The sequence below is a fragment of the Pleurodeles waltl genome, chromosome 12, assembly GCF_031143425.1.
Source record: "Pleurodeles waltl isolate 20211129_DDA chromosome 12, aPleWal1.hap1.20221129, whole genome shotgun sequence".
Classification (NCBI taxonomy): domain Eukaryota; kingdom Metazoa; phylum Chordata; class Amphibia; order Caudata; family Salamandridae; genus Pleurodeles; species Pleurodeles waltl.
The window spans coordinates 204946370-205018458 of NC_090451.1; the positions used below are offsets into that span (position 1 = coordinate 204946370).

Below are 72089 nucleotides of genomic sequence, written 5' to 3' on the forward strand. Positions count from 1 at the left end.
GGAGGAGTCACTGGCCAGTCAGGACAGCCCCTAAGGTGTCCTGAGCTGAGGTGACTCTGACTTTTATAAATCCTCCATCTTGCAGATGGAGGATTCCCCCAATAGGATTAGGGATGTGCCCCCCTCCCCTCAGGGAGGAGGCACCAGGAGGGTGTAGCCACCCTCAGGGCTAGTAGCCATTGGCTATTCACCCCCCAGACCTAAACACACCCCTAAATTGAGTACTTAGGGGCTCCCAGAACCTAGCAAGATAGATTCCTGCAACCTGAAGATGAAGAAGGACTGCTGACCTGAAAGCCCTGCAGAGAAGACGGAGACACCAACTGCTTTGGCCCCAGCTTTACCGGCCTGTCTCCCCACTTCAAGAAAAACTGCAACAGCGACGCGTTCCACAGGGTCCAGCGACCTCTGAAGCCTCAGAGGACTACACTGCATCTAAAATGGCCAAGAACTCCCGAGGACAGCGGCTCTGCTCCAAAGAAGAAACAACTTTGCAACAAAGAAACTACTTTTAAAGGACTGCTTGTTTCCCACCGGAAGCGTGAGACTTTCCACTCTGCACCCGATGCCCCCGGCTCGACCTGCGGAGAAACAACACTACAGGGAGGACTCCCCTGTGACTGGGACCCTGTGAGTAGCCAGAGTTGACCCCCCTGAGCCCCCCCAGCGACGCCTGCAGAGGGAATCCAGAGGCTCCCCCTGACCGCGACTGCCTGCTTCTAAGAACCCGACGCCTGGTAAAGACACTGCACCCAGCCTCCAGGACCTGAAGGATCCGACCTCCAGTGCAGAAGCGACCCCCAGGTGGCCCTCTCACTTGCCCAGGCCGTGGCTACCCCGAGGACCCCCCCCCCCTTGCCTGCCTGCTTCGCTGAAGAGACCCCTGGGTCTCCCATTGAACTCCATTGGAAACCTGACGCCTGTTTGCACTCTGCACACGGCCACCCCGTGCCGCTGAGGGTGTACTTTTTGTGCTGACTTGTGTCCCCCCCCAGTGCCCTACAAAACCCCCCTGGTCTGCCCTCCGAAGACGCGGGTACCTACCTGCTGGCAGACTGGAACCGGGGCACCCCCTTCTCCATTGAAGCCTATGTGTTTTGGGCACCATTTTGACCTCTGCACCTGACCGGCCCTGAGCTGCTGGTGTGGTAACTTTGGGGTTGCCCTGAACCCCCAACGGTGGGCTACCTTGGACCCAACTTTGAACCCTGTAGGTGATTTACTTACCTGCAAAACTAACAAATACTTACCTCCCCCAGGAACTGTTGAAATTTGCCCTGTCTGGTTTTAAAATAGCTTATTGCCATTTTGCCAAAACTGTACATGCTATTTTGCTGATTCAAAGTTCCTATGATACCTAAGTGAAGTACCTTTCATTTGAAGTATTGATTGTAAATCTTGAACCTGTGGTTCTTAAAATAAACTAAGAAAATATATTTTTCAATACAAAAACCTATTGGCCTGGAATTGTCTTTGAGTGTGTGTTCCTCATTTATTGCCTGTGTATGTACAACAAATGCTTAACACTACCCTCTGATAAGCCTACTGCTCGACCACCCTACCACAAAATAGAGCATTAGAATGATCTCTTTTTGCCACTATCTTACCTCTAAGGGCAACCCTTGGACTCTGTGCATGCTATTGCTTACTTTGAAATAGTACATACAGAGCCAACTTCCTACATTGGTGGATCAGCGGTGGGGTACAAGACTTTGCATTTGCTGGACTACTCAGCCAATACTTGATCACACGACTAAATTCCAAAAATTGTCATTAGAAACTGATTTTTGAAATTTGAGCTATTTTTCTAAATTTTTAAAAGTCCTGCTAGGGCCTTGTGTTAGCCCCTGTTGGCATTTCTTTTAGAGTTTAAAAGTTTTGTAAAAGTTTGAATTAAGTTCTAGAGATAGTTTTAGATTCTTAAAAATTATTCCAACTTTTAGAAACATAATGTCTGCTGCAGAAGAGATAGTGATGGAACTCAACCTCACCCCTTACCTGCATCTCAGGATGTCAGAATTAAGGTCTCTCTGCAAAATCAAAAAGATAAAGACTGGTTCAAACCCTACCAAAGTACAGCTCCAGGAGCTTTTGGCAGAGTTTGCTAAAAACAACCCCTCTGATGATATCTTCACAGAGGGGGAAGCTAGTGATGTGGAGGATTTCCCACCTCCAGTCCTAGATAGGGAGCCCAGGGTTTCACAAACCCTGTCTCCACAAGTGATAGTCAGAGATGTTGCTTCTCTCACAGGGGAGTCCAACAGCTCTGCAAGCATTGAGGGCAGCTTCAATGAAAATGACCTCCTGCTAGCCAGGTTGACCAAAAGATTGGCTTTGGAAAGACAGATCCTAGCCATAGAAAGGGAAAGACAAGAGATGGGCTTAGGTCCCATCAATGGTGGCAGCAATATAAATAGGGTCAGAGATTCTCCTGACATGTTGAAAATCCCCAAAGGGATTGTAACTAAATATGAAGATGGTGATGACATCACCAAATGGTTCACAGCTTTTGAGAGGGCTTGTGCAACCAGAAAAGTAAACATATCTCACTGGGGTGCTCTCCTTTGGGAAATGTTCGCTGGGAAGTGTAGGGATAGACTCCTCACACTCTCTGGAAAAGATGCAGAATCCTATGACCTCATGAAGACTACCCTGATTTAGGGCTTTGGATTCTCAACTAAGGAGTACAGGATTAGGTTCAGGGGGGCTCAAAAATCCTTGAGCCAGACCTGGGTTGATTTTGTTGACTTCTCAGTCAAAACACTGGATGGTTGAATTCATGGCAGTGGTGTAAATGATTATGATGGGCTGTACAATTTATTTGTGAAAGAACACCTGTTAAGTAATTGTTTCAATGATAAACTGCATCAGCATCTGGTAGACCTAGGACCAATTTCTCCCCAAGAATTGGGAAAGAAGGCGGACCATTGGGTCAAGACTAGGGTGACCAAGACTTCCACAGGGGGTGACCAAAAGAAGGGGGTCACAAAGACTCCCCAGGGGAAGAGTGTTGAGACATCCAAGGGAAAAAGTAAAGAGTCTTCTACAGGGCCCCAAAAACCTGCTCAGGAGGGAGGGTCCAAAGCCTCTTCACAATCCAATTTTGGGTACAAGGGTAAAAACTTTGATCCCAAAAAGGCCTGGTGTCGTAGCTGTAATCAGCAGGGACACCAAACTGGAGACAAGGCCTGTCCCAAGAAAGGTTCCACTTCAAACTCTACTCCAGCTAACACTGGAATAGCCAGTCTCCAGGTGGGATCAACAGTTTGCCCAGAGCAAATCAGGGTTCACACTGAAGCTACATTAGTCTCTGAGGGTGGGGTGGACTTAGCCACACTGGCTGCCTGGCCCCCTAATATGCAAAAATACAGGCAGCAACTCTTAATTAATGGGACAAGTGTAGAAGGCCTGAGGGATACAGGTGCCAGTGTCACCATGGTGACAGATAAACTGGTTTCCCCTGGTCAATACTTGGCTGGACAAACTTATCCAGTCACCAACGCTGACAATCAGACTAAAGTACATCCCATGGCTATGGTAACTTTAGAGTGGGGAGGGGGTCAATGGCCTGAAACAGGTGGTGGTCTCCTCAAATATCCCTGTAGACTGTTTGCTTGGAAATGACCTGGAGTCCTCAGCATGGGCTGACTTAGAACTCAAAACCCATGCAGCCATGCTGGGTATCCCTGAACTGGTGTGTGTCAAGACAAGGGCACAGTGCAAGGCTCAGGGTGAAAAAGTGGTGTTGGAGCCTGGAAAAAGGACCCAACCCTCCAAGAGAAAAGGAAAGAAAACTGGGGAACCAGCTTCAACACAACAAGAGAAAGAGAACCTCTCTTCCCAGGAAGAAGTTCTGCCCTCTGAGGGAACTGAGCCCATGGAGTTAGAACCTTATCAGGTTGAGCTCTTAGGCCCAGGGGGACCCACAAGGGAACAGTTGTGTAAGGGGCAAGAAACATGTCCCTCTCTTGAAGGCCTTAGGCAGCAAGCTGCTGAAGAGACCAAAGGAAAAATCATTGGAACACATAGAGTCTATTGGGAAGATGGACTCCTCTACACTGAGGCAAGAGATCCCAAACCTGGTGCCACTAGGAGAGTGGTAGTGCCTCAGGAGTTTAGGGAGTTCATTCTAACCTTAGCTCATGATATTCCACTTGCTGGGCATTTGGGACAAACCAAGACTTGGGAAAGGTTAGTTAACCATTTCTATTGGCCCAACATGTCCCAGAAGGTAAAGGAGTTTTGTGTCTCCTGTGCCACCTGTCAAGCCAGTGGTAAGACAGGTGGACACCCAAAGGCCCCCCTCATTCCACTTCCAGTGATGGGGGTCCCCTTTGAAAGAGTGGGTGTGGACATAGTGGGTCCACTTGAACCTCCCACAGCCTCAGGGAACCAATACATACTAGTAGTAGTGGATCATGCTACTAGATACCCTGAACCAATTCCCCTTAGGTCCAGTACTGCCCCTGCAGTAGCTAAAGCACTCATTGGTATCTTTACCAGAGTGGGATTTCCTAAGGAGGTGGTGTCTGACAGGGGTACCAACTTCATGTCAGCATACCTGAAACATATGTGGAATGAGTGTGGGGTGACTTACAAATTCATCACACCATACCATCCATAAACCAATGGCCTTGTAGAAAGATTTAACAAGACATTGAAAGGCATGATCATGGGGCACCCTGAAAAGCTCAAAAGGAGATGGGATGTCCTCTTGCCATTTCTGCTTTTCGCCTACAGAGAGGTGCCTCAGAAGGGAGTAGGGTTTTCCCCCTTTGAACTTCTGTTTGGCCATCCTGTAAGGGGACCACTAGCTCTTGTAAAAGAAGGCTGGGAGAGACCTCTTCATGAGCCTAAACAAGATATAGTGGACTATGTACTAGGCCTACGTTCCAGAATGGCAGAGTACATGGAAAAGGCAAGCACAAACCTTGAGGCCAGCCAACAACTCCAGAAGATGTGGTATGACCAAAAGGCTGCTATGGTTGAATTTTAGCCAGGGCAGAAAGTCTGGGTTCTGGAACCTGTGGCTCCCAGGGCACTTCAGGACAGATGGAGTGGCCCTTACCCAGTGCTAGAAAGAAAGAGTCAGGTCACCTACCAGGTAGACCTAGGAACTAGCATGACCCCCAAAAGGGTGATCCGTGTGAACCACCTCAAACTCTTTCATGACAGGGCAGATGTGAATCTGTTGATGGTAACAGATGAGGACCAGGAAGCTGAGAGTGAACCTCTCCCTGATCTCCTCTCCACAGACCCTAAAGGTGGCTCAGTAGATGGAGTGATCTATTCAGACACCCTCTCTGGCCAACAGCACTCTGACTGTAGGAAGGTCTTACAACAGTTTGCTGAGCTCTTTTCCCTAACCCCTGGTCAGACACACCTGTGTACCCATGATGTGGACACAGGAGACAGCATGCCTGTCAAAAACAACATTTTCATAGAGTCTGACCAAGTTAAGGAAAGCATCAAAGTGGAAGTCCACAAGATGCTGGAATTGGGAGTCATTGAGCACTCTGACAGCCCCTGGGCTAGCCCAGTGGTCTTAGTCCCCAAACCTCACACCAAAGATGGAAAGAGAGAAATGAGGTTTTGTGTGGACTACATAGGACTTAATTCTGTCACCAAGACAGATGCCCATCCCATTCCAAGGGCAGATGAATTGATTGACAAACTAGGTGCTGCCAGATACTTAAGTACCTTTGACTTGACAGCAGGGTACTGGCAAATCAAAATGGCACCAGGAGCAAAAGAAAAGACAGTATTCTCCACACCGGATGGGCACTATCAGTTTACAGTTATGCCCTTTGGATTAAAGAATGCCCCTGCCACCTTCCAAAGGTTGGTGAATCAAGTCCTTGCTGGCTTGGAGTCCTTTAGTGCAGCTTATCTTGACGATATTGCTGTCTTGCTCCAGCTGGCAGGATCACCTGGTCCACCTGAAGAAGGTTTTGAAGGCCCTGCAAGCAGCAGGCCTCTCTATCAAGGCATCCAAATGTCAGATAGGGCAGGGAACTGTGGTTTACTTGGGACACCTTGTAGGGGGAGGCCAAGTTCAGCCACTCCAGCCCAAGATCCAGACTATTCTGGACTGGGCAGCTCCAAAAACCCAGACTCAAGTCAGGGCATTCCTTGGCTTGACTGGGTACTACAGGAGGTTTGTGAAGGGATATGGATCAATAGTGACACCCCTCACAGAACTTACCTCCAAGAAAATGCCCAAGAAGGTAAACTGGACTGTAGAATGCCAACAGGCCTTTGACACCGTGAAACAAGCTATGTGCACAGCACCAGTTCTAAAAGCTCCAGATTACTCCAAGCAGTTCATTGTGCAGACTGATGCCTCTGAACATGGGATAGGGGCAGTTTTGTCCCAAACAAATGATGATGGCCTTGACCAGCCTGTTGCTTTCATTAGCAGGAGGTTACTCCCCATGGAGCAGCGTTGGAGTGCCGTTGAGAGGGAGGCCTTTGCTGTGGTTTGGTCCCTGAAGAAGCTGAGACCATACCTCTTTGGTACTCACTTTGTAGTTCAAACTGACCACAGACCTCTCAGATGGCTAATGCAGATGAAAGGTGAAAATCCAAAACTGTTGAAGTGGTCCATCTCCCTACAGGGAATGGACTTTATAGTGGAACACAGACCTGGGACTGCCCATGCCAATGCAGATGGCCTTTCCAGGTTCTTCCACTTAGAAAATGAAGACTCTCTTGGGAAAGGTTAGTCTCATCCTCTTTCGTTTGGGGGGGGGGTTGTGTAAGGAAATGCCTCCTTGGCATGGTTACCCCCTGACTTTTTGCCTTTGCTGATGCCAAGTTATGATTTGAAAGTGTGCTGAGGCCTGCTAACCAGGCCCCAGCACCAGTGTTCTTTCCCTAAAGCTGTACCTTTGTTTCCACAATTGGCACACCCTGGCATCCAGGTAAGACCCTTGTAACTGGTACCCCTGGTACCAAGGGCCCTGATGCCAGGGAAGGTATCTAAGGGCTGCAGCATGTCTTATGCCACCCTGGGTACCCCTCACTCAGCACAGGCACACTGCTTGCCAGGTTGGGTGTGCTGGTGGGGAGAAAATGACTAAGTCGACATGGCACTCCTCTCAGGGTGCCATGCCAACCTCACACTGCCTATGGCATAGATAAGTCACCCCTCTAGCAGGCCTTACAGCCCTAAGGCAGGGTGCACTATACCATAGGTGAGGGCATAAGTGCATGAGCACTATGCCCCTACAGTGTCTAAGCAAAACCTTAGACATTGTAAGTGCAGGGTAGCCTTAAGAGGATATGGTCTGGGAGTCTGTCAAACACGAACTCCACAGCAGCATAATGGCTACACTGAAAACTGGGAAGTTTGGTATCAAACTTCTCAGCACAATAAATGCACACTGATGCCAGTGTACATTTTATTGTGAAATACACCCCAGAGGGCATCTTAGAGATGCCCCCTGAAAACATACCTGACATCCAGTGTGGGCTGACTAGTTTTACCAGCCTGCCACACACCAGACATGTTGCTGGCCACATGGGGAGAGTGCCTTTGTCACTCTGTGGCTCGTAACAAAGCCTGTACTGGGTGGAGGTGCTTCTCACCTCCCTCTGCAGGAACTGTAACACCTGGCGGTGAGCCTCAAAGGCTCACCCCCTTTGTTACAGAGCCCCAGGGCACTCCAGCTAGTGGAGATGCCCGCCCCCTCCGGCCACGGCCCCACTTTTGGCCTCAAGGCCGGAGGTGATAATGAGAAAAACAAGGAGGAGTCACTGGCCAGTCAGGACAGGCCCTAAGGTGTCCTGAGCTGAGGTGACTCTGACTTTTATAAATCCTCCATATTGCAGATGGAGGATTCCCCCACTAGGATTAGGGATGTGCCCCCCTCCCCTCAAGGAGGAGGCACCAAGAGGGTGTAGCCACCCTCAGGGCTAGTAGTCATTGGCTACTCACCCCCCAGACCTAAACACACCCCTAAATTGAGTATTTAGGGGCTCCCAGAACCTAGCAAGATAGATTCCAGCAACCTGAAGACGAAGAAGGACTGCTGACCAGAAATCCCTGCAGAGAAGACAGAGAAACCAACTGCTTTGGCCCCAGCTTTACCGGCCTATCTCCCCACTTCAAGAAAAACTGCAACAGCGACGCGCTCCACAGGGTCTAGCGACCTCTGAAGTCTCAGAGGACTACCCTGCATCTAAAAGGACCAAGAACTCCCGAGGACAGCGGCTCTGCTCCAAAGAAGAAACAACTTTGCAACAAAGAAACAACTTTTAAAGGACTGCACGTTTCCCGCCGGAAGCGTGAGACTTTCCACTCTACACCTGACGCCCCCGGCTCGACCTGTGGAGAAACAACACTACAGGGAGGACTCCCTGGCGACTGCGACCCTGTGAGTAGCCAGAGTTGACCCTCCTGAGCTCCCCCAGCGACGCCTGCAGAGGGAATCCAGAGGCTCCCCCTGACCGCGACTGCCTGCTTCTAAGAACCCGACGCCTGGTAAAGACACTGCACCCGCAGTCCCCAGGACCTGAAGGATCCGACCTCTAGTGCAGAAGCGACCCCCAGGTGGCCCTCTCCCTTGCCCAGGTGGTGGCTACCCCGAGGACCCCCCCCCCCCCTTGCCTGCCTGCTTTGCTGAAGAGACCCCTGGGTCTCCCATTGAACTCCATTGCAAACCCGATGCCTGTTTGCACTCTGCACCCGGCCGCCCCCGTGCCGCTGAGGGTGTACTTTTTGTGCTGACTTGTGTCCCCCCCGATGCCCTACAAAACCCCCCTGGTCTGCCCTCCGAAGACACGGGTACCTACCTGCTGGCAGACTGGAACCGGGCCACCCCCTTCTCCATTGAAGCCTATGTGTTTTGGGCACCACTTTGACCTCTGCACCTGACTGGCCCTGAACAGCTGGTGTGGTAACTTTGGGGTTGCCCTGAACCCCCAACGGTGGGCTACCTTGGACCCAACTTTGAACCCTGTAGGTGATTTACTTACCTGCAAAACTAACAAATACTTACCTCCCCCAGGAACTGTTGAAATTTGCCCTGTCTGGTTTTAAAATAGCTTATTGCCATTTTTGTCATAACTGTACATGCTATTTTGCGGATTCAAAGTTCCTATGATACCTAAGTGAAGTACCTTTCATTTGAAGTATTGATTGTAAATCTTGAACCTGTGGTTCTTAAAATAAACTAAGAAAATATATTTTTCTATACAAAAACCTATTGGCCTCGAATTGTCTTTGAGTGTGTGTTCCTCATTTATTGCCTGTGTGTGTACAACAAATGCTTAACACTACCCTCTGATAAGCCTACTGCTCGACCACACTACCAAAAAATAGAGCATTAAAATGATCTCTTTTTGCCACTATCTTACCTCTAAGGGGAACCCTTGGACTCTGTGCATGCTATTTCTTACTTTGAAATAGTACATACAGAGCCAACTTCCTACACCAAGACCCCAGTATTTTGAGAAATAAGAAGTCCTGACGTCCAACACGACACACAGTCCCTGGTCCAGCAGTCCAATTCTGCAATACACAAAGCAGAAGCTGGTAATTTCTCCTTTTTTCTTCCCAAAACCCACTTCCCCTTGAGGACTTGTGAGAGGGCAATGCACTCTTTATCGCGGTCATATTATTCCTTACCAGGATTGGGGAATTGTCAGTGCCCCATCTGAACGCTTGGAATTCAGGTGAGTGGCTCGCACAGAACAGAAAGCCAAGCCACAACATAAAAGTTCCCTTGGGGCAAAGTCATCGTGGATCATGAGTCTGTAACTGATTTAGATCATTTAACCCTTACTGAGCAGTTGGCAGTTCTAGTACATAATTTACAGGAACAAGTCCTGAAATTGTGACCTAAGAATCAAGAGCTGAGGGAGACCCTAACAGGTTCCACATCCTTCACGCAATGGAGGGATCCCTCAGGTCTAAGGCACATTACTAATCCCCCAAATTTAGTACTCAGTCCTCCACTTCCACTCCTGCTAATTCCTCTGACCAGAATCTACATGTAACAGTGACCACTCGGACATCTGTGCCGTTGGCCAACCCTGAAAAATTGGGGATAGTTCTCACTTTGCTGTTTTCATGAGCCAATGCCAATTGCATTTTTTGTCTAAACCTCAAATATTTACATCTGAAGCTGCTAAGGTAGCATTTGTAGTTTCTATCTTGGTGGGTTTGCCACCAATTGGTCTATTCCAACTATTGAAAACAATGATCCCATCCTATATAATTTTGCCACCTTTAAGGCAGCCCTGAAGCGATTGCAAAAATGTTTTTATCCAGTCTTGTGATAACAAATTATTAAACTTACCATAAGGGTCCAAGGACTTCCTCACTTACATTACTACTTTCAACTGGTTAATTACTGAAACTAGATGGCCTGAAGAAAAATGTACCTCACCTTTCTACAGAGGCCTGAGGGATGATTTAAAAGATAGCTTATCCCATATCGTTGAATTACCAGAAGGTTGCGCTAACTTTAATAATTTAGTAGTGAGACTAGATCATCAGTTAGGAGAAAGGAAATCTGAACGTCCTCGGAGTGGACCCTGGGTAGTTGTTTTAAAAACAGATAAAGAAAACGTAGAAAAAGCACAGGAACCAGAACCCATGCAAACTGAGGGAGTTAGAGGTCCTTTATCAATTGAAGTGAAGGAACTGCATCGTAAGGCCAATCTGTGCCTATTTTGTGATAAATCCGGTCACTTCACACAAGACTGCACAGTTAAACCTAAAAAGATCTCCCAATACTTGACTAATGTCCTAAACTATGTACTTAGACACCTGACCATTAGAGTAACCCTCACTGTTTTCCCTCAGAATAGACCAAGTCTGTCAGTGCTCACAGACTCAGGTGCTACAAGTAACTTCCTTGATCTGGCCCTAGCGGCCAAGCTGGGAGTGTCACGTCTTACCAAGGCAGCACCCGAACCAGTTAGGGCAGTTGATGGCTCAGCCGTGTCCTCTGGCCTTATTCGGTTATACACTAATCTGCTAACCATAATATGTGACAATGGTCATATAGAAGATACAACCTTTGACTTAATTGATACTCCCACCTTTGGCATTATTTTTGGTATTCCTTGGCTGGAATGCCATATTCCTAACATTGGTAGGGTTTCTTGTACAGTCACCTTGGCCTCCCCCTTCTGCATGACCACATGCTATCAAGAAGCCCACTGTCCTGTGACACCCCTACATTGTGCCGCAACCAATGACCCTTCTCCCACTATTCTACCAGAAGAATACTGGAATTTCCAAGACGTCTTTGACCCAGTTAAAACAACTCAGTTGCCACCCCATAGGGTTTATGATTGTCAGATAGACCTAGTTCCTGGAGCAGTCCTTCCTTGCAGTAGAATATAGGCATTAACAGAACCCAAGAATCAATATCTGCGCAAGTATTTGGATGAGTTGTTGGATTTGGGATTTATAAGACATTCTACTTCTCCCATTTCGTCACCTCTTTTCTTCGTGGCAAAAAAATCTGGAGAGTTGAAGGTTTGTATTGATTACAGAATGGTTAACAAAGCAACCATCAAAAATCGCTACCACTTGCCTCTGATACCGGTCCTGTTGGACCAAGTCCGGGGGTCCACCATTTACACCAAGCTATATTTGCGCGGTGCATATCACCTGATCCGTGCCAAGGAAGGAGATGAATGAAAGACTGCCTTTCGGACAAAGTTTTGTTTGTTCAAATACACCGTGATGCCCTTTGGGCTTTGCAATGCCCCGGCAGCCTTTTATCAATGATGTATTACATGAGTTCCTAAATGTCTTTGCTCCGTCTATATAGATGACATCTTGATATTCTCTAAAAATAAGCAAGAACACACTCAGCAAGTTAGAGCCTCTCTGCAACATCTATGTGAACACTCCCTGTATGCCAAATTAGAAAAATGTACCTTTAACACTCACTCAGTAGAGTTCCTTGGATTTAACTTATCACTCAGCGGCACTATCATGGATCCCAAAAAGGTAGATACTATGCTTTCATGGCCAATCCCTACATCTGTTAAGGATGTCCAAAAGATTCTTGGTTTTGTAAATTTTTATGGGCACTTCATCCCACAATTCTCACAAATAGTGGTCCCTATAACCATTTTATTAAACAAAAGGAACAACCATTCATCTAGTCTCAAGCAGCTGAACAGGCCTTCACAACTCTAAAAACCAGTTTCACCTCTGCTCCCATGCTATGCCACCCAGAACCTGAGCAGCCATTTTATGTTGAAGCTGATGCTTCTCAATTTGCTCTGGGGGGGGGGGGTGTTATTGCAAAAAGATCCACAAACAGGGCACCTCCATCCTGTAGCCTTTTATTCTAAAAGAAACCTCCTTCCAGTCTAACAAAATTATACCTATGTGATCTGTATTGAACATGTGCCACCATCAGGAGGATAATTGCTAATTTCCTTAACAAGCCATCAACTGACAAAAGGCACATGTGCACATTTAATTATTTAAGGATGCTTGTGAGTCTGAGGTCTTGCTTGGCTTCGTACCTATTGCCCTGCTCACCCGTTTCCAGTCAAGTCAAGTTCCTTGTCCTCCAGCCTGCGTCCAGTCAAGTTTCAGTGCAAGTCAAGTTCCTTGTTCTCCAGCCTGCCTTCAGTCGAGTTCCAGTGTTCCTCGTTCTCTGACCAGCTTCCAGTCAAGTTCCAGCATTTCTCATCCTTCGGACAGCCTTCAGTCGAGTTCCGGTAATCCTCACCATCCGGTCGGCTTCCTGCAGAGTCCTGGCTCTCCTCTTCCATGTTCTGCTGATGATCCTGTATTTCCTGTAAAAGAGAGAAAATAAGAAAGATGAGAAAACCCAGTTTTTTTTTTTCTGAAATTTTCAAGCAAGTGACTTCATTTCAAGGTAAAGAAAGATTAATCGCTTAAATAAAACAAAACAGAGCTCTGTCCTTTAAATAATTTATGACAATAGGAACTAGCTTGATTTATTGTTTGAGTGGAAATCCAAGATACCGCTAAACAGACATTAAGGAAAGACGTATTTCGTGCAACAAATGCTCCCTTGAGAATTAGGAGTTTGGAAATAAAGCAAGTTTATCAAAACTATTATTGGCAAGAGATTACGCCAGAAAAAAGAAGCCCTTTAGTCAAGTTGATTGTTTTTGATTATGGCATTGCTTCAGATACTCTGAATATATTGTAAAAAGAGGGAGTGACTTGTTCAGCCTTATAGAAATGCATGCACAATGTGTCAACAATAACTGACATTATGCAATATATAATTTTGCAATAGTTTATTCAAGTTCATTGTATTAATGAGGTAATTATTTTACAGCCCAGAATACTAAAAATCAAGAACCCCTGATCCAGCAGTCCAATTCTGCAATCCACGAAGCAGAAGCTGGTATTTTCTCTTTTTCTCTTCCTGAACCTCCCTTCCCCTTGAGGACTTGCGAGAGGGCAATGTACTCTTCATCGCAGTCATGTTAGTCCTCACTGGGAGTGGGGACTTGTCATCGTCCCATCGGAACGCCAGGAATTCAGATGAGTAGCTCACACAGAAAAGTGGTGAATGGGTGCATGAGTGGCTCTATGGGTCTGTGAGTGGGCGTGCTTGTGGGTGCGTGAGTTACTGTATGGGTCTGTGAGTGGGCATGTGAGTGGCTGTATGGGTGTGTGAGAGAGCGAGTGAGTGTGGGTATGTGAGTGGGTGTGTGAGTGGCTGTATGAGTCTGTGAGTGGGTGGGTGTGTGAGTGGCTTTGTGGGTGTGTGAATGGATGTGTGAGTGGCTGTATGGGTATGTGAGTGGGTGTGTGGGTGGCTGTATGGGTCTGTAAGTGTGCATGTGAGTAGCTATATGGGTGTGTGAAAGAGTGTGTGAGTGTGCGGTTGTGTGAGTGGCTGTGTGGATCTGTGTGTGGGTGTGTGAGTAACTATGGGTCCGTAAGTTGTCTTGTTGGTGTGTGAATGGGTGTGTGAGTGGCTGTATGTGTCTTTGATTGGATGTGAGTGGCTGTATGGGTCTGTATATATTATCAAACAGCACTGTCAATATAACCCTTCAGCATCTTACACCACTGGGACTCTACTCACCGCAGAGAGGAGCGTTGTCAATAGCCACATTTGCTGCTTTAAAGCAGCCAACCTCTCTCTAACTGTAAAGTGTGGTTTAAGAAGACAGCTCAATCAATATCAGCTTTTACTTTCGTCACCCCCTGAAACTGCTCTTTCTGTACAGAGCTGTATAGGCAAACAGCGCTGTCAATCTCCAAATTCTTTCCCACAGTCGAAACTTCGCTTTCTGTTCAGAGAGGTTCAAGCCAGCAGCACTATGAACATGATACTTCACACGGCTGAACCCGCTCTTACTACATAGTGTGGTTGTGCACATGTGCCCCGCGCTGCTCATCCTCACCTGACTGTATAGAGGGGTTTAAGCAAACACCGTCAGTACCTCCTGAACTGCTTTAATATAGCCGACCATTCACTAACTGTGTTAATCGCTGAAAACAATCAGTTAGTCCAATACACCATTCATCCATCACCCTGTCACTGAACAGAGCAGTAGAAGCAAGCAGTGTAGGTAATATCACCCATCCACGGCTTCAAGCCGTTCCTCCTCCCATCGCTGTACAGAGCGGTATAAACAAACAGCCTTATTAATATCACCCACCAGAGCCCTCAATCCTCCCGTCACTGTACAGAGCGGTATAAGCAAACAGCGCTATCAATCTTACCCTTCAGCGCTGATCATCCTGTCACTGTTACAGAGGACAGCGTGTCATAAATAAATAGTAATATCAGCATTGCCCTTCGTCGTCTTCACAATGCTGATCCTCAGGTCACTGTACAGAGCGGTATAAGCAAACCGCCTTATTAATATCACCCTTCATCACCCTCACACTGCTGATCCTCCCGTCACTGTTACAGAGGTCAGAGCAGCGTAAACAAACGGCGCTATCAGGGGGACTCTATCGCCTTCACACCGCTTGATCCTCAGGTCACCGTACATAGCATAGCAGTAACACCACTGATCTCGCGGTAACGGCGCAGAGGGTATTTATGAAACAGACCACATGTCCCCGTTCATTGACTCAGCACTCATGGACATTCTTAACTGTACAGCAAATGGTACTGCCAATAATACCGTCTCTGCGTTCACTAATCGCACCGCTACACAACCGGTAACAGTACAAGGCGGTATTTCCGGGTAAGACTGAAAATGTGACCCTTCATCGACTTAATGCCACAGAGTCTTTTCTAGTGGTTGAGGGAGGTCTAAGCATGTGGTACTGTCAGTATCACTTTACTCACGAGGGTAAATATGAGCATATACCACCATCGGTTTCACAGGCTGTCTCACACCTACGGGTACCTTCGAGTAACAACTCTCCTGTACCATCTACTAATTAAAAAGACAGGTATGCAGCATAGAGAGGTTGAAAGAGACAATGCCATTCCAACATTTGCACCCTTAACACGCCTGGTCTCTGGGGGTGGGTATAATATCCAATTCTACAGGAGAAATCCATTATGTTTTCCACAGGATGCAAAGTTTAAAAGGACATTCACACAGGTAAGTCTCCGGCAGCACCTGCCAGACTCCAAAACAACTGAAACCCACAGACACCCCCCCAAACGAGGGGGCATGGGATCTGAAAGGAACTGTCTAAGCATCATGTGTGTGGTACTGACACTCCCCCAGCTAAAAGAGGCATGCACTGAGAGTTTAGTGTCACACCGTGAAGATCAAGGAACAAGACCTGCCAATTAACAAACACAGTGACAAAACCAACTCCATATGGGGTCACATCTCACACAACACACCGGAGCTTCCTGACACCTTCCATCAAAACTCATGTGTGAAAGTACAGCAGAGCCATCATCTTAAACCACGCAAGTGCAAAACTGCGCCCTCGCCCATCTCTTCAGCAAGTACACCCTGCTACCCTGCAATCCTCCAATAAGCACCAGATCGAACGAGGCTGGGGCAGTAGTGGCGGTCAGCAATGAGTGTTAGAAGCACGGAGATCATCACCGGCACACTCACAGCTCACAAGCATGCTACACAAGCAAGCACAAGCAGCTGACACAAAGTAGCATCCTTGCAAAGTTTCAGTGATGGCAGGGACGCTGCCAAGACGTCACCTGCTATTGTGTGGAGTGCCAGCAAAGGACTGGTGCATGACATTAGGGGCCAGATGTACCAAACAGTTTTGCCCATTCTGTGTCTATGGGAAAATGTCTTCGTACATATGGCTCTAGGAGTCTAACAGCCACACACTGAGGCACATCATTCCTACCAACACACTGAAGTCCACATCCTCCGAGAGCCAAACAGGCCAATCCGCTTCTGAAAAGCCAGGATCGGATTTCAACAACACACTGGACTCCTTTTTCATCGCAGGGCATTGTACATGGTGGGCACCGTGCTGCTGTCACGGACATGATGCTTGGAAAGTGCAGGGCTTTCCATTTACATGTAACAAGAGTACAGAATGGGCACTGGCCATATAGTACACCAAATGGAAATAGGGCCATCATTTTTATGGGCAAGCACAAAGTGCTCCGTCCATTCTGTAATGTCTCTTTGGGCTTGAAACCACACCCATCACTTACATTGGTTTGTGGGCTTGCGTTTTAAAATCCGCTTGCTTTCATTTGTGAAAGGCTTGCATACGTCATTTTTACGGGATAAGTTTGGGGATCTCAATTCAAAGACTGTGTCTCACACCAAGAGGCTATCTGCAGCCCTGATAAGCAGCACAAAAGTTCAGCAAAGGATGCACTGAGAGAGTGCGTGGTTGTAGAGCGAGGCTGCTGCAGGAAGCCTGGGCTTGTTTTTTATTTTAATTTTTACTGTGGATTCACAGATCCTCAGTGAATTTGCTATAAACATGAAAACATTTTTTTTTTGCCCCTGGCAGGGTCCCTTTGGTACCCCACCACCAGTCCTGTGGGGTCAGGGTATTCCCATCCTACCCTCTTACGTTTTGTTTTTACTTTTTTCTGCAGACTCGCTGAGTCGGAGTCCCAAGATGGCTGCCACTACTTCCTGGTTGATGGGGTGGCAGTCAGTCCGATCTCAGCATGAGACCTCTGTCAGAATCAAGGAGGAATCAGTGTACCAAGATATCTATATTTCTTTTTCCTTTATTATCACCAAAATTACTGAATGAATTTGCAGCAAATTACAAAACGGGATCTTTCTAGACCAAGATCTAGCTTTCTGCCACATTTGGTGCAATTCCATTCAGCGGTTCGGGTTGCAGTCATGTCTAAAATCCCTATGGTGAATTGCATGGGGAAAATGTGTTTTAGGAGACCCCCTTTTTCTCAGTCCCAGCTTGACAGATCATCCCGAAACTTTCCAGTCAGCAGCTGAAGTGACCAGGACACTACTTTAGAAAAAATCTTGGAGATTCATATATATATATTCAATCATGAGGTGCGCTCAAATCTATACTTCAGCCGTGAGCAGTGGAGGTTGACAGGGCCTGCTGCCAAGCCCCTGTGAGAAAGGAGCCTCTTTCTAGCCTTGTTACCCCCACTTTTGGCCTGTTTGTGAGTGTATGTCAGGGTGTTTTCACTGTCTCACTGGTATCCTGCTAGCCAGGGCCCAGTGCTCATAGTGAAAACACTATGTTTTCAGTATGTTTGTTATGTGTCACTGGGACCCTGCTAGTCAGGACCCCAGTGCTCATAAGTTTGTGACCTATAGGTATGTGTTCCCTGTGTGATGCCTAACTGTCTCACTGAGGCTCTGCTAACCAGAACCTCAGTGGTTATGCTCTCTCATTTCTCTCAAATTGTCACTAACAGGCTAGTGACCAATTTTACCAATTTATATTGGCTTACTGGAACACCCTTATAATTCCCTAGTATATGGTACTAAGGTACCCAGGGTATTGGGGTTCCAGGAGATCCCTATGGGCTGCAGCATTTCTTTTGCCACCCATAGGGAGCTCTGACAATTCTTACACAGGCCTGCCACTGCAGCCTGAGTGAAATAACGTCCACGTTATTTCACAGCCATTTTACACTGCACTTAAGTAACTTATAAGTCACCTATATGTCTAACCTTTACCTGGTAAAGGTTAGGTGCAAAGTTACTTAGTGTGAGGGCACCCTGGCACTAGCCAAGGTGCCCCCACATTGTTCAGGGCCAATTCCCCGGACTTTGTGAGTGCGGGGACACCATTACACGCGTGCACTGCATATAGGTCACTACCTAACCTATATGTGGCTTCACAATGGTAACTCCGAATATGGCCATGTAACATGTCTATGATCATGGAATTGCCCCCTCTATGCCTTCCTGGCATAGTTGGCACAATGCCATGATCCCAGTGGTCTGTAGCACAGACCCTGGTACTGCCAAACTGCCTTTCCTGGGGTTTCACTGCAGCAGCTGCTGCTGCCAACCCCTCAGACAGGTGTCTGCCCCCCTGGGGTCAAGCCAGGCTTGTCCCAGGATGGCAGAACAATGGACTTCCTCTGAGAGAGGGTGTTACACCCTCTCCCTTTGGAAAATGGTGTGAAGGCAGGGGAGGAGTAGCCTCCCCCAGCCTCTGGAAATGCTTTCATGGGCACTTTTGGTGCCCATTTCTGCATAAGCCAGTCTACACCGGTTCAGGGACCCCTTAGCCCTGCTCTGGCGCGAAACTGGACAAAGGAAAGGGGAGTGACCACTCCCCTGACCTGCACCTCCCCTGGGAGGTGTCCAGAGCTCCTCCAGTGTGCTCCAGACCTCTGCCATCTTGGAAACAGAGGTGCTGCTGGCACACTGGACTGCTCTGAGTCGCCAGTGCCACCAGGTGACGTCAGAGACTCCTTCTGATAGGCTCCTTCAGGTGTTGCTAGCCTATCCTCTCTCCTAGGTAGCCAAACCCTCTTTTCTGGCTATTTAGGGTCTCTGTCTCTGGGGAAACTTTAGATAACGAATGCAAGAGCTCATCCGAGTTCCTCTGCATCTCTCTCTTCACCTTCTGCCAAGGAATCGACTGCTGACCGCGCTGGAAGCCTGCAAAACTGCAACATAGTAGCAAAGACGACTACTGCAACTCTGTAACGCTGATCCTGCCGCCTTCTCGACTGTTTTCCTGGTGGTGCATGCTGTGGAGGTAGTCTGCCTCCTCTCTGCACTAGAAGCTCCGAAGAAATCTCCTGTGGGTCGACGGAATCTTCCCCCTGCAACCGCAGGCACCAAAAAGCTGCATTACCGGTCCCTTGGGTCTCCTCTCAGCACGACGAGCGAGGTCCCTCGAATCCAGCAACTCTGTCCAAGTGACTCCCACAGTCCAGTGACTCTTCAGTCTTCCAAGTTTGGTGGAGGTAAGTCCTTGCCTCCCCACGCCAGACTGCATTGCTGGGAACTGCGACTTTTGCAGCTACTCCGGCCTCCGTGCACTTCCGGGGGAAATCCTTTGTGCACAGTGCAGCCTGGGTCCACGGCACTCTAACCTGCATTGCACAACCTCCTAAGTTGTTCTCTGGCGACGTGGGACTCCTTTGTGCGACTTCGGGTGAGCACCGTTTCACGCATCCTCGTAGTGCCTGTTTCTGGCACTTTTCCGGGTGCTACCTGCTGCTGAGAGGGCTCCTTGTCTTGCTCGACGTCCCCTCTCTCTCCTGACGCAATTTGCGACATCCTGGTCCCTCCTGGGCCACAGCAGCATCCAAAAACGCTTACTGCACGATTTGCAGCTAGCAAGGCTTGTTGGCGGTCTTTCGGTGGGAAAACACTTCTGCACGACTCTCCACGGCATGAGGGATCCGTCCTCCAAAGGGGAAGTCTCTAGCCCTTGTCGTTCTTGCAGAAACCTAAGCTTCTTCTGTCCAGTAGAAGCTTCTTTGCACCCACAGCTGGCATTTCCTGGGCATCTGCCCATCTCCGACTTGCTTGTGACTTTTGGACATGGTCCCCTTGTTCCACAGGTACCCTTGACTGGAAATCCATCGTTGTTGCATTGCTGGTTTGTGTCTTTCCTGCAGTATTCCCCTATCACGACTTCTTTGTCCTTTGGGGAACTTTAGTGCACTTTGCACTCACTTTTCAGGGTCTTGGGGTGGGCTATTTTTCTAACCCTCACTATTTTCTAATAGTCCCAGCGACCCTCTACAAGGTCACATAGGTTTGGGGTCCATTCATGGTTCGCATTCCACTTTTGGAGTATATGGTTTGTGTTGCCCCTATACCTATGTGTCCCCATTGCATCCTATTGTAACTATACATAGTTTGCACTGTTTTCTAAGACTATACTGCATATTTTTGGTATTGTGTATATATATCTTGTGTATATTTCCTATCCTCTCACTGAGGGTACACTCTAAGATACTTTGGCATATTGTCATAAAAATAAAGTACCTTTATTTTTAGTATAACTGTGTATTGTGTTTTCTTGTGATATTGTGCATATGACACTAAGTGGTACTGTAGGAGCTTCACTCGTCTCCTAGTTCAGCCTAAGCTGCTCTGCTAAGCTACCATTATCTATCAGCCTATGCTGCTAGACACCCTATACACTAATAAGGGATAACTGGGCCTGGTGTAAGGTGCAAGTACCCCTAGGTACTCACTACAAGCCAGTCCAGCCTCCTACAGCCCCTAAAACCACCTAACCCTGCACAGCAGGGGTTGGCCGCAACCCTGCTGCGGCCAACCTCTATAACCACTCAACCCCACGCAGCCCACGGCGTTTGGCCATGCGTGCCAGGGGTTGGCCGCAAGGCCTGGCCTTTGCTAGACCTTGCGGCCAACTCCCTGTGACCACCCAGAGAGTTTTTCTAAACTTTAATAAATGATATAGCTAGAATCATATATTTTAGGACAAACTGAAAAGAAAAATGCAATTGTCAAGTAAAAAGACTGAGATCACCCTGCCTCAAATATTTGAATTTGAAAGGAAATTAAAAGAGGGAAATGACAAGTGACACACCTAGACATGAACCCTCAACCTTCAGTGTGAAAGTACAACACCTAAAACCACTAGGCCACAGGTGACATCCTACCATAGAGTGTTGAAACATAACTATGACACCTAAACCAACAATTTTTATGGGAAAAGACATAAATGTTCCATCACTAGGAATGCTTAATATTAAAAAACTATTAAATAAACTGACACACTACCAAAAGATACCAGGATTTGAACCTTCAACCTACTGAGTGACAGCCGAAGATCCCACCAGCATGATGTTTGGTCCGAATGTTATACTTATGTTTTAATACACAGCACAACAGAGTCACTTAAGGCTCACTGGTAAGGATCTTCGGCTGTCACTCAGTAGGTTGAAGGCTCAAATCCTGGTATCTCACTGGTTCACCCGGGAGCTTGTAAAAAACAAGTGCGGCAGCCTGCACTTTAAAATATATATATATATATCCACAAAATTGCTACGTCGTTGCGAAAGCAAGACAAAATTTTAAAGGAAAACATGTTTTTTAGCCCTAAGGGGTCCCTCTGGGATCCTACCAGAGCTATGGGGTCTGGATGACTCTATCCTGGCCCCTTGTCTTTTTTTCTTACTATTTTTGTGGGACTCGGCTTAAGCCGTGTCCCAAGATGGCTGCAAACATTTTCTGGTTTGAAATGTTGGCAGTCAATTAGAGCTCTGTAGCTCCATGCACAAGCTCTTATTATTCCCAAAGTTGTCGGGGAGGATCTGCGGCCCTAGATATACACATTTATTTTCCCTTTAATATCTCAAAAACTACTGAACAGATTTACACCAAATAAGCGAAAGCGCAATCTGCGTACCGAAAGCTAGCTTTTGCCAAATTTGTTGTAATTTACTCCAATGATTCACTCTGTAGTCGTGTCTACAGGTCCTATGGGAATTGACATGGGAAATGCAACTTTTTTGACACCCCTGTTTTCTCGGCCCCCGGTTGACGAATCACCCCAAAACTTTCTGTGTGCTACAAGAATCACTACACACTTTAAAAAAAAAAATGTGAAGAATCGTCAGACGGTGCCAAAGATATAGGCAAGTCAAAAAATGCTTTTTCAATGTCAACATATTCCTAACTATAACTACCTAGAGAGAGGGTGGAGTGGGGTGGGGTCAGGAGGCGAGGGGACCAGTTCTGAAGTAGGTAGCCCTGGTGAAAGTCTTCGTACAGGTACTTCCTGGGGAAGCTTATATTTTGAGGCACCCAAGCCTTTCTCATGGTTATCCTGAGGGAGTTCTCAGGTGTCTGACACCACAAATGGGTTTCAGTCTACCAAGCTTCCGTTCACAGAAGAACCGCTTCAGGTTGAGAAGCGGACCCTGAGATAAACAGTACATCAGGAGAACTGCCAGGATTGTATTCCACGTTTTGTGCAGCATTGCAGATCACAGTTCTCCCCCTTGTTTGCTTGAGAGGATCGGATGGTGAGGTAAGACTGATAGATAGCGACAGATGTGTGTTTATGTAATACTTATTTACAGGAAAACCCTTAGCAAGATAAAAACGAGAAGTATGCGGAGGACCACAGCTGAGTAGAGTTGTTTACACGTTCTCCACAAAGGGTACTCACACTCACAGGGATGACGCTCACGTAATGCTATCTTCTGGGTTTTGTATATCCAAAATGTGTACATCGAATTCACTGATGAATCACATGGCTTGAGGTTTTACTTAAAATGAGTTCTCATTCATGCCACTAATGTACCGAACATAGTATGTATCACAAACACTGGGTCGCATCTAGGTGAACTGGCAGAGAGATGTATATAAGGTGAGGTCAAGCAAAGTCTTCAACATGTTTACTTTCCATTGCTTTTTAGACTTAAATAAAAAAAAAGTATTTTCGAGCCCAAAGCCGATGGAGTGGACAGTAGTATATCTTGTTTAGTACAGGGCACTACACAATTACTGGTCTGCAATGATGTTTTTGCCTCTCTTGCCGGAAAGTATCAGGTCTAAAGATTGAAGGGTTGATAGGCAAAGTGGAAACACTAATTTGAAAAGTAAGTTTCTTCTGGTGGCTTCAATATTATTATTATTTAGGTCAAAGATATACATGTTACACAGAGTTTCAAAGGATTCAGGTCAATTGAACCTCAGCAACACTAATGAGAACTCGAGACCCCATTTCCTGTTCTTACCTTTTATATGAATAGAAAAAATGTGATTAGTTCTCTCCAGAATATCACTACTCTATCTAGATAGCATCAGTTTTGTACCAAGCGAAAGTTAAGGATAGTAAAATGGAAGAATTGGTACATATCCAAATTAATTTAATGTTATTTGTTGTTCTCTAACTAGCCTGGAATTGTTCTCCGTAGGTGAGAGACTGATTTTCACTGCAGTATCAGTGGATAATGAACTCTTAGAGATGAAAAGTGACTAAAAATCCAGGTTAGTGAAGCTACCTCCATCATCATTCATGCTTCCATCCACAGACATGAAGTTGTCATCTTTGCCATCCCAAGGAGGTCCTCAGGACATTTGTTTTCGATCCAGTGAGTTTCAGAGTCTGGACTTATTTTCAGAAATTCGGCAACATACCTTCCAGTAGCATTAATTTCACCTGCTAGTACGTCCATCTGAAAATTGCACCACATTCTACCTCATTATAGAAACTAAAGCGCTCTCTCATCAGCAAATTCCAACCCAACAAAACCCAAGACATTTTAAAATATCCAATCATGGATAATCTGACGGAAATAACCTTGAGCCCCAAATGCAAAATTTCATACATTCTGGCAATCTTGCAAGACCACGCAAATCCAACTGAGGACCTCTGTGCAGGAAGACATTCCTCTAGCGGAAGTGGTAGACGACCTTTGAACTTATCTTGGATATTGATGACCTTTGAACATATCTTGGATATCGATGAACAATTGAGTTAATATTATTTATTGATACTATCACCACTACCAAGATTATCATCAAAATTGTAATTCTTCATTAGAAGCTTCTCGGAATCAAAACATATGCGCCACAGATCATCCTGACTTCTAACCCCTCGGAAGGATGAGACAACAACTAATATCACAGTCCCCTGCCTACACTCCACAGTCCACTCCAGCATCTGTGGCAGATTGATGCATCAAGCGCCAGAGTGAGTGGAATCTGTTTCAAAAAGCATGCTGCCGTCTCCTCACCATCTCTGCTTCCTCCCAGACGGCACAGCAGGTCAGGCGTCCAAAACACCAAGGTAGGACTCAGATGGATGGGTTAATACCAGACTTTCTCAATTGATTTCACAATATATGGGAATAACAGGTTTGGAACTGCATAATATGACCGCTTTTAATTCTGTTTACCATTACATAACTATAAGGGTCACTGGATCCACTCGCAGAATGTGCTAAAGACTTAAAAAAGGATAGTATCCCATTAGCCACATTCAATCCCTAATCACTCACATCTGTCAGGTCTGTCATAATTTACTTACTACCAACACTAATATGAAACCATTACTACCAATACGTTTGTAACTGCCTCAACTAGAGTACAATGTACCTGTCATATTGTAGGAAGGTCGGATTACATGCTTAAAGTTAGTTTGTGATGGTTTTACGTCTACCAACACTAGTGTTATAAACAATATTTGCAACACAATCTTCACCAAACCATTTTTTTTACTATTACATTTGTAACCACCTCATCCTGAGTGCCATGTCCCTTCCTAGTACCGCATGAAACAATATTAATGCAATATCTGTTTTTGGACAGCCTACATTGCTCCTGCCTCATCTGGAGGCCATCTTAACTCAGTACGGATAAGAACGCTGTACCATTCTCTAAAACAGAATGATGGGTGGTGCGTTCACTGATCATTTACACTGTGTGATTCACTTTTTAACTTGTGTCATGAGTATAGGTCTCGCAATCTTGATAGCAGACCGAGCTCTACTCCTAAGCCACTGAATTATTATGTGTCTTAAATTTCCGATTGTGGATTACTTTTACCTTTTATTTCTGACAATCACAGGTTCTTCAGCCTGAGGACAATCCCCACAACACACTACCACTGCTTTGCTATCATCTTTTCTTAAATTTTTTACACTTGTAGGACAAGTACTGTTAGCAGAGAGCGAGGGTCCGGCCATGAAGTGTGCCGACATAGCTCTCAGTTAAGGGTAAAGAAAAAGGTAGAAACGTGTTGATCTCTCATATCGGGTCAAATTAACCCCGGACTCATCTTTTAACAGCCTCCCATTGGGGACGAGAATAAAAAAATGGAGCCAACCAGATAAGACACTCTTTTTATTTAATTTCCTCTCTATATGGGGCCATCTGATGTAATACCCAGACCATCCTTCACAGAGGACCATCGTTCAAGAAGAACACCTCAAGAGCTCTCCTCCATGAGGGTCGAAGCCCTCCGTGGCACTCCAGCTCGGTGCCAGTGTGAGGATGATCTCAATGGTGAAGCATTCCACCCTTGGCGGGGATTGAGGGCTTTCATACTTTAAACAGACAGGATCCACAGCCTTTTAAACACTTTTTCTTCTACACATGGAGTATTCTTTATATTGCTACTGAGCAAGGGAGGGGATACTCCAAAGTCATTCGTCTCATTTCCATTGTGAGAGAGAGACGAATATTACTTGCCATCTCCATGCACCAGTACCAATGAACAATCTGAAACGGTACCTCCAAAACACTCTCACAAACGCCCCTCAGTCATCATTTAGTCAGCAGCTAGGTCTTGAATTATCTAGCTCAGTGTATCAAAAGGAGTTAGAAAAGTGGGGAGAGGTGGGTTTAAAATAGGTGCAGCCTAAGAAGAAAAGTTTATGTGTTGTGAGCCAAGTATGCTTCACAAATTCCTAAATGGAGTCTTACTTCACAAGAAATAATCAAAATAAGCAGGCAAGATATTTTCCAGTTTTGCTTGCACTATTATCCTGTGCCAAAGCAATAAACACCTGCAAGGAAAATGTAAGTGAGCTGCACCTTGACTGTTGGCTATCACTACTTTCAGGGAGTCAAGTGCAGCCAGGAGATTTCTGTTTTTTAAATCTGGAATAACATAGTACTTTATACCCTGGGACACCAACAATAAACTAAAGTCTTCTCCATGCATACAGTCCAGCAACCACAAGCAATCACCTACTGCCATACGATCCAGAGAGAAGACCTCATGATTTCCGTCTTCCTTTAATCCCTCACTTGCAAATAATCAAACACTAAAAATGTTTAAAACAGTCTCAATTCAGAAAGTGACAGAATACCTATCGAAGTGGGCAATTCACTGCGTTAAAGAGACAGCAATGCCCCCTCACAACCAGATATGGTCCTGTAGAATTGATTTTGATAATTGCCTTTATGACTTTAGCAAAATATGTGAGTGATAAAATGTGGGCAGGGTCTCAATACTGTGGCATTCGCTGTGGTCTGCAGCCCCAAGTCTTGTGTTTTAATCTGTGTTCTTCTATTTGGCCAAATTTCAAAACAATTAGGTATTGTATTGTAATTACAATTAAATAGTGCTTACTACCGCTGATGAGGCATTGAAGCGCTTTTCACCAGGCAGCACACTGCTTCGGAACCCAAAGTTAGTGGTTAGCTCGGTGTTACTGGTTATTGTTGGCTATCGGGATTAATCTTGCAGACTCAAGCAAACCATTCTGTGCATTCCATCTACTTTCTTTGTGGTAGATTAATGGGATTTAGGTGTGATCATTAGTGTGGGCAGGAGTATGACAGCCCACTCTGATGGGTGGTAGGGTTTGATAAATGAGCTACAAGAGATTAGGGATTATTAGGTTTCAGGGGGGTGACTTTCAAAGGAGAGGTGATCTTGTAAATGAGTTGTGGGCAATTTGCATAACCACAATAATAAAGAATAAGGCAAACATGCATGTGACTGAGAGTTGGCTGTGCTCAGTGGGATGAGCTGTGGAGGGGATGGAAGGGAAGCAGAGAGCCAATACACTGGGATCTCCCACCAATGTAAGTCTGAGGGCCATGGCAACAGTACCAATGCCTTGGTCGGAGCCTGGCTTACATTAACGGATAAGATGACAGCCCTGTGGGTTAATGCACTTGCTCAGTGCCAGGATATCTTCCAGGGTGATGATGCGCTCTGCAAATCTGCATAACATAATGTAACCTAACATAACACCACCTGCAGAAATTTGTATTCATCCTACAGGCTGAAAGTCTACCAGCGCCGGCACAACCTTCCAAAGTCGAATACGTCATAAATCACTGAGCAGAGTAATGGGTATCCTATTATATATAGCGCTTCAAAGTCGCAACGTTTGCAAGGATTGTACATTAAAAAAGGTTATTATTAATGACCGGAGTCCAGGCTCCGGATGGAAGGGCCGCCTTGACGAGGCAGCAGATGGGAGCAAGGCGCGCCAGCTAAGCCCATCACCAGTTCCTGCACACAGCTGTTCCCCGCTTGACAGCGTTGCTTTCTGCTAACTCGCAGCAACGGCGTTAGCAGCTCCTGACAGCCAGACCCAGGGAACGGCTGCCCACGACCGCTCCTCTTGGCAAGAGCGGAAGACAGAACAGATGGAGACTTCTGCCAGAGAGCGCGCGCAACCAATGGAAGATGAAAGCAGGATGGGCCTCAGAGGCCCCGAGAAATCAACACTTCCGGGTCTACCCCTGGGCACAGGACACAGCAAGCCTTCATTCATCTACAGAATTGGTTAAGGCTGAAGAAGGCTCTGTGATAGCACTATATACAGTTCTAGGTTGGTTACAGAACTCTGTTGGTACCAAGAGAATTAAGGCTTAGGGTCTGATTATGAGTTTAGGTGTTTTTAACACACCTGATAAATACTAATACCATGGGGTACGTTAGTTATCTGGTGCGATAAATAACACCTATTGGGAGTTTGTGGGAGATAACATGCAGATTTTGGTGTTTAAAGCCCCAAAATTCACGTGATATAGTAAATACCTTATGCTTTTCCTGTTCATTTTAGGCAGGTTTGACCTGCCACCATGTAATGAAGATTGAGTTATTTAACACCTCCAATAATTATCAGATGTGTTAAAAACCTTCAAACTCGTAATTCTGACCCATGTGTAAATAGGGGTTTATATATGGGTCGAAATAAACCGACCCACTCCTAATCAGGCCCTTAGATTAGAATTAGTGGTAAAAGAAGTCACATAGTTTTTAAGACTGGTGTTAGCCAAGTCCTTTTGATTTTACTAAACATGTATGTATAATATACTAAGTTATAGGGGCTATCAGAGACTCCTCTTTATCCATTGGTCTTTTACGGTGTTGTGCACATTTTTATTCCGCCCACTTTAGTATACAGCATGGGGCAAAGAACCAAACCACTGCAGCCACTGGCTAGCTTCACTGTGAGTGGCGGCATTCTGCCTTTTCACAAGGAACATATGCACAAAGTAGTTCCCTTTAATGCTAGGGCTACTATGGCAATGTGTTCTTTGTGAGACCAAAAATATGTTTTGCTTTTAGCCAATGCTTTCAGCATTCCCTACAATAATGTTTTGGAAACCCTGACAAAACAAGCATTGACAGCTAAAAGGCTAGCAGCCAACGCCATACATACTTCCTTTCCAGCACTTGTTTAATGAGGAACCTGTGTAATTCTCACAATAACTACAGTTTTTTAATTGAAAATGGTGGAGTGACCAGCTGCATGAAAATTATTTTCTTTGCAATTTGTTTGCAGGATTCCCATTTTCATCTTCTGTTCTTGGTTATACATGATCTTTTACACCGTTCTCTTTGAACTTGCCACTGTCCAATTTCCTTAGTTGCATGTTTGATGTTGCTAGCACAGTGCCTGCAGGACACATCCAGTTTCACAGATCCCATGAGATATTTCTTCTCAAACAAACTTTCTAAAAGAGAAGGCTATGAGGCCAGCATAGGTGTAGGAAAAATATGGAATTGCAAGAGCTATAGGTAGCCCAGGAATCGAGATCTGCACAGGATATTAGCTACCTAATAAAATGTTATGTGTATGCCATCTTGTAATGTGTGGAAGAAGTTCTAGACAGACCTCCTTGTATACTACCAGAGCTGCTGATATTAGCAACTAATTATCCTCAGAAAAAGCAGTGTGGACACTGACTCAACCTTTGTAGGAGACAACTGCAAAGTCCTCCACAATATCAGTTTCAGTGGCAATTGCTTTTGGTTACTCATTGGTTGATATGTTTCTAGCTGCGAACGCAGGTTGCTTCCCATAAACATCTACAACAACAGAAAGATCAGGAGCCAAGCCAATCAGCTCACTCTGAAAATGCTTGGCCACCAATTTGTCTCACTTAAACACAACTCAAGCAATGAACCTAAGTGTTGCTCTGGGACTAGTAATGTTCTTCACCACTCTGTGTCAGGACTAACCCAATACTGCAGCTGTGGACCTAGATGGACCACAATGTTTCAGAACTATAGTCAGTAATTTATAGTGGGTCCCTTCCTTTTTAAATCCAACACGATTAACAACAATATGTCAAATGGCTCCCTCACCAGTCATCTTTAAAAGTGACACGGCCCTACTGGCCCATAGCAGTGAAACATGGTCCTTAAGATGGAGCATATTTATAATCAATAACTAGATCCAGCACAGCAAAAGGAAGGGGGCTGGGGACCTGAACCAAGTGAGAGTTTGCTTGAAGCATGTGCAGTACTGATTTTGCTGAAGGTGGCCCCTTCTATATACTGCAATGACAGAAAATGAGCTCTTACAACCTGTCAATCCAATAACACTTCACTAGCATAGGGCTGACTCTATCACAGTACTGCAGAACTTTGGGTATCATACGCTTTTCAAGGATTCGCACTGCTTCCCCTCATTGGCAAGTCTGCCTCCACTCTTTCAGTGGTGGTCTTCTTGACACGTGACTGACTTTGGACCCTCCTGCCCACCCTCCTGTCGCCCAGGGATATTCAACAGAGGCCAGGGATGGCGAAATCTATTGCAGATTTTCATGATACCCACTGTGCAAACCTTGTATAAAGGGGAGTTTTATGAGGCTACCCTAAAAATCTGGCATGGATCTGACACTCTTGAACCCATCTATGCTGTAGGCAAGTTAACATCACTGGCCTGCTGAGGAATAAGTGTACAGTACTCTACCTTCACTACTTTAGTAGGCCTCTGCTTGGCATTCAAGACTATTCCATTCAGCATGTATATCGTGTAGAGGAACCCTCTTGTTTATCCCTCTAGTGTCTGAACTATTGCCAAAAAGCTGTTCATAGGAGTGTTTATACATAAAAATAACATCACATTAATCGAAAGCTGTGCAGCAAAGCAACCTACCCAACATATCCAATACAATAACCTCTTAGATGAACACCACTCCAGATTCAAACAGGGTAGAAACACAGATAAAAGCTCTTTCTGAGGTTGTCAACAAAGCGCTTCACATATTGGATTCAGGCATCTTGTGTTTCCTGATCCCATTCGACCTATCTTTGGCCTTTGATTTTGTACATGACGGTATGCTCCTTGACACTCTCAAAAATGGTGCGCAGATGGGGTGGTTCAAGTCATACCTCCTGGACAGTTTGCATAGGCTGACTCTTGATTCATGGAACTCAAAACCAGTTGACTTAACACAAGGAGTTCCTCAAAGATCTATCATAGCTGTGCCCCTATGTAGCCTACACTTTGAACCTCTTGTAGTGACTCTAAAACTCTGCTATCTTCTATCATAAATATGCAGGTGATACCCAACTGTATCTGAAGGTCTCCTCACCAAATGAAATCCCCAACCTGGCCAATACCTTACACTGTTCAAGACTGGATGACTGTCTGTCGTTTTAACCTTAAGGCACCCAAAACAGAATTTCTCCTTACTTGCTAATCCCATTCTAATCCTCTGGTGCAGTCCTGGATGGATGCAATCAACATCCTGACTGTAAATCTTCCTTTGTTGAAAGTATCAAATCTCCAAGAGTCATTCTTGACAAACGACTCAATCTACAGTCCCAAGCCAACAACTTGGCCAAACAATGTACACTTTCAAAGGTGTGAGGTCAGGGGAATTTGTCACTTCATTCCAGAAGGTGCTCTCAAAATCCTGGTCCAGGCACTAGTGCTGTCTAGTATCGATTACTGCAATTCTCTCCTGAGCAGTCTTACCAAAATGTATCTAGCTCTACTGAAATTAGTTCTGCATTCAGCAGCACAGTTCATCTCTGTAGCCAAAAAGAATGAATACATCTCACTGGGACTTTTAACCCTTCGTTGGCTTTCCATCAAAGCAAAAACTGATTACAAAGCTGCCAGCATTACTCACAAGGCCCTTCATACCTCTGCTCCTAAATACTTGTCAGCCAAACTCCAAAAATCTGGTGGGACCAGATCATGCAGGATGCTGAAGCATTGATTCTAGAACGCAAGACCTTTAAAACACAAATGCACAATCCGTTTCAGGAAGTGCTACCAGAATCTGAACATCCTTACTCACCACTACATCAACCACAGTCTATAAATCTGAACTGAAACCCCTCCTATTTGAAAGACATTCAGCCAATAACTCTTCTCCTTACAGTCCTTCTGGACCTGACATTCCATTCAGCCCTGTTTTATGGATCACCTATCTACCGCAGCACTGTTTGATACTTTCCCTAGAATGTGCCTGTTCATATCTTGCACTGATTTCTTTTATGAATTCTTAAATTTGTGACACTTTTATTATTTTCTAGTTCAATTGTGATACACTTTAACTCCTCTGGGTAATGTCCACGCTATACAAAACTGCATTATTAAATGAATAAAAACAACATAGTATTCCTATACACCAATCCACCTCCAGTAATTCAGTAAGGCTCTGCCTGACACGCCACTGACTTTGACCCATTCCTTTAGGCCATTCGCCATTTCGAGTCTTTAGAAAAAGTTTCCTGCTTTTTTCTATGGTCCAATTCTCCTTCCGTCCTTCAGTAGGGCTCTGACTGACATGTGACTGACTTTCTTCCTGCCCAGAAGGCTATTCAACATATTCAGCCTGTAGATGAATACTTTTACTTCTCCCTAGGCCCAAAACCACCTCTCGGTCTCAAAAGGGCTCTTCCTACTATAAGACTGACTTTGTCCCATTCAACATGACCAGCTTCTTAAGGAAGCCCTTTGCTGATCTCTACACACCAGCCCGCATCTAGTCCCTCACTTGGGCGCTTTGTACGCTCCATTCAGCTTGGGTGTTTTTCCTTTACTAGGAAGCCGGGCTGCCTGAGTTGTGCTAAAGTGTAATTGCCTGAATTGATGGCAGGCATTTTTATGTGTGGCATGTCCTCTGCTGCTGTGGGTAGCTTTGAAGAAGCTACTTAGTTTGATTAGGCAATCAGTTACAGACTGTCTGAAGACATCCTCCTGAATAATTACATCTACAGGAGGAGGGGGCTGCCTGCCCACTCAGGTGCAGTGCCAATCACCGTAGAGAGGCCTCCCTTGTTAGGTGGCTTCCTGCAGGAGGCAGGCATCCCTCACCGGGTCCTGCAGGTGGACCTTAAAATCTGTGCTGGGGAGCAGCCAAACCTCCGCTCTTCTGCATCCCATATACATAAAGCTGTCCCAGACTGGACCGAGTGAGGGATGGGCTGACAGGCGAAGGAGAACTGGAGGAAGAGGAGAGAGGCTGATAAAAAATTGTTCATTGATGGTAGATTAGGGAGATGGGAAGTGATGGATGGGCTTCGGCGGGCTGATGAAGGAGAGAGATGCTGAGACAAACTTGGATTAATAGATCTCTGGAGAGTCAATGAGAGGGAGGATGGGCTGAGAGCTAGGACAAATGTGGTGAGTGGAAACAACAGTAGAAGGCAGGGAGTTTGGCGGATTCAGGATAAGAGTATAGATCAATGTGATATGAGGTCAGAGAGTATGGATCAAGGAGAGACCAGTCCAGATTATGGCTGAAAAGATAAAGGCTTTGGAGTATGAGTTGAGAATATAGGTGACGGGTGATGGAACTGAGAGTGTGACTGAAGTGCAAAGGATTCAGACCATGATGTTAGGGATGAAGAGTTCAGAGTCTGATTCTATGTGTAATAGGTTCCTAGTACAGCCCAAGATGTGATGGATCCAGATTACGGTGAAGAGGTGATGGGATCAGTGTATGGTAGAAGGAGTGATGGATGTTTTGTATGTCTCAAAGAGTGGATGCCTCTGAGTATGGATGAATGGATGATGAGTTAATGTGAATCCTATGATGACCGGTTCAGATCAAGGGTCTAGGGTATGGTTAAGGGGGTGATGGCTTTAGCATAGAGTTGAGGTGTTCAGTTAGAGGTATAGTTAAAGTGGTGCATACTTCAGTGTATGAGTCAAGAGATGATGGGATCACAGAGTGTTACAAACAGTCATGAGCTCAGGGCAGGGTTGAAAGAGCGATTGGTTCAGGCTATAGGACAAGAAGGGATGCATTCTGAGAACTTTCAAAGACTGATGGGTTCAGAGTATTGCTCATAAGTCATGGTTTCAAGTATGTGTCAAGAAGTTGTGTGTTCAGAGTATGACTCAAGAGTTACAGGTTGAAAGTGGGCCACATAGGCCAATGGTTTCAGGGTATGGTTCAAGGGTTGATAGGTTCAGAGGCTGCAAGAGGGATGAGTCAGTCTGGAATAAAGCTGAAGGACTCATGAGAGCAGATGTGTATAAAAAGGCGATTCGTTCAACATGTGCCTTAGTGGTGCTTGGTCAGTGGGGGCAATGGGATCATGGTATGTCTCAAGGTTTGATGGATTTAGTATGCTATTCCATCTCCTATCTCTTCAACTGACATCATCTCATCCAGCAGATGGACACCTACAGATCTCAGCAGCCAACTGTGACATGTGGAACATGCCATTTTCCACGCTGCCTAACATGGCCTTCAACATAAACTCAAAGTCTCTTAGCACCCTCCTGGTGGGCCATGGAGTCCAAATGTAATATTACGACCACATCATTAATAAATTGCTCCTGTATGTGTGAACATTGACATCAGTGAGAGCTTCCTGGTGCCACACAACACCCAACACAACACACAATTTTAGATAAAAGTATTTACAAATAATGACATCAACAGGCTCAAAGATTGCTCCATAGCCACCCAAGGCTGGCTGTTGTAACTTCATGAGATATTACCTTAGCCTGCAAAACTAGGTGAATTTGGAAACTTAGCATTGGCTAAGCCAGGTCTGACTTAACTGAAACAAATTTTCCCAACCCATAATTGCAGAAAGCTCTGTTTGCCAGATGCAGGATGTCCTGCCGCGAAGGGTCTAGAGTCCTGCCAATGATCTGCAAATGGGTTTGGGAGTATGGGGGACGAGGAACTGGTTTACAGAGCAGAGGTCAGTGCATGAGTCAAGGAATGCGCTAGAGTTTTGAGCTGTCTCAAAGAATGACTGTGAAGCAGGGCCACACCATTTGTTGCTTGTTGTACTAGTGGGAACCGTTTCCAGCAGCAGAAAATGGGTGCAAAATTTGTCTCTTTTTATTCAACTTCACAAGCTTCACTCTTAGCGAAATTCACAAAAGTTTTAATAAAAAAATTGCAAAGTTGTGAGTCACTCAACTATGCTCACTCCTAGAGGCTACCTAAACATAAACACCCCAATGATCTCCAACTGTTCCAATGAAGCCCCGATCCACTGGTGATTCTGTGATATGAATCATGTTGGATGTTCACCACAAGTCATTGTGAAAGAACTTTACTTGGCACGCCAAAAGCTTCAACGTCACAGTGTTCACTGCTTGACACTGAGCTTTGGCATTGCCAGAGTAGGAACTAAGGATCAGATGTACTATGAGTGGCCACAAATAATCCAATTCATTACATTATTGGGTTTGTGACCACTAACTTACTTTTTTTCTAAGCTGCAAACCCATTCAGAACAGTTTTGTCCAAGCATAAAATGGCCTTAGAAATATTTACAGATTCGCAATTTGCCGGTGTTTTGGACGTTCATTTGAAACTGTGAAACGCTAAGATATATATCAATTGTTTGCAACCATTATTCTGGTTGCAGTCCATTGATATGAATATGAATTAAGCAGCTCATTCTGGTCCCTCTGTAATTCCCTAATTTGCTGACCTTTTAGTATCTATTTGGCAGCACTAAAAGCAGGACTGGCACTCACCAACAGCCTTAAACCTTGGGTTTCAAGTGAAATATGACTCAGTAACCCTCCAATGCATTCCGGTCAATGTGACCCATTTATTGCAGTTGCAGTTCTTCCATTGAAACAAAACATGATACCTGTTCATTTATTCCAATATTTAATTTTCTTACCTTAATAACTAATACTTGTTCCAATCCTCTGATCATGTGTTTCAGCCTTCATGAGTTTTTGGGTGGAACATATCAGGTACAGAGTACCAAACTTATTTGCAGCATAGCACTGAAAGAGCAGTACACAGGTAGTTTGCAAAATTAGCGACTGGTCATAGAGAAACGGTCCACAATTTGTGATCTCTTATTGCAACCGGTATCTAACTATATCTGGCCACAAGAAGTGCTAGAAGGAAAAGATCACAAGGCAAAGTCTTCTTAAGATAAGACTCTAGGATGGGTTGTTAACTTAAATTTGTAGTTGTACAACATGCATTTCAATGGCAAATCCTAAAATGACGTGTTTTATTTTACTGTATTGTCCACTCTTACTGTAATGATGAATAATGTCTGCTGTTGACATCATACAGTTCTATCACAAGGAGTGGCACAGAGTGGAGTGGCTTAGAGTACTGTGGAGTGTCGTAGAGTGGAGTGTCAGAGTGTTGTAGAGTTGAGTAGAGTAGAGTGGCATAGATTGAAATAGAGTAGTGTAGGGTAGAATGTTGTTGAGGGTGGTAGAATGTCAGAGTGGAGGGTCTTAGAGTAAAGCAAAGTGTGGCAGAGTGAAGGGGCATAAAGTGTTGTAGTGGAGTGGAGTGGCACAGAGTGGAGCACAGTAGAGTAGTAGACAGTGTATTAAAGTGGTGTGGAGTGGTGTAGAGGGTTGTAGAGTGGAGTGTGGCAGAGTGGAGTGGCGTAGAGAGGAGTAGAGTCATAGATTGGAGTGGTGTATAGTGGTGTAGAGAGTCAGAGTGGCGTAGAGTAGAGTGTAGCAAGTGGAGTAGAGTAGAATGTCATACAGTGGCACGATAACGAGTGGAGAGACGTAGAGTGGAGTGTTGCGGAGTGTCGCAAAGTGGAGTGGAGTGTCACGGAGTGGTGGGAAGTGTCATAATGTGGAGTATAACGGAGCAGCATGGAGTCAAGTGGAGTAAAGTAAAGTACAGTGGAGAGGTGTAGAGTGGAGTAAAGTTTAATAGAATGGAATGGTGTAGCATGGATTGTCATAGAGTAGAGGAAAGTGCCAGAGTTGCGTAATGTTGAGTGTTGTGTCATGGAGTGTAGCAGAGTTGAGTGGCATAGAGTGTCTTAAAGTCTCATAGAGTAGTGTGGTGTAGAGTGTTAAAGTGTTGTAGTGTGGAGTAAGGTGGCGTGGAGTGGAGTAGAGTGAAGTGGCATGGAGTGATGTAGAGTGGCATAGAGTGTCTTAGAGTGCAGTGTCATAGACTTGTGTAAAGTGTCATAGAGTAGAGTGGTGTATGCTGTCATAGGGTGGCATAGAGTGGTGTAGAGTGGCATGGAGTAGAGACTTGTTGAGTGGGGTGACACAGAGTGGAGTAGATTGTCATAGAATAGATTGCCGTAGACTATCAAAGAGTGGAGTGGCATGGAGTGGAACGGTATAGTGTATCTGGGTGCAAACTGTCAAAGCTTAGAGTGTCAGGCATAGAATAGAGGGGCATAGAGTAGAGTTCAGTAAAGTAGTGTGGAGGGGTGTAAAGTGTCTGAGGGACATATAGGGGGTTATTACAACTTTGGAGGAGGTGTTAATCCGTCCCAAAAGTGACGGTAAAGTGACAGATATACCACCAGCCGTATTACGAGTCCATTATATCCTATGGAACTCGTAATACGGCTGGTGGTATATCCGTCACATTTGGGACGGATTAACACCTCCACCAAAGTTGTAATAACCCCTATAGTGTTGTAGAGTGTTGTAGACTCAAGTGCTATAGAGTAGAGCAAAGTGGCATATTGTAGAGTGTCAGAGTGGAGTGGAGTGTCGTAGAGTGGAGTGTCATAGAGTGTCAGAGTGGCGTGTCATACAATGGAGAGTTGTAACATAGAGTGGAGTGAACTGTCAGAGTAGAGCAAAGTTATACAGAATGGATTAGAGGGGCGTTGAGTGTCATAAAGCGGAGGGGAGTAGAGTCACAGAGTGGCATACAGTGGAGTGGCTTAGATTGTCATGGACTGTTGTAGAGTGGTGTGGTCTGTCATACAGTGGGGTAGAGTAGAGTGGCTTATATTGGAGGAGAGTAGCTTCAGGGGTGTGGAATTTATTAAAATATCTACTTGTCCAGGGGACAGGTTGCTTCTCAAATCTACTTGTCCTGTAAAAAGATCTACTTGTCCCTTTGGTGCCATGTAGTGTGGCGACAAATTATGGCAGCAATTAATAGCCTCTCTGATTATGCCAGGGCTACTACCATAGTAGGGCTTGAATACTTGGAGTTTCAATCCCTACTGTAGCAATTTCCTTATTTTGCCACCTTTCTGCATATCTGCATACTGGGGCTGGAGGAAGCAGTAAGCAATAGTTCCAGGGCTGGAATGCCTTTGAGTCTGCAAACCTAATAACCTGCATGTTTTAAAGATTTTTACCAGCTTCTCTCTAATATTTTCCCATAATAAGAAAGGTTGGACATTTACTCCTGACAATGGCAGAATTAGAACTTCTTCCAGGGTTGGGAAGAAAGTGGCTGGAGGGAAAATGAACTTGCAAATGCTCAATAAATTTTCACATGAGCAAATCTACACATCGTATTTACCCACGCTAAAATACAGTTCACTAATATTTTATAGGGGTACAACATATACCATGGGTGCACTTTTGTGACTTTCTTTAAGAATTTGGGGCCACAAGTAGGTAGGTTCAGATTTGTGACCTGCAAATTGCAAGTCGCAAATCCGAATGTAGGATGGTGTCCTTGACACCATCTGTGATTCGCAAGGGCTTCGCAAATGCCCACATCATGAATAATCATGAGGTGGGTCGCAATTTGCGACCCCCTCACGAATGGTGGCCTGCTGGAGACAGCAGACCACCATGTCTGTGACTGCTTTTCAATAAAGCAGTTTTTTTTTTTTTTTGTAATGCAGCCAGTTTTCCTTAAAGGAAAACGAGATGCATAACAAAAACGAAAAATTAAACGTTTTCGTTTCATTTCTTCAGAGCAGGCAGCGGTCCGCAGGACCACTGCCTGCTCTGAAAAAATGTTTACAGTGACATTCACAATGGGGAAGGGGTCCCATGGGGATCCCTTCCCTTTTGCGAAAGTGTTATCACCCATTTGAAATGGGTGCAAACTGCGATTGGTTTGCGCCCGCGTTCGCGGTCACAAAACAATCCTACATTGCACTGCGAGTTGCAATTAGGAAGGGAACACCCCTTACTAATTGCGAGTCGCAAACCCGTTTTGTGATTCGGTAACCAGGTTACTGAATCGCAAAACTGGGTTTGTGCATCGCAATGTGCTTTTTGCACGTCGCAAACAGCGAAAGTCGCTGTTTGCGACATGCAAAAAGCTACCTACATGTGGGTCTTGGTCCCTAATTAGGTCTGGTGTTAACAAAGACATTTTGTTTTTATTAAACTTCTATTTCTCTCTCTTTCGGCTGGCTTTACTGTGAGTGATCGCATTCTGCTCTTCCACAAGGAGCATATTGCCACACAAAGTAGTTTTGTTCAGTGTCAGGAACTACAGTGGCAATCAGTGACGTAACGAAACTGGAGGGTGCCCCTTTGCAAAGAACATGGAGGAGCCCCCTCTCCACACTCACTCAGGGCAGGTGCTGTGCTGACGGGGCCCCCTGGAGGGCGGCTGCGGGGCCTTTGTTATGCCGCTGGTGGCAACGTGTGCTTTAAGAGTTCAAAAACTTTTTGGGGGGGGTTTGCCAATGTTTGTTACAATGTTGAGGGCCTGGTAGCTCCCACAACAATAAAGTGTTACAAAAGCCATGTCAAAACAAGACACGCATTGATGAAACTAAAAGACGTATAAAAGTATGTCAGATCAGTTGGCTTTGTCAGTTTGTTTATTTTCATGCTTCCCATAATCGTGTTGAAAATGGTTACACTGATTTTCCATTAGAAATATTTTTGGGAAATACTAGCATGCATCAACACATTTTACTAAATGACACTTCATTTGCATATAATCAGAGAGCATTCTGGGAGCATTATACTTAGCCTCTTAGTCTAAACTTTTCAAACATGTGTGTACACGTTTTTTTTTTTTTTGTACTGGAACCAACGTCAGTAGTGAAGTGTGACCTTAAAACATTTCTTTACAGCACGCACCCTAATAATGAAGGCTTTCAAATAATGAACCATAAATACAAGTTCAAACAGCATTATCTTTTGGAAACACATTACCTCAACTGCAGAGAGTTCAACTCTCTGTAAACAGGCAGCCAAAGGGTTTGTGCTGCAGGGGGTTGGGCCTACTTGTCCCAAGGACAAAGTAAACATAAAAACGTGTTGCCCTTGACCCCAAACAAGATGTCCTGGTGTCAGGCTATAGGAATTCCACATCCCTGAGCTTAGAGTAGAATGTTGAGGGGTGTGGAGTAAAGCAAAGTGTGGTAGAGTAGAGGGGCATAGAAAGTTGCAGTAAAGTGGAGTGGCCTAGAGTGGAGCAGAGTACAGTTGCAGACCGTAGAGTTAAGTGGTGTGGAGTGGGGTAGAGATGTGGGGTAGAGATGTATAGAGTGTTGTAGAATGGAATGTTGCAGAGTGGAGTGGTGAAGAGAGCAGTGGAGTCAGAGTGGAATTGCTTAGAGTGGTGTAAAGAGTCACAGAGTGGCATAGATTTGAGTAGAGTGTTGTGGAGTAGAGTGACATGATATAGAGTGGAGGAGCATAGAGTGGAGTAAAGTGTTGTAGAGTAGAGAGGAGTGTCATGGAGCCGAGTTGAGTATAGTGGAGTGGAGAGGAGTGGAGTGGAATAAAGTTTCATAGAATGCAGTAGTGGAGAGTGGAGTTAAGTGTAATACAGTGGTGTAATATTGAATGTTGTGTGGTGTAAGGCAGCATGGAGTGTAGTGGAGTGGAGTTGCATAGAGTGCCTTAGAGTGCAGTGTCGTAGTGTAGAGTGTCATAGAGTAGAGTGGCAAAGATTGTCATAAAGTGGAGTGACAGAGAATGCTGAAGAGTGGTGTGGAGCAGAGACTTGTAATGTGGAGTGACTCAGAGTGGAGTAGAGTGTTATAGAGTGGAGTGTAATACAGTGGAGTGGGATAGAGTGGAGTGTCAAACGGTGGAGTGTCATAAAATGGAGTAGAGTGACATGGAGTAGAGAGTAACAGAGTGAAGTAGAGTGTCACAGAGTGTAGTGGAAGAGTGTGTAGTGTCACAGTGTTGTAGAGTGTAGTGTAGTAGAGTGGAGTGGTACAGAGTGGAGTAGCATGACCTAGAGTGACAGAGTGGAGTGGTATAGAGTGTAGTACAGTGTTGTAGATTGACATGGCATAGAGTGTAGTAGAGTGGAGTGTTGAAGAGTGGAGTAGGGTAGTGTGACATAAAATGGAGTGATGTGGAGTGCTTCAGGGTGGCATGCCACAGAGTGTAGTGAAGTAGACTGGCATAGCATAGAGTTCAGTAGAGTGGCGTAGAGTGGCATAGAGTGGAGTGGCACAGTGTCATAGAGCGGAAGGGCGTAAAGTGGCACAGAGTGGAATAGTGTATTGTAGAGTGGACTATGCATGGTGTTGTAGTGCACTGCCATTACAGACAACACATTTTCAAGTGAAGTGACCATTAAATTAGCACAGACACGCAGTTTTACTGATAAAACTATAAAGCGCACACATGATAATGTGTGGAAGTGCATCACCTAGTGTATAGGTGTGTTTGGATCATATTGAAATACTTCTTTTCAGCATACTTCAGAATTACAAAAAGTTTGCTTCATTTCTCTCTTAATTCTGAAATATTTGCACAGTTTATTTACAGACATTTAAATGTTGTTGTGTGTAAGAATAAAAGCCTTTCCTTTCACACCCTCAGATTGTCAGATAAATCCTCTCACTTAGAAGTCAGAGAAAGAAAAAGAAACACCATTCTGGCTTGGGAGACAGAGGCTGACATTTGACCTCTGTCTTTTAAAACACAGCAAATGTGACAAGATAAGAACAAAATCTAAAGGCCTGTTTACAGTAAGCGGGTACTTGTGGAAGAATACTGTAAATAGGCTCTGCTCCACTTCCAGGACAAATAGATGGTGGAGAGTCTAAAACAAATTAAGCCAGCAAATAGAAGAAAATACACACATGTGAGTTATAAACCACAAAGTCAATGGTAGGCAGTGGGTGGAAATCATTCTTAGGTCAGCTTTCAGAATGTCCAAGAGAAGTAGTTAGCAACCAGACAGCTACAATGTCTCGTAGGCTTTGACCTAAAAAACGGTCAACATCCTGACTTGTCAGACCAGATGGTCGGGCATGGCCTGATTGTGCTATAAGCAGGGCCACTGGAATTATGCGATTGTGCGGCCGTGCTGATTGTCGCATAATTACAGATTTGCCATTCTGCATATTTTAACAAACAATATTTCTAGCTCAAATGGTTCAAAAGTTACAAAAAGTGCAGCGACATGTGTTTCCGCGCAGTGAAAGGCCGTTTTCAAAACTGGACAGGTCACCTTTTATGTTGCTTATTGCTACGTTTGGGTATTAAAATTGTACTAACGGGTGCAACCAATGTCCAGACAGTTATGAAGAATATTACAAAATGTGCTGCATTATTCAGCATAATTTGCCTTTGACTACGGCATAATTTAGTAAACCCTACTGCATAATTCCAGTGGCCCTGGCTTTGAGCAAGCCAGACCCTGATAGTAGAGAACGAGTGCCCATTATTGTACTTATATGATAGCAGACATTGAAATCAAGTGGCTAAATAAAGTATGTATCCGGTTGAAATATGTAGGGGCTTAATTTTAAGATTGTATCTCATAGGTGATGGTAAGAAGTCTGGCGTTAAGGGCTGGTGGGTGACTTATTTTATAAAAAGTACCTAATACACACAAATGTTGCAGTGTATATCACTCAGAGTTAACGTTAGAAACATGGCTCAGTGGGTGATGGGCTGTGGTATGGCGGAAGGCAGTGGTTCCCACCCTGTGGTCCGGAGACCCCTGGGGGTTCGCGAAGCCTCTTCAGGGGGTCCGTGACTGCTAAGAAAATGAAATAATATTAACAGATTAGATCCCCAGCTTTCCGTAATGACTCAGTGGGGGGGGGGTCCTTGGATTCCAATAATGATTCAGTGGGGCTCCCCAGGTTCCAGTAATGACAAAGTGGGGGTCCACAGAAGTCAAAATTTTGGGATCCACTGGCTTGCAGGACAGGGCTGTGCCAGTTCTGAGGCTGGAGTATGGCTCAAGGATTGAACACTTAGGTCCGGATAGGCATATGCCAATGATGATGTGAAAATCACAACTTTAGCTCATTTTACCTTCACCTTATTCATTAGTAACAAAAGGTTTCAGCATTAGGAAAACTTCGCAGAAACGGCATTTTTTTACACAATTCCAATCTGCACAGCAAAACTCTGCAAAGATTAACTTGTAGAACTAACATCTACAGATAGTTTCCGTAGTGTATGGAAAAAAAAATCACAAAAGTAAACTTGCAGATAAATGTTTTACATTCATTTTTCAAGTTGATTGAGTTTGATTATAGTGGGAATTATCCCACCATGGAATAAAAAAAGGACAAAAGCGAAAGTAAACTGGGAAAATCCTCAGCTTTTTCGAAGGTCGAAATTGGGAATTTCACAAAACTTCACAGGAAAAAATAAATAAACTCTGCACAGCCAGCAAGACTATGGGCTTTTGAGATGAGGTCATAATGCAATATGATTTTTCTTTAGGTCGCAGTTAATGTCAAAGGAAGAAACCATTTATATCATGAAATTAACATCAATTAAAAACTCCTCTCGGCATACACCAAAACTTATATAAGTCAAACGTACAATTTTGAAATGATTTACAAGAAGTAATAGGGCAGGAAAGGCAAAATTAAAATAAGCACGATACCAAAACATTCAGCTGTTAAACAGCCTAAACAACGGTCCTGCGGCTCATCTTTTCACTGTAGTGGTTTGACACCAAATGTAAAATTAAATTCATACTGGTGATGCTTACAGTTTCCTTGCACATGTTTACAATTTTCCCAAATTGACTGACATGTATCAAATGCGCTCCGAACTCCTCATCCCACAGATAATTCGGGCTGTGGACATTTTAGTCTGTGAGCACAGTCGCTTGTAAATTCCGTTTATTGGTTTACCTGTACTTTGCCACATTTTTTATTTCTCGGCTGATCGCCTACTTTTCAATAGCAGAAGACTTAGTTGGAGCAGAAAATGTTTTGCAGAAACTGTGGAATTGTAGGTGTGGCACGGCTACGCCATCTGCATTAGCAGTGTTCGCCATCTGACTTTAGAAAATGTCTGGACACCACATTGAGTAATACAGTTTTCACCAGACGAACACCCACGCACAACATACAGTCCTTGTGGGAATTACCAGTAGGAAAACATCTTAATTTCGCACATCCTAAAGGATAATGCTTCTGCAGGAACAACACAAAAATGGCCTAACTTGTGCCAGCCGGAAGTACATAGAGTAGACTTTACTTGAGCAGGTAACCTTCACCAAGCTGACCTGACGTCCTTTCCTGTCAGGGGGCAGAAATTAGATATTTTGGCTTACCAGAGTGGGAAGTGTCCAAGGGCAATGACCAACTTTAGAAAGAACCACTCCTGCTAGACTGATACCTTACGACGCACCTGCAGTGGACTTTTGTGGACATGGAAATCTGCACCCAGTTACAATTTTGTGAGGCTCTTCCCTGGTTAAGGTACATTCATTTGTAGGACCAATCGATCTATTAGTAACTTGCCGTAGAGGATATATTTGACTCCAGAATGTAGGAAGCTGGATCTATATCTACTATACGAAAGTAAGGTATAGTGTGCACAGAGTCCAGTGAATCCCCAGAGGCTAAAGTAGATAATACTAATGCTCTTTATTGTGGTAGTGTGGTGGGCAGTTATGCTTATCAGAGGGTGGTGCAAAGCATTTGTTGTACACACACAGTCAAGAAATGAGGCACACATTCAACTCCAGGCCTATATCTTTATATAGCAAAACTGTATTTTGTTAATTTATTTCTAGAACCAAAAGGATCTTTGTTGCAGGTAAGTACAGTTGTAAGTTTGTATCAATCTTATATAGCAAATGTACTTTGTTTAGGTTTTGCCGATAAAACAATTAACAGGTAACACTCTTCAATTTCAAAAGTAGACGGTGCAATTTCCCATAGAAGGCAATGCAGTCCTAGGGGAGGAAAAGTATTACTGCTTTCAGGTAAGTACTTGACTTATGATCCCAGTCTTCGGGGTTACGATGTCCACAGGTCAAGGTTCAAGTTGACCCCAAAAGCACACCACCAGCAACACAGGGCTGACTGGGTGCCGAGCTAAAAGTTGGTGACTGGTTTTTAATGGACTCCTATGAAGACTGGGACACTCCCAAAGAAACAAGTTGCAGGTAAGTACCCTTGACGCCAGGGCACAGACCTGGGGGTTTAGATGAGCACAGAGGGGACACAGGTCAGCACCAAACACACACCCACAGCAGCACATGGGCGGCCGGGTGCAGGGTGCAAACACAGAATAGTGTGCCCAGTGATTTCAATGGGGGAGCCTCGGGGTCACAAAAATGCTGTGGGCTAGGTCCAGGAAGTCGTTTGCAGAAAACTAAAGGCTGGACAGGTAAGTGAGGAGCCCGCTAGACGTTGCTGGACCGTCAGTCGAATTCCCCAAAGCCAAGGGGCTGTGGGTGCCGGGGCACCTTTAGGCGACTGGAATCTTCGTTGGATCTGGTCACGGTCATGGGGGTCCTCCTGATTTTTGTTGCAGGTGTCATTGTGTTGGTGGGTAGGGGTCAACCCAGGGTGGATGCGAGGTCAGAATCACCTGGGGACCTTCTCTGGACCAGTGGACCACCTGGACATTGGCCGTGGGCATCGGGTGCAAAGTGGGCAGGACTCATGGACCGAGAAGGTTCTCAACTCCTTCTTGGATGTTTCTTGTTAACAGGGCCGCTGCCCTCAGGAGACCTGGGTCCTTGGGTAGGTTGGCAGTCCCCCAGAGGTTTTTAGAGGTCGCTGGTCCTGCAGGACATGTCGTCTTCTTTTAGCAGGGCTTTGAAGCTGCGGATAGGCCGGTAGGGCTGGGGCAAAGTCAGTTGTCGTCTGAAGTCTTCTCTGCTGGTGCTGCTCTTCAGTCTTCTTCTTCTTGTTCTTGTTAGGTCGCCAGGAATCTGAAGAGCAAGGTTCAGGTGTGCCCCTAAATAGTTGATTTAGGGGCACTAAAGGGGTCAGAGGGCAGTAGCCAATGGCTACTGGCCCTGAGGATGGCTACACCTGTCCTGTGCCAAATCCCTTTGGGGAGGGGAGCACATTTCTAACCCTACTGGCTGGCATCCTCCAAAGCAAGATGGAGGATTCTGCCAGGAGGAGTTTACCTCAACTCTGGGTACCCTAGGGATGGTCCTAGCTGGGGTGGGCACACCTCCTGGTGTTTACTAATTGTCCCACCGGACCTGCCGCCAAAAGTAGGGCCTGGTCTGGGGTGGGAGGGGGGGGCAAGCTTTTCTACTAGCTGGAGTGCCCTGGGGCACTGAAACCCGAGGCAGGAGCCTTTGAGGCTCACCGCCAAGTGTTGCAGTTCCTTAAGGGGGGAGGTGTGAAGCACCTCCACCCAGAGCAAGCTTTGCTCCTGACCCCAGACAGCAAAAAGACTCTCACCCCATGGGGTCAGAAACTTGTCTGTTATTGTCAGGCTGGCACAGACTGGTCAGTCCTACACTAGAGGGTTGGTTAAAATATAGGGGGAACCCCCCTCTGTGTGCATTTTACAATAAATCCAACACTGGCATCAGTGCGGTTTTATCGTGCTGAAAAGTTTGATACCAAACTTCCAAGCCTTCAGTGAAGCCATCATGGAGCTGTGAAGTTCGTAATGAAAAATGCCTAGCCTATGGACTCAATATGGCCGCATTGCACTTACAATATCCAAGAATGGACTTAGACACTGTAGAGCCATATTGCCCATGCAGCTATTCCCTCACCTGTGGTATAGTACACCCTGTGTTAAGGCTGTAAGGTCTGCTAGAGGGGTGACTTACCTATGCTACAGGCAGTGGTTTGTGAGCATAGCACCCTGAAAGGGATGCCACATCAACTTTACCTTTTTCTTCCCACCAACACACCCAATCTGCAATGGCAGTACGTGTGTTTGGTGAGGGGTCCCTTAAGGCGGCACAATATATGCTGCAGTCCTTAGGGACCCTCCCTGGTCACAGGGTCCTTGGTACCCTGGTACCTTTTATATGGAACTTAGCTGTGTGCCAGGGGTATGCCAATTTTGGAAGCAATGGTACAGTTTAGGGAAAAGAGCACAGGTGCCTGGGCCTGGTTAGCAGGGTCCCAGCACACAGTCAGGTTAGCATCAACATCAGGCAAAAAGTATGTGGTGGGGGGTTAACCATGCCAAAAAGGGCTCTTTCCTACACAGTTGAGTTGGCTTGCTTTAATTTTACAGTGGTTTCACCTTCCTCTAAAGGATAAAACACCCACAGCTCTGAGTGATGTGGGTCTCTCTTTGGCACACATATTTAATGTATGTCCAAGAGGGCCAAAACCATTACAAATATTCTGTACAACCCCCAGCTCTTCAAATGAGTTCTGTTTATATACATTTATCTTGTGTGAATATTCTGAAAATCTGGCTTGGTTTTGGTCCTCCTGGGCCTATGATGGACATCTGTTGACTAGGATGTTTCCAGCTGTCCAAAGAAACATCCTAGATCACCAAAGATTTGAGTCCATTTGCATCACTCACTACACTGCAAGCTGAGCATTTGAGGCATGCTTGGTTATAAATGACTGAGAGACTAGAAAGTAATGAATGCAAAGCCCTGACTGAAGAGTTGACAGATACCTCAGATCCGTTGATGAGTTCTGAGGATGTTCCTTGGATCAACTCTGAGGAGCTGAAAAAGATCACCATGCTCCACCTAGAGTGGGACGAGGTCGAGAGCACCACCACTTACTTCCTAGTTGTAGTCCCATCTTTCTGCTGCCTGCAGCCTATGTCTTCCTGCCTCTTGGCTCATTGTGGGGATCTTGCAAGACTGCTCCCAGATGTCTTCACTTCTCAGCCTGCTAGAAGCACCCTGGTCCGGACACTCACTGAAAGAAAAAGGGCCCAGTCGGGCAGTCTGTGGAGAGAAGAGCACAGCCCTCTAAGAAGAAGTTTAGCAGAGGGAGTTTAACTGTCTTGCAGTGTTGGAACGATAAGGGATGAAGCCTTCTAGTTTTGTTTGTGTGTCTTATTTCAACTGTATGCCATTTTGGCATGGATTGGGTTGGGTGCTATATGTACATAGTAAATATCTGTTTTTCGACATTCCTATGTATTGGCTTTCTTTATACCTCGGTTATGCTGTATGCGTCAGCAACTCTCAAGCCATCTCCTCCTAAATTTAGGTCTTGGCTGCTTGACCCCGCTATCATAGATCAATCATCCAAGGAAACCAGAGTGACACTGTTTAACCCCTGCATTCAAAGTATCCAAGCCAGGAAACAGAGTGCAGAGAACCTCTTTTTGGACTCGATGGACTTTATTTTACAGCAGTGTCCACCAAGGTTCAGGAAGGTCAGTTCCATGACAGAATTTCAGGACATCCACAAAGAATACATTTTCATACACTTAATTTACATGGATTTAATTTACATAGTCAATGGTTACCTAAACAATCAGATATGGATTAGGCTCGTATGGACCTGCTTTGAAGACCCCTGCACCATACCTCACTTGCACCAGGTAAAAGGTGTACAACAAGTAGTAACAAATGTTGATGGCAATTAAAGAAGCCACAGGACTGAAGAAGATTAAAGGAATTCTTAAGCACATGCAGAGTTAATGTGATCACAGTCACGTGTCAGGGCTTGGCCACTTCAAAGCACTAACTGTCCTTTTACAGTACCAGACAACCTTGAGTCAAACCGAGTTGGAGAAACAGACTTTAGGTGATCCACAAAATTAAGATAAGGTCCAGCGTATATGGAGGCACACATATGGATTTGACAAGTAAATTACATTGGACAAGGCTTTTATACGTGGCAGTGGAATTCAGCAATTCTATGCCAGTGGCAATTTCCACAAGATTATGGATTTACTTCACTACTAAGTGACTACAAAGAGCCTCACGCATAAATGCTATGTGGTTCTCTCTGGTCTCCGGAGGAGTGGAGACTGGGAGGATGCGTCAAGGTGCAAGCTCGAGGACAGACCCATAGAATCAGAGCCTATACCATACTGCACAGGGTTGGTGGAGGTCTCCATCCTCCGATCACTCGTAGTTCAAGGTTATCAAGATTTACAACCCTTTCTAACAACAGGATGAAGCTGATGGATAGGTTACTTCTTTGTTATTCCTTCTCCATATACAGGGAGTGCAGAATTATTAGGCAAATGAGTATTTTGACCACATCATCCTCTTTATGCATGTTGTCTTACTCCAAGCTGTATAGGCTTGAAAGCCTACTACCAATTAAGCATATTAGGTGATGTGCATCTCTGTAATGAGAAGGGGTGTGGTCTAATGACATCAACACCCTATATCAGGTGTGCATAATTATTAGGCAACTTCCTTTCCTTTGGCAAAATGGGTCAAAAGAAGGACTTGACAGGCTCAGAAAAGTCAAAAATAGTGAGATATCTTGCAGAGGGATGCAGCACTCTTAAAATTGCAAAGCTTCTGAAGCGTGATCATCGAACAATGAAGCGTTTCATTCAAAATAGTCAACAGGGTCGCAAGAAGCGTGTGGAAAAACCAAGGCGCAAAATAACTGCCCATGAACTGAGAAAAGTCAAGCGTGCAGCTGCCACGATGCCACTTGCCACCAGTTTGGCCATATTTCAGAGCTGCAACATCACTGGAGTGCCCAAAAGCACAAGGTGTGCAATACTCAGAGACATGGCCAAGGTAAGAAAGGCTGAAAGACGACCACCACTGAACAAGACACACAAGCTGAAACGTCAAGACTGGGCCAAGAAATATCTCAAGACTGATTTTCTAAGGTTTTATGGACTGATGAAATGAGAGTGAGTCTTGATGGGCCAGATGGATGGGCCCGTGGCTGGATTGGTAAAGGGCAGAGAGCTCCAGTCCGACTCAGACGCCAGCAAGGTGGAGGTGGAGTACTGGTTTGGGCTGGTATCATCAAAGATGAGCTTGTGGGGCCTTTTCGGGTTGAGGATGGAGTCAAGCTCAACTCCCAGTCCTACTGCCAGTTCCTGGAAGACACCTTCTTCAAGCAGTGGTACAGGAAGAAGTCTGCATCCTTCAAGAAAAACATGATTTTCATGCAGGACAATGCTCCATCACACGCGTCCAAGTACTCCACAGCGTGGCTGGCAAGAAAGGGTATAAAAGAAGGAAATCTAATGACATGGCCTCCTTGTTCACCTGATCTGAACCCCATTGAGAACCTGTGGTCCATCATCAAATGTGAGATTTACAAAGAGGGAAAACAGTACACCTCTCTGAACAGTGTCTGGGAGGCTGTGGTTGCTGCTGCACGCAATGTTGATGGTGAACAGATCAAAACACTGACAGAATCCATGGATGGCAGGCTTTTGAGTGTCCTTGCAAAGAAAGGTGGCTATATTGGTCACTGATTTGTTTTTGTTTTTGAATGTCAGAAATGTATATTTGTGAATGTTGAGATGTTATATTGGTTTCACTGGTAATAATAAATAATTGAAATGGGTATATATTTGTTTTTTGTTAAGTTGCCTAATAATTATGCACAGTAATAGTCACCTGCACACACAGATATCCCCCTAACATAGCTAAAACTAAAAACAAACTAAAAACTACTTCCAAAAATATTCAGCTTTGATATTAATGAGTTTTTTGGGTTCATTGAGAACATGGTTGTTGTTCAATAATAAAATTAATCCTCAAAAATACAACTTGCCTAATAATTCTGCACTCCCTGTACAAACGTTTAACAGTGTAGGGCACTACTCAGGGAAGGGTCATGTAGGTCCCGGCGAAAGCCCTGTGATGTAATCGTTCATCAGCACAGAAACCTGTTGAATCCCATACACCCCACTTTCAATGGTTTTAATCTTGTAGAAGAGAGGGCTAACTTTTAACATATATGTCAATTCTGCCACTTTCTTATTACAGTTTTAATCTTTCATGAACCTTCACACATCCAAAAGATAATTGATCCCAATTAAGAGATCTTGGAGAGCCCGCCTAGCAATAGCTGGTACTGACGAACAAATAGGCTTACAATGAAGCAGTGTGGGTGATGGGTTGTGAAATTTTCTTTAAAATTATTTTCTAATGACCTATATGTCTACATGTACCATCGAATTGTGGCAGAAGAACGTAAGCAACTCTACAAGGTAAAGACATAATTTTTCTTTACCGACTAAGAGCTTGCCAGTATGTTTTGGCTATTAAGAGTTACCACTCTTGCTACATAATTGTTCATTTCAATTGCTGATTGCTGTATTCAGGTGTTAAACTGGTATTCCATTAGGTGAAATCTTTTCCCAGAAAGTACTGTGTGTTAAAATACTAAAACAGCAAAATAATCCTTCCATAGAATGTTCTTCATTAAGCCCATAATTTGCCTTTTCTTGCTGTATAATTTAGCCAACCCTGTAACATAATTTAGTCCTCCATTGCCGCATAATTCCAGTGTCCTTGCTCACATATTAGCATACAGACAGCCAAAAGACTCACAGATTGTAATTAGTAAAGGTATACGTTTTCTGTGGTATTCCTTGCTCCTAAAACTGGAAAAGGAATGTGTTTCTTCACTGGTGCAAAACTACCTGACGTAGAATGTTAGGTGCTCTTTTCTGAAGCGAGGACGATATGGAACTGGCCTTGAATCTAGATGGAAAGAATGCTAAATTTTGGGATTCATTGAGCCTGTGCTTTGTAAATCATAGAGTTTTCAGAAACATGAGATGTTTTCAGAAAACAGAATATGAGCAATTGATATTTCTTGGTATGTAGAGCAACCCTAGCTGGGCAAAAATGACACCATGGATTGCTGGGAGTCCATCATTTTGCAATCAGATCCAACTGATAGAGGCAATAGAAAGCACACAAAAGGAGTAAATGGAGAACCAATTGCAAGGAAGGCTGTGTAGAATGCAACCATGAAACCCATCCGCTGTACATGAGATAACATGGATCAAATACATGAAACACACCAGCAGTATACGAGAAAGAGAAGTTAGGAATAATGGAGCCCATAAGCACTAAAAGAGAAGATATCTGGAGTGAGTAATGGAGTCCATCCGCTGCATATGAGAAAGAATGGATGAAAGTGATGAAGCCCTTGAGTTGTGTATGAGAAGCAGAAGTTAGGAATGATAGAGTACGCCAGTGTGATGGCCCTCACCTGTAATGGGTCAGAGTGATGGAGACCAGCAGTAATATAATAGATCACAATGATGGAGCCACCCAGTAATAAAATGGATCTGAGTGATGGGCCCCACCAGTAATATAATAGACAACAGCTGGATCACAGTGAGGGAACCAGCAGGTAATATAATATATCACAGTTGAATCGCTGTGATTGGGCTCACCAGTGATAGTAGATGAGAGAGAATGGCCCACCAGTGATATAGTAGATGAGAGTGATTGGGCCCACCAGTGATATAGTAGATGAGAGAGATGGGCCCACCAGTGATATAAGCCCACCAGTGATATAGTAGATGAGAGCGATGGGCCCACCAGTGATATAGTAGATGAGAGAGATGGGCCCACCAGTGATATAGTAGATGAGAGCGATGGGCCCACCAGTGATAGTAGATGAGAGAGAATGGCCCACCAGTGATATAGTAGATGAGAGAGATGGGCCCACCACTGATATAGTAGATGAGAGAGATGGGCCCACCAGTGATATAGTAGATGAGAGCGATGGGCCCACCAGTGATATAAGCCCACCAGTGATATAGTAGATGAGAGAGATGGGCCCACCAGTGATATAGTAGATGAGAGCGATGGGCCCACCAGTGATATAGTAGATGAGAGAGATGGGCCCACCAGTGATATAGTAGATGAGAGCGATGGGCCCACCAGTGATATAGTAGATGAGAGCGATGGGCCCACCAGTGATATAGTAGATGAGAGCGATGGGCCCACCAGTGATATAGTAGATGAGAGAGATGGGCCCACCAGTGATAGTAGATGGGAGAGATGGGCCCACCAGTGATATAGTAGATGAGAGCGATGGGCCCACCAGTGATATAGTAGATGAGAGAGATGGGCCCACCAGTGATAGTAGATGAGAGAGATGCACCCGCCAGTGATATTGTAGATGAGAGAGATGGGCCCACCAGTGATATAGTAGATGAGAGAGATGGGCCCACCAGTGATATAGTAGATGAGAGAGATGGGCCCACCAGTGATATAAGCCCACCAGTGATATAGTAGATGAGAGAGATGGGCCCACCAGTGCTATAGTAGATGAGAGCGATGGGCCCACCAGTGATATAGTAGATGAGAGAGATGGGCCCACCAGTGATAGTAGATGACAGAGATGGGCCCACCAGTGATATACTAGATGAGAGCGATGCGTCCACCAGTGATATAGTAGATGAGAGAGATGGGCCCACCAGTGATATAAGCCCACCAGTGATATAGTAGATGAGAGCGATGGGCCCACCAGTGATATAGTAGATGAGAGCGATGGGCCCACCAGTGATATAGTAGATGAGAGCGATGGGCCCACCAGTGATATAGTAGATGAGAGAGATGGGCCCACCAGTGATAGTAGATGGGAGAGATGGGCCCACCAGTGATATAGTAGATGAGAGCGATGGGCCCACCAGTGATATAGTAGATGAGAGAGATGGGCCCACCAGTGATAGTAGATGAGAGAGATGCACCCGCCAGTGATATTGTAGATGAGAGAGATGGGCCCACCAGTGATATAGTAGATGAGAGAGATGGGCCCACCAGTGATATAGTAGATGAGAGAGATGGGCCCACCAGTGATATAAGCCCACCAGTGATATAGTAGATGAGAGAGATGGGCCCACCAGTGCTATAGTAGATGAGAGCGATGGGCCCACCAGTGATATAGTAGATGAGAGAGATGGGCCCACCAGTGATAGTAGATGACAGAGATGGGCCCACCAGTGATATACTAGATGAGAGCGATGCGTCCACCAGTGATATAGTAGATGAGAGAGATGGGCCCACCAGTGATAGTAGATGAGAGAGATGGGCCCGCCAGTGATATAGTAGGTGAGAGAGATGGGCCCACCAGTGATATAGTAGATGAGAGAGAAGCGCCCACCAGTGATATAGTAGATGAGAGCGATGGGCCCACCAGTGATATAGTAGATGAGAGAGATGGGCCCACCAGTGATAGTAGATGAGAGAGATGGGCCCACCAGTGATGTAGTAGATGAGAGCGATGGGCCCACCAGTGATGTAGTAGATGAGAGCGATGGGCCCACCAGTGATATAGTAGATGCGAGCGATGGGCCCACCAGTGATGTAGTAGATGAGAGTGATGGGCCCACCAGTGATGTAGTAGATGCGAGTGATGGGCCCACCAGTGATTTAGTAGATGAGAGTGATGGTCCCCCCAGAACTAAAATAGTTCTGAATCAAACTGATGGAGTCCATCGGTGATAGAAGAGAGCTGAGTGATGGAGCGCACCAGTATAGACTAGATGTGAGTGATGGAGCTCATCAGTTGTGTATGAGAAAGTGTATATCAGAGTAATGGAGCAAACCAGCCCTATAAGGAACAGACAAGGTCAGAGTAATAAAGCTCATTGGTTGACAATAGGATTTAGTGCAGTGTAATAATGGCACCCATCATCTGTAATGGGGTAGCTTTGAACAATGTTGTCCATCAACCTTATAAAGGCTACATAAAGAGTGGATTGATGATTCCCACCAGCTGTACAGGAGGGTGCACTGACTTGATAGGTTCATCTGAGGGAGATGAAGTGGGTATATAGGAATTACAAATGGAGGAACACCGTGCATAACGAAGACACTGACAACAGTTGCATTTAATACATCAATAACATCATTGCACTGTGTACCATGGCACCTAACTGAGTGGACCCATGTGCGATGCCAATACTTGTCTGACTACAAGTAGACCATAAAATTGCCACTGTATTCAATAAACACAAGCACTACGCACCACACACACACAAGCAAGCACACGGAGAGAGGGGAGGGCTGAGGAGAGAATCTGTACGGCACACACCCCGCCAGGGGGTAGGCCGCCAGTCTCCTCGGCCGACCTTTGTTAGCACTCAAGCTCATGAATATTGCATGAGCTCTTGCACAAAGCACGACAGCCCGCTGACACGGTAATTACCCCTGGCTCACCTGAGGAGAGCTAGCAGGGTATGGTTGGAGGGGGCACCTATCAGGCTCTGTGGGCTCACGCGGTCGCGCCCTCCAGCGCCACCTGCTCCCAAAGGTAAGTTGACTGCATGGCATGGAGGCCGACCATGCTGAGCATAGAGCCTCGGAGACCTGTGGGCTAGAGCGACCAATGAGCAGAGGGGAGGCTGGGAGGCTGGACCGGACACAGAGCGGGTCCCTTGTTATACAAATAGGAGTTGATAATAGATGGCGAAGGCCGGCGTGTTGCCGCATAAGCGCGTGTTGAGGAGTGGGGGAACTAATGGAAGCTTAATTCAAGCTGTTTGTTTCGCACCTGGTAAGAGTGAACGTGCTTAGCACCGTAATCACACATAACACGCGAGGAGGTGCCGGAGGAGCTCGGAAGAAAAACAGGGCTCCCGTCCAGGCCTCCCGCCACGATTGCGCATTTCTTGGCCATTATCTTAAACTGCTTTGCAAACTTGCTCTTAGGTGCAATTTTCGCCTGCTGCCGGATATTTTGAGCTGTGGATTAGGCTCGCATAAAGGGGGCAAAGGGAGTTGTACAGTCAGCCCAGAAGAATAGGTCTTTTCTAATCTGAGCGGCGTGAGCCTGGATGGATGCATGTTTACGAAGGTTAGATCGGGATAGGGCCGTGTGTGCGGCGGTCAGTTGTCGACAAGCCTCATTCCGGTTAAAAAGCGGCCTCTTTATAACGGCATCAGAAAAGCTCAAGCGCCTGAAGGACGCTGCTCGTGCATTCAGCACAATCCACCCTTTACCCTGTTAAAATCACCGTACACCGCTCCGAGAAGACTTCTACATGCAGCGGAACCCCTTTTATACTGCTCAGTAGCACCTTACACAGCTTTGACATGCAGCAGTACTCCTTCATACCGTTTCGTAGCAGGTTACAGAGCCGACAGGACTCCTCCATGCAGCTCTCCGACTGTATATTCCTTTGTAGCACCTTACACAGCTCTGAAAAGACTCCCACGTGCAGCAGAACCCTTTATGTTCTCCGGTAGCACTTTACACAGCTCTGAAAAGACTCCTGCGTGACGCAGAACCGTTTATGTCCTCCAGTAGCACTTTACACAGCTCTGAAAAGACTCCTGCGTGCAGCAGAACCCTTTATGCACTTCAGTAGCACTTAACACAGCTGTGCAAAGACTCTGCGTGCAGCAGAACCCTTTATGTCCTCCAGTAGCACTTTACACAGCTCTGAAAAGACTCCGCATTCAGCAGAACCCTTTATACACTTCAGAAGCACTTTTCACAGCTCTGAAAAGACTTCGCGTGCAGGTGAACCCTTTATGCACTTCAGTATCACTTTACACAGCTCTGAAAAGACTGCTGCGTGCAGCAGAACCATTTATGCACTTCAGTAGCACTTTACACAGCTCTGCAAAGAGTCCAGCGTGCAACAGAACCCTTTATGCACGTCAGTATCACTTTACACAGCTCTGAAAAGACTGCTGCGTGCAGCAGAACCATTTATGCACTTCAGTAGCACTTTACACAGCTCTGAAAAGACTCTGCGTGCAGCTGAACCCTTTATGCACTTCAGTAGCACTTTACACAGCTCTGAAAAGACTCTGCGTGCAGCTGAACCCTTTATGCACTTCAGTAGCACTTTACACAGCTCTGCAAAGACTCTGCGTTCAGCAGAACCCTTTATGCACTTCAGTAGCACTTTACACAGCTCTGAAAAGACTCTGTGGCAGCAGAACCCTTTATGTCCTCCAGTAGCACTTTACACAGCTCTGAAAAGACTCCGCATTCAGCAGAACCCTTTATACACTTCAGAAGCACTTTACACAGCTCTGAAAAGACTTTGCGTGCAGCTGAACCCTTTATGCACTTCAGTATCACTTTACACAGCTCTGAAAAGACTGCTGCGTGCAGCAGAACCATTTATGCACTTCAGTAGCACTTTACACAGCTCTGCAAAGAGTCCAGCGTGCAACAGAACCCTTTATGCACGTCAGTAGCACTTTACACAGCTCTGCAAAGACTCCTCGTGCAGCAGAACCCTTTCTGTCCTCCAGTAGCACTTTACAAAGCTCTGAAAAGACTCTGCGTTCAGCAGAACCCTTTATGCAGTTCAGTAGCACTTTACACAGCTCTGAAAAGACTCCTGCGTGCAGCAGAACCCTTTATGCACTTCAGTAGCACTTTACACAGCTCTGAAAAGACTCCGCATTCAGCAGAGCCCTTTATACACTTGAGAAGCACTTTACACAGCTCTGAAAAGACTTTGCGTGCAGCTGAACCCTTTATGCTGATGTAGGAAGAATAGGAATACATCACATACAAACAAACATAAGTTCCCAAATCTCAATACCAACATTTTAGGCTAGATAGTTATTAACGGATTTCCCTCTAACAATGCACTTCAGTATCACTTTACACAGCTCTGAAAAGACTGCTGCGTGCAGCAGAACCCTTTATGCACTTCAGTAGCACTTTACACAGCTCTAAAAAAGACTCCGCGTGCAGCTGAACCCTTTATGCACTTCAGTAGCACTTTACACAGCTCTGAAAAGACTCCGCGTGCAGCTGAACCCTTTATGCACTTCAGTAGCACTTTACACAGCTCTGAAAAGACTCCGCGTGCAGCTGAACCCTTTATGCACTTCAGTAGCACTTTACACAGCTCTGAAAAGACTCCGCGTGCAGCTGAACCCTTTATGCACTTCAGTAGCACTTTACACAGCTCTGAAAAGACTGCTGCATGCAGCAGAACCCTTTATGCACGTCAGTAGCACTTTACGCAGCTCTGCAAAGACTCCTGCGTGCAACAGAACCCTTTATGCACGTCAGTAGCACTTTACACAGCTCTGCAAAGACTCTGCGTGCAGCAGAACCCTTTATGTCCTCCAGTAGCACTTTACAAAGCTCTGAAAAGACTCTGCGTTCAGCAGAACCCTTTATGCACTTCAGTAGCACTTTACACAGCTCTGAAAAGACACCTGTGTGACGCAGAACCCTTTATGCACTTCAGTAGCACTTTACACAGCTCTAAAAAGACTCTGCGTGCAGCTGAACCCTTTATGCACTTCAGTAGCACTTTACACAGCTCTGAAAAGACTGCTGCGTGCAGCAGAACCCTTTATGCACTTCAGTAGCACTTTAAACAGCTCTGAAAAGACTCAGCGTGCAACTGAACCCTTTATGCACTTCAGTAGCACTTTACACAGCTCTGAAAAGACTCCTGTGTGCAGCAGAACCCTTTATGTCCTTCAGTAGCACTTTACACAGCTCTGAAAAGACTCCTGCGTGCAGCAGAACTCTTTATGCACTTCAGTAGCACTTTACACAACTCTGAAAAGACTCCGCGTACAGCAGAACCCTTTATGTCCTTCAGTAGCACTTTACACAGCTCTGAAAAGACTCCTGCGTGCAGCAGAGCCCTTTATGTCCTTCAGTAGCACTTTACACAGCTCTGAAAAGACTTTGCGTGCAGCAGAACCCCTTATGCACTTCAGTAGCACTCTACACAGCCCGAAAAGACTCAGCGTGCAGCAGAACCCTTTATGCACTTCCGTAGCACTTCACACAGCTCTGAATAGACTCCTGCGTGCAGCAGAACCCTTTATGTCCTTCAGTAGCACTTTACACAGCTCTGAAAAGACTTTGCGTGCAGCAGAACCCTTTATGCACTTCAGTAGCACTTTACACAGCTCTGCAAAGTCTCTGCGTGCAGCAGAACCCTTTATGCACTTCAGTAGCACTTTACACAGCTCAGAAAAGACTCCGCGTGCAGCAGAACCCTTTATATCCTCCAGTAGCACTTTACACAACTCTGAAAAGACTCCGCATTCAGCCGAACCCTTTATGCACTTCAGTAGCACTTTACACAGCTCTGAAAAGACTTTGCGTGCAGATGAACCCTTTATGCACTTCAGTATCACTTTACACAGCTCTGAAAAGACTCCGCGTGCAGCTGAACCCTTTATGCACTTCAGTAGCACTTTACACAGCTCTGAAAAGACTGCTGCGTGCAGCAGAACCCTTTATGCACTTCAGTAGCACTTTACACAGCTCTGCAAAGACTCCGCGTGCAACAGAACCCTTTATGCACTTCAGTAGCACTTTACACAGCTCTGCAAAGACTCCGCGTGCAGCAGAACCCTTTATGTCCTCCAGTAGCACTTTACACAGCTCTGAAAAGACTCTGCGTTCAGCAGAACCCTTTATGCACTTCAGTAGCACTTTACACAGCTCTGAAAAGACTCCTGTGTGCAGCAGAACCCTTTATGTACTTCAGTAGCTCTTTACACAGCTCTGAAAAGACTACGCGTGCAGCTGAACCCTTTATGCACTTCAGTAGCACTTTATACAGCTCTGAAAAGACAGCTGCTTGCAGCAGAACCCTTTATGCACTTCAATAGCACTTTACACAGCTCTGAAGAGACTCAGCGTGCAGCTGAACCCTTTACGCACTTCAGTAGCACTTTACACAGCTCTGAAAAGACTCCTGTGTGCAGCAGAACCCTTTATGTCCTTCAGTAGCACTTCACACAGCTCTGAAAAGACTCCTGCGTGCAGCAGAACTCTTTATGCACTTCAGTAGCACTTTACACAGCTCTGAAAAGACTCAGCGTGCAGCTGAACCCTTTACGCACTTCAGTAGCACTTTACACAGCTCTGAAAAGACTCCTGTGTGCAGCAGAACCCTTTATGTCCTTCAGTAGCACTTCACACAGCTCTGAAAAGACTCCTGCGTGCAGCAGAACTCTTTATGCACTTCAGTAGCACTTTACACAACTCTGAAAAGACTCCTGCGTGCAGCAGAGCCCTTTATGTCCTTCAGTAGCACCTTACACAGCTCTGAAAAGACTTCGCGTGCAGCAGAACCCTTTATGCACTTCAGTAGCACTTTACAAAGTCCTGAAAAGACTCCGCGTGCAACAGAACCCTTTATGCACTTCCGTAGCACTTTACACAGCTCTGAATAGACTCCTGCGTGCAGCAGAACTATTTATGTCCTTCAGTAGCACTTTACACAGCTCTGAAAAGACTTTGCGTGCAGCTGAACCCTTTATGCACTTCAGTAGCACTTTACACAGCTCTGAAAAGACTCCTGCGTGCAGCTGAACCCTTTATGTCCTTCAGTAGCACTTTACACAGCTCCGGCAAGCCTCCTGCATCGAGCAGCACCACTTCTTAAAAGCACTTTACCCATCTCTCACACCCCTCCTACGTGCTGCGTCATCTCTTTATACTGCGGTGCACATTGTGACTGTACAGCTCTGGCAAGCCGGGTTTAAGCAGCAGCATCCTATATGCTCCTTAGGAGCACTGTACACAGCTCTAACAAGACTCGGACGTGCCACAGTACCCATTTATACTCTTCAATAGCACCACATACATCACTAACAAGTAACATACATGAAGGAGTACCTCTGTATATTGCTTTGAACCATATTATGCAGCTGACAAGACTCTTGCATGTAGCCGTACTCCTTTTTACTGCTAGCAGGATGTAACGCAGCTCTGACAATACTCCTAAGTGCAGCAGTACCTCTTTATATTGCTAGCACCTTACTCAGCTGACAATACTCTTACATGCAGTACTGCCCTTTTATACTCTTCAGTAGTACCGTACACAGCTATGACAAGACTCCTCCGTGCAGCAGTACCTCTTTATACCCCTCAGAACCACTGTACACACCTCTGACAAGACTCCTACATGCAGCAGTACCTCTTTATACCCTTCAGTAGCACTGTACACAGCTCTGACAAGAGTCCTACGTGCAGTAGTACTCCTTAATACTCTTTAGCAGTTCCTTACATGTCTTGCACAAGATTCCTACATGCAACAATACCTCTTTGGCACCATACACCGGCTGACAATACTCCTACATGCAGCAGTACCCCTTTATTCTCTTGAGTAGCACCATACATAGCTCTTCCAAGACGTTACGTGCAGCAGTACCCCTTAATACTCTTCTGTTGCACTGTACACAGATCTGACAAAACTCTCAAATGTGCAGCTTTACCCCTTTAAACTGTTAGCAATTTACCCAGCTGGCAATACTCTTACATGCAGTAGTACCCCTTTATACTCTTCAGTAGCATCATACACAGCTCTGACAATACTCCTACATGCAGCAGTTCCCTTTATTCTCTTCAGTAGCACCGTACAAAGCTCCGACAAGACTCCCACATGCAGCAGTTCCCTTTATTCATTTCAGTAGCACCGTACACAGCTCTTACAAGACTCCTACATGCAGCAGTTCCCTGTATTCTCTTCAGTAGCACCGTACAGAGCTCCGAGAAGACTCCCACATACAGCAGTTAGGACTTTGAATCAAATCAATATTGTGCACAGTTTTCATTAAAATGGCAAAAAGCTATTTTAAAAGTGGACACAGTGCGATTTTCAGCAGTTCCTGAGGGAGGTAAGTACAGTACAGTTTCTGAAGTAAGTACCACACTTATGGGTTCAGTCTCCAGGGCATATGTAGCCTACCTTTGGGGGTTCAAGGCTACCCCAAACATCCAGCACCAGCAACACAGTGCCGGTCAGGTGCAGAGGTCAAACAGGAGCCAAAATAACGTGGGCGCCTATGGAGACGGGGTACTCTGGTTCCAGTCTGCTTGCAGGTAAGTACCTGTGTTGTCGGAGGGCAGACCAGGGGGATTTGGAGGAGTACTGGAGGGGCCCCAAGTAGGCACAAAAAACACACCCTCAGCGGCACAGGAGCGGCTGGGTGCAGTGTGCCAACAGGGCGTCGGGTTCTTAATAGAACTCTATGGAGGGACCCAGGGGTCACTTAGGCGCTGCAGGCAGGGCACAGGGGGACCTCTTGGGCAAGCCACTGAATGGGCAAGGGTGAGGGCCGCCTGCTGGTCTTTGCTGCACCAGTATTCAGTTTCTCACAAGCCTAGGGGCTGCGGGTGCAGTGCTTCTCCAGGCATCGGATATCTTCGTCTCTGGCAGTCGCGGTCAGGGAGGTGCTCGGGATTCTCTCTGCAGACATCGTTGTGGGGGTGCAGAGAGGTCAGCCCAGGTCGGACACATCGTGGGAGTTGCCTGGGGGTCCTCTCTGGTTATTTGGTTTCTCTGGACACAGGCTGGGGGCGTTGGGTGCAGAGTAGTGGGGACTCACCCTTCTGGAGTGAGGTGGAAAACCCTTTAAAGGTGGATGTCTTTTCTTCTGGTTGGGCAGAACCACTGCCCACGGGATTTCTTGATCCTTGTTGTTGCAGGCAGTCACTTGGAGGCTTTTCAGGGGTTGCTGGTCCTGTAAAATGGGTCACTTTTTGGTTGCAGGGTCTTTGAAGCAGGAGACGGGCCGGTAGGGCTGGAACCAAGTCAGTTGTTGTCTCCTTCTCTTCTCTGCTGGGTTTTCAGCTCAGCAGTTCTTCTTCTTTTGAGGTTGTCAGGAATCTGAAGAACTGGGTTCAGGGTCGCTCCTAAATACTAAAGTTAGGGGTGTGTTAGGGTTACACAGCAGTAGCCAATGGCTACTGGCCCTGTGGGTGGCTACACCCTCCTTATGCCCACTCCCTCTGGGGAGGGAAGCACATCCCTCTCCCTATTAGTCCTAATCCTCTAAAGCAAGATGGTGGATTTCACAAGGTGGGGGTCACTTCAGCTCTGGTCACCTTAGGGGTTGACCTGGCTAGAGGGGTGACTCCTCCTTGTTTTTCTCATTATCGCTCCGGACGTCCTGCAAAAAGTGGGGGCTCGTCCGGGGGGGCGGGCATCTCCACTAGCTGGAGTGCCCTGGGGCATTGTTACACCAGGCTTGAGCCTTTGAGGCTCACTGCCAGGTGTCACAGTTCCTGCAGGGGGAGGTGTGAAGCACCTCCACCCAGAACGGCTTTGTTTCTGGTCACAGAGTGCACAAAGGTACTCACCCCATGTGGTCGGAAACTCGTCTGGAAGTGCAGGCTGGCACAGACCGGTCAGCATTGCACTAGCAGTTGGGTTAACATACAGTAAGCATCTCTGAGATGCCCTCTGTGTGCATTTCTCAGTAAATCCCACACTGGCATTAGTTTGGGTTTATTGTGCTGAGAAGTTTGATACCAAACTTTCCAGTATATGAAAAGAAAGAAACCACGGCACATCGTAGGCTCAGGGTGAAATCCATTTATTCTTTGATGATGTCTCAGGACAAGAGTCCTCTGATTTCATGAAACACACATGGTAGGTGATTTGAGAGCACAAAACACCTTTCATGTTTATGGAAAAACAGCCGACACGTGTTTCGTCATCATTGACTTTTTCAAGGCTTTCTGAATATAAAGATTACGGTTGTATTTAGACGGACTCCAATAATCAAAGAATATGAGAACAAATACAGATTGTAGCATGGATGTAATCAGAGTCCAGAGACCATGGTAAGTCTTCAATCCGTCCGAGTGGCTGTGTAATCAGTGTGTGGCGTCGCGTAACTTTCCAGTATTCAGTGTAGCCATTATGGTGCTGTGGAGTTCGTAATGACCAACTCCCAGACCTTATACTTAGTATGGCTACCCTGCACTTACAACATCAAAGAATTGACTTAGACACTGAAGGGGCATAGTGCTCATGCAGCTATGCCCTCATCTGTGGTATAGTGCACCCTGCCTTAGGGCTGTAAGGCCTGCTAGACGGGTGACTTACCTATGCCACAGGCAGTGATTTGTGGGCATGGCACTCTAAGGGGAGTGCCATGTCGACTATGTATTTTCTCCCCACGAGGCACACACAAGCTGCAAAACAGTGTTCATGCACTGAGTGAGGGGTCCCTATGGGTGGCATAATACATGCTGCAGCCCTTAGGGACCTTCCCTGGCCACAGGCCCCTTGGTATCAGGGGTACCTTTTACAAGGGACTTAACTGTGTGCCAGGGCTGTGCCAATTGTGGAAACAAAAGTACAGTTTTAGGGAAAGAACACTGGTGCTGGGTCAGTGTCCCAGCACACTTCCAATAAAAGCTGGCATCAACCCTTAGGCAAAATGTGGGGGTTGACCATGCCACCAGTGGCATTTTCCTACACAGGGGAACCTCCTACATTATACAGCTCTGACCTTACAGTGACACCCAGTATAGGCTGCTGTGTTGTTACTTTATTAATGGTGTTTTACTAAACTTTTACCCCTCAAACTGTGCTTGCAAGGGTATATTACCAGAATATTGAACACTAAATATTATGCTAGCAAGATGTTATAACTAAAATATCAATAACAAAATATGAACAAGGTAAGTATACATAGGTTAGTTTACTATCATTAACTCGACTGTCATACAGTAAACTTACATTTACCTAAATATACCCCCCTTGGTGATATTTCAGGTCGTCAATATTTTTGTTCTGATATTTTAGAAGCACCATATAATTGTAATCAATAGTCTGACATTCAATCCTTGCTGGTACATTACACAGCTCTAACAAAAGACAGGCGTCAAGCAGTGCCTCTTGTTAGTCTATTAACACCCAGCAGAACCCGCTGGTACTCCCATCTCTTTTATATGTAATAGAAATAATGATTGTACTTATCGTTTAGTGGAGGTCATTCTAGGAAATACAAGGTTAATACTCCTTTTGCATCACTCAACGTTCTTATACTTTGCTTGTAACAGAAAGAGCACTTTACTGTGATCATTTTAACTGTTCCAATAAAAACTGTCTGCTCTGCTCACCGGTCAGGTACACATGAGTGCCCAGCTAAAAGGCGAGTCATTTCCTTTTATTGAACACTAAAGGCTTCTCTAGGCACACGGACATTTGCCATAAGAGATTCTCTCATTTGCATGTATGTTGTAAGTCAGTGGTTCCCAACCTGTGGGCCGGGGACCCCTGGGGGTCCGCGAAGCCTCCTCAGGGGGTCCGCGCCTGCTTAAAAAATTTAATAATATTAGGTCCCAGCTATCAGTAATGACTCCCTGGGGGTCCCCGTGTTCCAATAATGATTCAGTGGGGGTCCCCGGGCTCCAGTACTGATAAAATGAAGGTCCACAGAAGTCAAAAGGTTGGGAACCACTGTTGTAAGTAACTCCCTGTGACTCTATCACTAAGAAACACCGTGCACAGCTTTACCAATACTGCTCCGAAAGTCCCCCTTCCTTCCAGATTATCCCCAGTATACTCTCCGGCCTGCACCAAATCCTGCGCAAGGGACCTACCTACGTATCTAGTGCAGTGACGGGAGATGCTTCGCTCCCGTTCTCTTGGGGGCTCCTAAGCTCTCCCTGAGAAGTAGAGAAGGCGACCCAAAGTCCCCAAGTTGATGAAGGCTGCATAAGTCATTTTACCACGGACTAGGGCTGCTTTTGTCCGCTATCTCAGTGGCTACATGTCCGGCGCACCCTCAGATCCCCTGGCATCATGTTTTACAGACGTATCAGCCAAAGCCCAAAAATGGTCCGTTTCCTCCCCCAAAAACACGCATGTAGAGGCAGGGTGGGCACATTATTTCACTCACTCTGCAGTAAATAGGTAACTGGCCTGGAACGGTGCCCAAACCTGTCAAGAATGGGGGTTCCTGCACGAGGGAGAGCAATCAGCATGAAATAGGAGACAGCAACCTCACATTAATGCATATGTGCCTAACGGACTCAGTGTAGGTGAGTAGCGTGTTTACTTCCTGTGACCTGCACCTCGTCCGTATCAAGGTCCTGACCATATGAGGATTCCAAGAGTAGTCACCGAATGCTGACACAGCACTCAGTGCGGCACCCAAGAATTATTCACCAAAATGTGACCATTAATTAAACCAAAACTGCTCCAAACACAGGTGGTCGAAGTGTAACAGAATGAGCATAAATCACCCCAGTGACAGACAATAGTGCTGAAGAAAGGAGATGGGTGAGACTGAGGTGGCAACATTATAAATTCCTACTATGGAAACTCCTCTACGTTCGGGCTGAGAGGTTGTCATTACTTTGATACAATGCCCTTAGGCTCCCAAAGGAGGGGAAAGGAACTGCAATCAGTGTCCTGTTTGTTGGTGCAAGAGCTTAGACCAAGTAAAACCTGTAGCACAGGCCGCAAGCGTGGAGAATCCCAGGAGTGGAACTAAGTCGCTCGCTGTAGCTCGCACTGGAAAGCTCACCTCATGTTTGGCACACGCAGTCTGCGCTTCTCTTGAGAGTAAGAGTTGAGCACTAGGCATCCAAAAAAGGTTCTTGACTAGAATCAAAAAGTACATGTGGAGTGAATCTCGATATGGCTTAAGCGCCGCCTTATCTGCGAAGACCATTAGACAAGGCGTGTGCTTGATCAGTGCTCCTCAATCCCCGGGGTGCCTCACAGAGTCAATCACCAACAGAAACATCTTCAAAATGCCAGGAAGAAGCCCGGCAAAGGTTCAAAGAGTGGCTTCTGAAGAGCTTACATGACAAGGGGCAGACCCCAGGCTGGGATCAGGGGGTGCACCACCAGGTGGTGTACCGCAAAACCCTGCAATAGCTGAGACACTCTTAGCCGCCCTTCTACTCTCCATCCTGCCATAATTCATGGACCACGTAAAGAGCCATCCACAGGCCATCATTGAGGAGACCAGGAGATCCAGTAGAAAAAAAACATGCAGTTCAAAAAGGCTCTCACTCCTCGGGGTGTAATCCTCATCAGACACACCAAGAGGAAAAACTGTCCGACTGTCATCAATAGGGCAGGAACATGTCTGACCGTATTGACCGCTGAATGCATACTTCCCCCACCCCAGAGCATTCCTGTTGTTCTTGTTGAAAGTGCTCACCACCCAGGCTTCTGGTGCAGTTGGTAGTTTGTTGGCACTCGAAGTGTAGGAGAGTGCAGGGCATACAGGGATAGCAGCAATAATCACTGGCATCCCTCAACGTTTTCAACAGAGGCTGGCACTGCACGGAGGTTGCTGCTTGGGCATTTAAACCCTTTTCAAAAGGTTGGCTCTTGTGTGCCTGTCTAGAGTGTGGTTAACTATGGGTGTCTGGGTTGCTTCAAACAGCCATGGCCTTCTGGGTTTAAGCTACTTCTCAATAAATGGAAAACCAAAGAATCAATACAAACAGCAGATCTCCGAGTGACAGCATCAGGCTTTCAGGAAGCTGATGTGAAATATGACCTATGACAGAATGCTGAGTGAGCTAGGCACCCGCTCCAGCATTCTGACTGCAATTTACATGTCACTCACATCTTATCTGTACATGTTCTGTGAGTGACGTCATCATTCACTAGTCTGCCCTGCTGAATCCGCTCTGGTGGGAATGGAAGCTTGCCCGTGCTGCTTTCTGTACGAGAGGGAAGCTTGCTTGACTACTGCCATGGTGTCCCTGTTCTGCGAGAAAGCAAAGCATGCATTGCTGTTGCCGGATTAGTCAATGTCCTGTCAGGGGGAAGCTTGTGCTGCTCTAGCTGTGCTCTGAAGGAGGGAAGCTTGCACTAGCTCTGCTTTACCTGTTCTGTGAAGAAGGGGTATTTCTACTGCTGTTGCCCCATCGCATGAAAAACACAAAGGCGAAAGTGAAGGCACTTGCAAAACACTTCGACAATGTTTGGAATGAGATACCAAGAGGTGTAGTCCTGAGCAGAGTGCCTTACCTTAAAGGGGCAATACTCGAGTACTAATAAATGTTGACAGTAAAGAGAAGAAGTATGCATTGCTCGTCCTCCTTTTTTAATCCTTTGGTAGGCAGACACCAATAAAACCATTTTTAGCTCAATCTTAATTAGACAGTTTTAAAACAGACGTGACAGTTTTGCAAATGGAGAACATAAGTGTTGACCTGAAGTATATAACCTCACGCAAACAAGGGAACCCATAGCCTGGAGGCTGTACTATCAGTGAATGTAAGGTACACTTGGATGCTTTCTTGTGCTAGATGTGGACCCCACTTATAAGGCATGCCACATTAGGCATGTGTGGGTTCATTATTCTATGTGAGTACATGAATGTATATTTCTATATGAGGTTGAGGTTTGTTGTAATTCTTGTTTATTTATGCCTGTTTACACCGAGCATGCACCAGACCTTTAACTCATCTCATTCCCTCTGTAATGTGTTAGCTGACTGTCCTGTATGTGTGAAGGAATCATGTGACCTTCCTCCTGCTATGGCGTCTGTCCTTCACAGATTCTTCTTGATATAGAAGGTTATGCTACTGCCCATGTTATACATTTGTAGTGTTGTGAAACTCAGTTATTTACTTTCCACTTCACAAAAAAGACAAAATGATTCACATTAGCAATGTTTGCTTTAAAACATGATCTGAGCAGAATTTACTTATGGCTTAAGTTGCTTTTTTAACTAGACTAAAAGTCTTTGTAAAATGTTTAAACGTTGCTGAATAAGTGGTTCTATGTCTTGTATAACATCCTCAACCAGTTCTGCTGTTTTACCCAACTGTACTTTGCATACTTGGATTTTGAGCCCACAGTGAAAGGTTATTTAAAGCAAACATCGAAGCCCCACAATGCACAGTACCACTGACTGAAAAGCAAGGAATGCCTGATGTTATCATATGACATACTGTATGGCCACTTGGCAGACATGTGAAATGCAAAATAACAAATAGTTCCCGACTTTCAATCGAGGGTCAAACAGCCCAGTCTGTGGGAGGGCAAAAATAGTATTTTGAATGCATGTAGGAGCATCTCACTGCTAATGGCCAACATTACCATTCCTTGGAAAAACAAGATGGTATGCTACAAAAAGATGCTACTGGGACCTCCTCTCGCACTCAGTCATCCTCAATCTTTTGCAATATTCTTGGCAGCAAGAGAGATGAAGGAAAGTGAAGAGCAGCCCCATTGGCCAGTGAATAGACAGAACACAAACTCCTCACACTCTAGTAAGGAGGTTAGCATACAAAAATCTGGAAGGAGGTTATTGGTTTCAGAGGCTAAATCCAGCCAAAGGATACCGCTCTGCTGATCTGCTGAAAAATTAGCTGAAACATTTGAGGAGATGGAAAAGACGGAAATCAACTAGTGAAATGAATTGTGACACAACTTGTCCACTTGGAAAGTCAATCTGTGGAAGGTATTCTAGTTTTCAGGGGATAATATCACACCTCTGCCCAAAGAACAGTCTCTGTTGCCAGATCTGCTAGAGAAGTGGACCCACTGGTGTGCACCCTGAACATCGGCACCAGCATATCGATGAGATACAATCTTGAAAACAACATTTCAAAATTAGAATATTGACATTTAATTCAGTCCTGATTTTCTATACCTATTTCCACTTTATTTGTCCTTTGGTGATATATATATACAAGGTACGTAGATGTGGAGTTCAGGAATAGTAAATCTATACTTCTCCATATGCACTTACCTTTTGATATTTTGTCCCTCAATGTCTGTCCTTGATATTCTTGCACCACGATATTATGGGGGTCGATACCAGTAGGACAACTGACTCACTCCCCTCCTGTCCCTTTACATATGCTAATGACAACTGATTATCAGTATGAACCAGGACCACGTGTAGCTGGATGGGCATGGAAAACTGCAAGAGTGACAGCAGAAACACTGATGGAAGGAATGCTTATATTGCTCTCAGCCACTGGTAAACCTTTGAGCATTGAACCTCATGTCAAGAAATGAATATGGACCTGTTTTTCATTCATGAAGAAATTGCGTAAATTGCGGCCGTTTCTCCTTCTGCACTGCAGAAAAATGGTTCTGCAGGTAACTTTGTTAGCCATATTAAATAATTATAAGAAACTTGAATGTATGCCGAGTCTGGCAGGTCAAGTCATATTCGACTTAGAGATGTACCCCTAGCACCCCATTTTGGGCCAAATTACACTGGCTAACTCTGGAAAGGAAAATACAATTTACAAGCCTTTGTCTGACACAAGGGGCATTTTATCAAGGTGGACCACTCTATGGAAACTAAATGTTTCAAACCAGAAGTCAAATAGAGGGCAGGATTCCACTGAGTCTAGACTTGTGATTCCTTGATTTGGAAGAAACAATCAGATGGATACTCATTGTTTGTGGTCTGACTTGACAATGTAGCTGTCACCAGACACTTATGTAAGAATCACCAGGAGAGAGGGTTTGGCTCCGCCCACATGCTTAAAGTCAGGAGTATATGTTTTGATTGGCCGGAAGTTGTGTGATTCCACAAAAAAGTGCTTGCCCTTCAAACAGCTCTTATCATTTGGTTTATTTCTCCAGCTGGCTGAGGTTGAAATTTCAGGGACACACAATTGACATTGTAATGTTAATAAAGTGTTTTAGATAACTAGATAATGTAAAGTGTTTTTCACCTACAATGGAGTTTTAAGTCTGGCTTGACAGTGCAACTGACACTGTACTTGTTAACCTGCAACAATATTATTCTACAGGTCTGTGCTTCCACACAAATACATATCCATTCATATCTCCTTGTATTGCTTCTCATCACCATACAACATTCTTTTAAAGCCAGACCTATTGGTTTTACCAATTCTTAAGTTGTTAAGTGGACAAGAAATGAAATGTGCTGCCACCCACCCTTAAATGGATATCAGATCACTTGGAATTTAAGAAAGCCCATAAGAATCAGTTTTTCTCAACACTATAAATTCAGCTGCTGGCGGAATAATGCTTTGTTTACTAGTAATTCTGCCTTAGTGGCACAACACCTTTTGGAAAACAGACAGTCTTTATAAATACATAACATAATCCACCGTGCTTGGAGACTGGTGTCCATTCTGATTGTTATGGCTGGTGATGGTATCTCATTCTTACCTCTGTCCAGCCTGCTTCAGAAGAGCTGCTACCTATTGGTGCCCACTCTTCATGAGAGACTGGCGCTTGATGGCTGTATGCTTTGGAAGCCAGAGACCAGCAAGGTACCTGGTGCCACAATAAAGACCTGAAGTGCAGCCTCACCCAGGGAATCACTGAAGTAACTACCACCATGCATCCCCCATTACACCAACTCCTCTTGAATAGCATCCTGGAATCCCTATTGGAGCCCTCTGCCTAACCTTTAAAGCGCTATATGGGGACGGTGCTGAACACCTGGCTGATAGACTCAGGTGGTATCGTCCAGGATGAGTCCTAAGATCGGACAATTCCTACCTGATTCAGGTTTGTCGAACTCATAGAGTCAGGTGGGGAGACAAAGCTTTTACAGTGGCAGCTGCCAGATATTGGAATGCTCTACCGCTAGACATCAGGAAAGAACACAACTTCATGATATTTAGGAAGCGAGTGAAAACTTGGCTGTTTCCACGGTAGGTTTACTGGCTCTCGGTCGTCCTCTCGTTCTTTATGTCCTCGAGCACTTCGATGCTAAGGCCGGAACTCGCTATATAAATCTTCATATTCATACATACATCTCTAGCTGACTCAGTGTTTAACACTGTCCATCCTATGGGCCTTGAATATTAACCTCTGGAGTGGGAGAAGGCTAGCCTTTTGGCGGATAAAGATCAGCCTTTTTTGTCATAGGATGAAGCACACTAGCAGCAGCAGCAGTTTCTTCTTGAGGGTAGGGCCCTCCCCCCAATCCCCTGCCGCTGCGAGCCGCGCAGGCAAAAATTAAATGGCAATGAAAAGATTTCATTGCCATTTTATTTTTACCAATGCAGCTCACACCAGCCCAGAGACATGCGAAGTGTGTCTTCTGCTGCTGGTAACAGAAGACTACTTCTGCTGCCGGCAGAAGAGGACTGGAGCAGTGCCTTGACTGGATGCTCCAAAGTGCGCATGTCACTTTGGCCAGTTGTTTTGCACTGGCCAAAGCGGCATGCACATTTTGAAGCTCTCCACTCAGCTATCTTAATACAGCAGGATGGAGACCAAGCACAGGCCTCAAGGGTCTGGAGGAGTGACCAGCCAGGCAGCTCCATCCAATCCAGGCACTGCTCTCATGCTGGCTAACAGCATGAGAACAGCGTCTGGATTGGTTAGGGGAGCTCTTCCTCTATCGGAGAGAAGAAGAACACAGAGGAGGACGTGCAGCCCAAGGGTAAGTATTTTTTTTATTTTACATGTGTAATGCATGTGTGTGTAATGCATGTAAGTGTGTAATGCCTGTAAGTGTAGTGGTTGTGTTTATTTTATAGTTAGTGTTATGGTGTTATTTGGGCTTTTGGAGGGAGGGGGGTTTACTTTGGGGTTTTGGAGGGAGGGGATGTTTTATTTTTTTTGCACAGTGGTGGCGCACTTCACTCATCATACCACTTTCCGAGGGTACAAGCCACTGCTGCACACTAGTCCAGCATCACTCAAAGGATTCTGGGAGGGTGCTGCCCACTTCAGCCTGATGCGCTGGTAAGTGCAGGCTCTGATCTCCTGGTTGTGGTTTATGATCCTAGAGGATTCAACACTTTGGTGAACATCCAAGGATTCCCTGGCACTGCAGGACGATGGGAACATGGAAATAAGCATTCTGCATGTCCACTGATGCTAAGACATCTCCCAGGATTCCTGCGGGTTGAGACTCCTGAGGATGGTCACCTTCAGCACTTGCTAAAAAACAAAATGATTTATTCTTTTTAAAAGGAATATTGACATGACATTTTGTCTGACAGTTTGCATATCAAGGAGAGGAATAAGTTGCGCTCCTTTCCCTCTCGAGATAAAGGAATTGGGATGCTTTTTTCTACATGAAAAACGTGGATCCCTCAAGGACTGCTGAAGATGCACAGAGGAGTTAGCTCTTCACATTCCTTTTGCAGGGTAATGCTTTTCAGGCATGGTTTAGGGCAGTGGTTCCCAACC

The 72089-nt window shown here is 45.5% G+C and overlaps 1 long non-coding RNA gene across 1 annotated transcript; it reads right to left on the bottom strand.

Annotated features, from left to right (window-relative positions):
- Positions 1-12309: 12309 nt before the first annotated feature.
- LOC138267126 (uncharacterized) lies at positions 12310-54562 on the bottom strand. The gene is made up of 3 exons (XR_011199774.1): positions 54442-54562; positions 47092-47259; positions 12310-12777 (listed from the first exon to the last, which is right to left on the bottom strand). It is a non-coding gene; the product is annotated as an uncharacterized lncRNA (long non-coding RNA).
- Between the last annotated feature and the right edge of the window lie 17527 nt (positions 54563-72089).